Raw genomic sequence first — 72089 nt, forward strand, 5'->3', positions numbered from 1 at the left:
TGACGAAATTACTTCAATTTAAATTAACAGCTTGCAAGTCGTTTAAGATGGTACAAATTTAGTGAAATTGGAATTTGATTGCCCATGTCAACTTGTAAATTACTCTGCAACTAATCTTGGAAGAACATTTTCAGCCCTAACAGTGGTCAAATTGGTTTGAACTTGTAAAGTATGGTAAACATATAGGTACCTAAATGCTGTTTGGTAAATATTAAAAAACGATTTTTCTACTCCAGCACTTAAATGTGTCAATTAAATGACTGACAGTGATATCTAAAGCAATGTCATTTGAATGCTTTGTCTATAGGCTCATAAGATGACTGCTAGCAGTCATCTTATGAGTATAATACAACTGCTTTATTTTTTTTAAAGATACAAGTTCCGATCATCTTGATTGAAAGAGGTATGTTTTCATTTACAATAATAACTCTTTTTTTTTTTAATAATAACTCAATTTTTTTTAAATAATAACTCTTTTTTTTTAATAATAACTCTTTTTTTTTTTTTTTTGCTGCAGCTGTCATAGAAAAAGTAATGTATGCAACAGCTCATAATTGGTTCTTAAAATTCTCGGGTCTTTTTTTACAAAACTCGACTACGTCTCGTTTTGTAACTTCGACCCTTGAATTTTAAGAACCCTTATTATATCACTGTTGCATAAACTACTATTATACTAAACTTATTTATTGGCTTGCCTCAACTATGTGATATTAGGGATTTTGATGGTTATAATAATTTGAGCCTATATACGTCCCACTGCTGGGTACAAGCCTCCTCTCATGCGCGAGAGGGCTTGGGCTATAGTCCCCACGCTAGCCCAATGCGGATTGGGGACTTCACATACACCTTTGAATTTCTTCGCAGATGTATGCAGGTTTCCTCACGATGTTTTCCTTCACCGAAAAGCTAGGGTAAATATCAAATGATATTTCGTACATAAGTTCCGAAAAACTCATTGGTACGAGCCAGGATATGAACCCGCGACCTCCGGATTGATAGTCAGACCTCATATCCACTTGGCCTGGTCTGATTTTGATGGTACGTAGTTAAGATAAATTATAGAACAACATTGCTTAATGGACGTATCGTAGTTGTCTTGAAAAAAAAAACAAGATGAATGGTGACGTCAGGGTGTCTACTGCAGCTGCATAAATTGCATAACTGTTGAAACGTCGTTGTTGGCCCCGCTGTGGCTATCAGTTTCTTTGAAATCTTACGGAATGAACGTCATACTGTAATCTCCGCAGTAATGACGTCACTCAATTATCTATTATAAACGATATTTACAGATACAGCAGCGACAACATATAGGTATATGATGAATCGCGACTGATACATACCTATATACCTACCTAAAGTCAGCCGCAGAAGTAGCTAAGCGGGTGAGGTTCCCAAAATTACCTACACGCTCTCTTATTCTCTTCTCAATACAGGTTGTCCCGTAAAACAATGTTGAAAATAATTTTTAGGAACATACCTATGTATTTATTACATTATCGTCATTAAAATTTAAACTACAGTAATTAAACTAAAATAAATCGTATCATATTCAAAATATTTTCCTATAGCTTTACAATAAATGCAAACGTTTGTCGAAATTATGAACAATATGCCGCAGTAAAAAAATAACAGCGTAGTTTTTGCCAACATGTATTTTTTTAACCGACTCCACTTCCATAGAAGGAGGAGGTTCTGTATTCAGTTGTGCCTATTTTTTTTATGTATGTTCACTGATTAGTCCGACACCCGTCGTCCGATTTGTGTAGGTAATTCTTTTTTTTTTCAATTTTTTTGAGCATCTCGCCCGCTTAGCAACATCTTCCGTCGCACCATAGAGAAATAAAGACAAGAGTGCTCACTCCATACATCAGTTCAGACTATTAATTTCAGTGTCTACATTTAGCATCGAGTAGCGGAACTATCAGTACTGCTACATCTATTGTCAAGTAGCAGTACTGATAGTTCCGCTACTCAATGCTAGATGCTAATAGTCTTTTTGGTACTAAAACTGATGTATGGAGTGAGCACTCTATGTATTTTTTTCTCTATGGTCGCACGTACCTTATGCAGCTACAATACAAATCAACACAACAATTGCCAAATGTCCAACAATGAAATAATATAGAAATCATTGTCCACAGATTGTCCTAACAACATGGCAGCAGACAGCTCCCTCAACTCTCAACGGTAAGTCCATATACATAAGGTCCTTTCCAGTTTGGCAGCATTTTAACAATTTAAATGTAGAATAGGGGGAAATAGTGATTGATCGAGGTCCATTCACTGAATTTCCTTTGAAGTGTGCCGGTATTATTATGTTATTGGACCCGATATGTTAAGCAGCGAAAGGGTTAGGTTTGACTTTATAGTTTTCTTTGTGACGTAATACGAAATAAGGGTATTCTTTCTCGGGTTAAGTGGACGGGCATTTATTTATATACAAACGTGCCGTTTTCCCTCGTGGGGGCCGATTTTTGAATTTAGATCGCTCGATTTAGTGTATTTCGTTCAATAATATCTCCACTACGCGTAATACTAGGCATTTAAATTCTACCAATAGAATTGAAAACGAGTGGTCAATACCACTAGATTCCTAATTTCTATCGCTCGTATTTCAAAAAATATCATTTCACCGTTTTTCACACATTTTCGAGTGACGAAATTGAGCGCTCGAAATTCAAAACTCGGTTCCCAGAAAAAAAATTATTCGAAAGCGTGACGGGCGTTCGAGTTTGTGTTATTTATTTTTGTATGGGATATTAATCAAAAACAAAATTCCTTACAAAACGACACTTAACGCATACGTCACGTCACGCTATCGAATGAAATTTACACTAGGGGTGAGTACTGGACAATGACGTTATGGCAAATGGCATGCGAGCACTGTACATATAGTTTACAAACAAGCAATGTGAAAACTACCTATTCTCCTGCAGTAGTGTAAAGATATAAAAGTAGGTACATACACATATACTTACTACATATAGGTACCATCACAAATAATCGGACGGGAAAAGAAAACAAATCTAAAACTTTATCGACTTGAAGCCCCTCGGAGTGTAACTTTAGTCCACTTGACACCTGGGGGTGGGAGTGTACGCCATTCACTTGCCGAGCGACAGCGAAAATAATAAAATAACTAACCGCATGCTACACCCACGCTCGTCAGTTATGAGATTGTACATCCCACGGAAGTGTGGAGGCCGAGGCTTCCTAAACGCCAAGGATCTCCACAACCGCGAGGTGTACAATCTCAGGAATTATTTCCTTAACAACGAGTGTGGGATGCATCATGATGTGGTGGCAGTAGACAGGAACCTCACGCCGCTCTCCTTGGCAAACGAGAACTGGCGCAAAACTGTGGTACTAAGTACTGCGGATCGCAAGGCGGCATGGGAGAGTAAGGTGCTACACGGGCGGTTCTACAAGGCCCTCACGGGACCCGATGTGGACCTGCCCGCGTCGGTGAACTGGTTACGATTCGGGGATCTCTTCTGAGAAACCGAGGGTTTTGCCTGTGCAATTTCGGACGAAGTAATGATGACGAACAACTATCGGAAATATATCCTGAAGGTCGGTACGGTCAACATTTGTCGGGCATGCCGCCGTCCCGGAGAGTCACTCAGGCATATCATTTCCGGTTGTTCTCATCTTGCTAACGGCGGTCGCACAGACATAATCTCGTAGCCAGGATTATTCACCAGCAGCTTGCTCTTCTATACGGCCTTGTGGACCGCGAAGTACCGTACTACAAGTATTCACCTGCGCCAGTTCTCGAGAATGGTCGTGCCACGTTTTATTGGGATCGATCTATCATCACTGACAGGACCATTGTAGCCAATAAGCCTGACATTGTGATAATAGATCGAGCGCAACGCCGGGCCGTGCTCGTTGACATCACCATCCCCCATGATGAGAATCTCGTGAAAGCCGAGAAGGACAAGTCCAGTAAGTAAGTACCTAGACTTGGCTCACGAGATAACCGCCATGTGGGATGTTGATTCAACGATCATTGTTCCGATAGTCGTTTCAGTGAACGGTCCAATAGCGAAGAGTCTCGACCAACATCTTGAGAGACTCTCGCTCCTGCACATCACGAGAGAAAGAGACAAGCTTATCTTCAACAAAGAGTGTAACAAAGAGAAATTATTGAACAAAAACAGATTCATTCGCAGGTAATAAATAAATATGGAAGTATGTTTTGTGCCCCTTATGTGCATACATGTAGGACTACGCATGTAGAACTTGGCCCTTATTCGACATGTACAACTGTCAGATTTCGCGTCATTTGAAATTCAACTGCTGAAGTTCATTTGAAGTTCATCAAGTGCTGAAGTTCATTTGGTACAAACAATAATTTAACAAAAAACAACTTTGTTTTATTATTACTTTAAGGTTTATAATGGTTTGGTTTGGTTGTCACCTAACTGTGGATTGCTAATGTCAAATTTTGACAAATAATGATTCCAAAGGTAGACTTGGTTCTCTATGACCTTCGGCACCATCTTGGAGTTTTTGACGTGCGAAAGGGTAATTTATAGCAAAGAGTAAAACTTTTTTTTTTCAGTACGTAAGTTTACATGAATTAATGACATCTTGTGAGCGATAGACCAACGAATGCGCTGTAGGCGATGCGGCGGCGAGTAGTGGAACTTACGTGACAATTTCCATCAATCAAAAAGGGACTACATTGCTGATGGTCGATAAAGGCTATTAATAATTGAATTTTAACAGCAAGAATGCCTTATTGACAAGCGATATTTTTGTTGAACCCACACCTACACGTCAAATAATGCTTGCTCCACACATTCTCCTACAAACGCTCAAAATTGTAAAAAAATGAAACTATTTACTCATCACCTCTCTCAACTCAAGCCGCCTATTTCTAAACCACGTTAATAAACCACAAGTTGTACCTTAAGAGCCAACAGGAGCTGAGATTTAAATATTTTAGGTAAATATACCCGTCTCGCTAACGGAAGCGGCACCTAAAACGAATGCGATAAGGACAAGGTGAAAAATCCTGCGTAAAAATCTCAAATATCGAGGTTTCGTACTCGACTGTTTCCTCCTCCAAAACTTAACCAATCGTAACCAAATTTGGAAATCTAAATGATTATGAAATTATCTGTGTCGGACCGTTTTGCTTTTTTGGCTAATTGATATCAGTTTTGAATACCACGCCTCTCATTGCGGCATAGTCAATTAGGCCATTTTGGCCATTTTTGAAGGGCTCTAGCGCCTTAAAAAACAAAAATATCAAAAAAAGCAACACGGTCCGACACAGATATTGACAATATTAATCTGTGTTAAAAAAATCATTGCTCTAGCTTCAAAACCCACGAAGGAAACAGTCGAGTACGTTTGTATGGAGAAATGACCACTCCTGTTGGCTCTTAACACATTTCGTAAACCACATATTCAGAAAAGTCCGTATTTTATTACTAAGTGGAACATGAATAGCTTGTATTACTTTTTTGGCATAAAAATAATCTAAATTAGTCAAAATATTTTGACTAAATATTGCGCTACTGCTACCTACAAAGAGCATCAAAATAGTTGGTGACTGACAGGTCAGGCTCCGGTCTTGGTAAGTAATATAGTCAAATACAGTAGGTCATAAGACCTAACATTACTACCAAGACCTAAAAGTACCTATTGTTTAATATGTATCTACTCAGAGATGATTTTTAATTAAAGGAGATTAAATACATATATGTTATTCAACTACAAATAAAAAAATTAGATCTATTTCAGTTTACACATTTTTTTTCGTTTAATTTTAATAAAACATTAAAGTTTTTAAGCATTCAACTTTATTTAATTTTCTTCACTTTATTATTTTCTGATATTTAAGTAGGTATGGTGTTTCAGGTTGGTAACAGGAAATAAGAAAACCACACCTCTCCAAAAACTCTGCTGGTGATTCACATCTGTAAGTTTAAATATGAAACATGATAAAAACACTTAAATTAAAAACTTAATGTCTGGGAGACCGAGTTTTGCTCGGGAAACATATAATAACCCAAAAATGCGCGTTTTCCCAGAGATAAAACCTAGCTAGATCGATTTTGCGCCCCCGTAAACCTCCATATAGCAAATTTCATCTAAATCCGTTTAGAGCCGTTCCCGAGATCCCCGAAATATATATACATATAAATAAATAAATAAATATACAAGAATTGCTCGTTTAAAGGTATTAAAAACTTATAAATAAATTATTAGCCCTAAATCCTGGTAGTGAGTGTAGTGACCTACCAAGTGCGGTAGGGTGCCCTTCTGCAGGCTGGCCGCTTGCCCCGCTGGATAAGAATGCTGATCCGCATCATCAAAAGCATACAGATATAAAGCGCTTTGACAGCTCCTCATAGAGGCAACGCGCGCTAGGCCGCACGCCATAAATCTAAGCTAAAGTCTTAAATTCGAGATCATGAACATGAAATATTGTTCGCTATAATATTAAAATCATAGGTATTAGACCTATGATTTTACTATTATACCGAAAAGTTAGCAGGCGGCCGTGCCGTGGTCGTGATAGGTACAGCATGCGTGGACCAGACAAGCAAACCCTGAATTATGTCCCTACCTATTTTACTATACCTTTGTTCACCATTATGTTCACCTATGTATATTTACTCTTCTTTCCAAGATAATCATCTTTTTCAAGATGTAACCCGTATAATCGGGCTGTATAATTGCCTCAATTTTTTTACACAAAGTTGTATATAATCTTAATTCGATAATTAATGATGTTTTACATATTTATCATATACTATTTTGCAATTTTTTCTTGGATATTTGTACGTTGTTTATTTCGATTGACGATTACTATGACAGCGTTTTTTTTTTCTTTTTTGGCATTTACTACAGTAGCCAGTGTCATGTCGATATAAAAACACTTTAAAATGGAAAGGTTGAGTCCTCAATACAGTGACATTATAACTCAAACAAGAACCATCCAAAGGGGGGTGGGGGGAAATTTCGTTATCTGCCTCTCTATCACTCTTGCATATACGAGCGAAATTTAATGGTGGCAGATAACGAAATTGGTATCGCGGCCAAACCGCCTTGATTCATCAATGTTATATTTATTAGGAACAAACGTTGACTGCCGACTGTCCTATATATTATACTACTCTTTGCTGCCCACTTCTAGCGCTGGCGGTACACCGCGAAAATCAGTAAAATGCTGCAAATGGTGTTAAAGGTCTGAAAATCGGTACGATTGATCTTTAGGACATTTGAAACAATTTGACCCGAAGCGCCAACAAATAAAAAAAACGAGAGGAGTTATGACGTCATGTTTTTTTGTATGAAATAAAAAAAAATGTTTAGAAACCTATCGTGTATGGTATTAAACGAAAGGGCTTTCTGAGCCAATGCTAAAAATATATCACATAGTTACATTTCAGTCATTTTGTTTAAATTATAATAAAAATAGTTTTCAAAACATACCAAGTTTGGGCTTCTCCAGATACAATACCATAATTTTTTTTTGTAAAATATACCTCAAATTATCCCTAATATCCTCATATCTAACCCTAATAAAGCAATTTTGAAATTATTTACATTTAGGTTTTTTTTTTAATTTTTCAATTTTACAAAGTGTAATAATAGCCCTGCCGAATTACTCAATACGAGTAATAATGTCATTCGGGTAAAATAAGAGTATTGAAACTTGCTTTTTCTACTCCCGTACTGTTATTTGTCATTTAAAGGGTCGTGCACACACCTTTAAACCCCTAACTTATAGTTATCAACACAAGTCTTTAGTCTATTCCCCAAAAAAATATTTGTGCATACACGCAGTATCTTTTTGGCACTTTTACGATACTTCGTGTAATCACCACTTAAAAAATATTGTATGGAATACATTGTTTCCAATCTAATTTTAATTGTCATTTCTGACAGATGAGTAAACCATATACATGTTTTGGTTAATGGTACGATTATGTTCATCTTTATAGGGCTGTATCTCCTAAACCGTGCGTCGTAGCACAAAAATAATCAAATTTTCGTTCCCCTTTGAAACTCCTAAGTAATATTTAGAAAACACGAAAAACAAAAAAAAATAAAGATTTTTTTTTATAGGGTTGTATCTTCTAAACCGTGCGTCGTAGCGCAAAAATATTAAAATGTTCATTCCTCTGTAAGAAACCCTAATTAATATTTAAAAACAAAACACAAAAAGAGATTAAAAAACACAAAAAAAAAACTTTATAATGCTGTATCTCCTAAACCGTGCGTCGTAGCGCAAAAATAATCAAATTTTCGTTCCCCTTTAAGAAACCCCTAAGTAAGATTTAAAAAACACAAAAAAAAGAAAAAAAAAAGAAAAAGGAAGAAAAATATTTATAGGGCTGTATCTCCTAAACCGTGCGTCGTAGCGCAAAAATAATAAAATTTTCGTTCCCCTTAAGAATCCCACGCACTGAACAACCTATCACATTAGGACATGAAACAATCATCATCATCCATTTTTATTATTATTTCATTGCATTTCAAAGTAAGTGCTTGGTCGTAGAAAAAGTATTGTATGCAACGTTGTTTAACTGAGTCAAAAAATACTAGTGGCGTCTTTATTAACAATTTTCGGTTGTTGTTTGTTGTTATTGTTGCTCACGCCACTCGCCTTTTTTGACCTCTCTTAAACAACAGTTGCATAAAATACTATTACATGTTCCTTTGGTAATATCTAAGCTTTAAGTAAGAAAAAGTTCTGATGAGTGGGGGGTGGAGAACTCGGGAAAGGGGGGACGTTAAAGGTGAGTTTTTTCGGTTAATTCTTTCTTAATTATTACATAGACAATTTTTACTACGACTTATAGATTCCGAGATATAAGCGACTTTCTGAAAAAAACCGTTATATATTAATTTTATGCTTTCTTTTTAAATATTTAATTGAGAGATTCATAGATCACACTATGTAAAATTGAAAAATAAAAAAAAACCTAAATGTATATAATTTCAAAATTGCTTTATTAGGGTTAGATATGAGGATATTAGGTATAAGATTAGAGGTATATTTTACAAAAAAAAAATTACCGTATTGTATCTGGAGAAACCCAAACTTAATTGGTATGTTTTGAAAATTATTTATATTATAATTTAAAAAAAAATACTGAAATGTAATGATGTGATATATGTTTGGAATCGGCTCAGAAAGCCCTTTCGTTTAATACCAAACACGATAGGTTTTTAAACAATATTTTTTTATTCCTTACAAAAAAAGATGACGTCATAACTCCTCTCGTTTTTTTTTATTTGTTGGTGCTTCGGGTCAAATTGTTTCAAATGTTCTACAGATCAATCGTACCGATTTTCATACCTTTAACATCATTTGCAGCATTTTACTGAATTTCTCGGTGTACCGCCAGCGCTATATAGGTATACTTGGTCAACCAGATCTTGACAGTAGAAAAAGGCGGCAATTTTGAAAAATGTAGGCGCGAAGGGATATCGTCCCATGAAAGATTTGAATTTCGTGCCTTTTTTTACTGACATGATTTGGTTGACCAGCTATATACATATTATACTACTCTTTGCCTACGCCTTTGTTTTAAACTTTTTTTTAACAAGTTTTCACAGACAATTAATAATTTGACATAGACACATCAAGGCGGTTTGTTTACAAAGGGGCCTATCGGGAAGTGCGAAAATCGAAACTCAGCTATTTGCCTCTTTATCGCTCGAATATGCAAGAGTGATAGAGGTTAGATAACAAAATTTCTAATTTCTGACTGTATTTTTCTTTAAATATTTTCAAATATAATTAAGTTGCGTTGTTTTATCACAAAGTTAAAAAGACTTAAAAGACCACTTGTCTGTATCATCACCATCAGATCAGCTCGATGGTAACCATAAAAATATTGTATTGTCACCCATATTACATATTATGTACTTATGTAAATTTTCAGCTTCATTGAACACCCGAGAAGTGGGTCAAATCTAGACACGCGGTAGCGTGTCCAGCCAAGTTCAAAGAAAAAGGAACTGGCGACGCAGCAACCGTGTGTAATATTACACGAACCATTTCGAGCTACTTTTGACCCCTTCACAACTTGAAACCTACTTAACCTACACACATGAAATTTGGCACATGTATTCAAGTCCCTTAGCTTGTTCAAAATACACTATTTCATAAACATAGCTCAAACTGTTATTGATAAATTAACCTTTAAAAACCGGCATTTTTGTGACTGACTGACATATAGATCAAAAACCTAACCCACTTCCAGGTGACCTAGAAACTTGAAATTTGGCATCAAGGTAGACTATTAGGTGTATATAGAAGGAAAAATGTGAAAATTGGAAATGATTGATATTTTGATGGAAAAAAAATAATAATTAATACTTATAGACCAAAAACCTAACCCACTTCTAGATCACTTAGAAACTTGATATTTGGCATCAAAGTAGACTATTAGGTGCATATAGAAGGAAAAATGTGAAAACTGGAAATTATTGATATTTCGATGGAAAAATAATAATTAATACTTATAGACCAAAAACCTAACCCACTTCTAGATGACTTAGAAACTTGATATTTGGCATCAAGGTAGACTATTAGGTGCATATAGAGGGAAAAATCTGAAAACTGGAAATTATTGATATATCGATGGAAAAAAAATACTTATAGACCAAAAACCTAACCCACTTCTAGATTACTTAGAAACTTGATATTTGGAATGAAAGTAGACTATAAGGCGTATACAAAAGAAAAAATGTGAAACTGAAACTTTTTGACAATTAACCGCGCGTTAGCGAGGGTCTCCTTTTCAGCTTAGGCAAACTGCTTTCATGATGAATACTATAGTAATTTCTGTACAAAAAGTAATGATATCCCAACAAAAACATAAATGTGAAATGAGAGCCAAGTTCAATATTGAGAATATGTGTCGTTGTTAACTCGCCGACAAAAGAATTGAGATCTATATGGGTGCCAAGTTCTGTGCTGTGTAGAAAATCCTGAAATTATAAAGGATTTGTCTTGGCTAGTTTTTACGTATAGGCATATAGGTAATATATATTTTTCTGTTAGTTTTTCAAAAACTTGGTTTGTTGTTAAAAACTAGCCAAGACAAATCCTTTATAATTTCAGGATTTTCTACACATTTATGTTTTTGTTGGGATTTAATTTGCATGATTTGATTGGAACCACATTGGAACAGACAGACAACCAACGGGACAGATGAAACTAAGTAAAAGCTTGAAAAAATGTGGCTTTTTCAATTTCTATTGCAACTTCAGATGAAAACGGGGTTTCTATTGTTTCCCAGATAGTTTTAAGCCATAATGTATTGTTTGCTCGAATTTTCGTTAGTCATAATTCATTTGGTTCAGAAACGCGTCACTTTTCACGATTGCCATAAAACAAATCTAACCTAACCTAACCTATCTATAGGATAACCTAACTAAAATCTTGAAATGTTAACGGTTTCAGTTTTATGAGTAATGATAATATGACAAACAATACATTATGACTTAAAACTTTATGGGAAACAACGGGACCCCATGAAAACGTCCTTATTGAAGCATAAGGACCCTTAATTTATGGAAAGCCACATATAACAACCAATTCGAGGCTACTAGGTGGCAAAATACGACTCAATACGAGTAGGTAGGTCAAATACACGAGAGTAAGGATTTATATTTGGCCAAATATTCTTGTGACAAAGTTATTCTTCCTCGCGTTATCTCGATTTTGCCACGGATCATGAGAACCTATTGTTCGCTTGACAATTAATCTCAAGGATTGGCGTAGGCACTAGTTTTTCCGAAAGCAACTGCCATCTGACCTTCCAACCCAGAGGGTAAACTAGGCCTTATTGGGATCTGTTAGGCTGTTAAAGTTTAAAGTTACCTACTCGTAAGTCTCGTAACACAACATATAAGTTTCACATAACAGAATTACTTACATATATATATATATATATATTATGTACCTAAACATATTACTTTTCTAAAAAAAGGACTGAAATCTAGTGCTGCGAAGAAACGGTATTTTTGTTCGGCTTTTTTGTTGCTATTTGGCATATGGATACATGGTAGAAGAAGTAAGTATGGAATCCTCCTCCGTTTTGCGTGGTCCGACGCACCTGGCTGGGTTTTCGCGATTTTCCGTCAATGTCTGTCAATACCTTATTTCTTACGAACACCTAAAATAATAAGTTTAAAATTAATCTCAATGTCTCCAGTTTGCTGTTCATTCAAACTGACAAAATCCAAATTTCTGAGGCAATATACGACCGCTGTCTTATATAAGCCATTAAAATTCGTCATGAATAACCCCACGTTGCGTTGTTATAAATTTAATTAAATAAATAATTATTGTATTTAATTTATAACAACTAATTAGGCATAGCGTCCAATTTAGAATATGACACAGGCACTAGTTCTTACGAATTTTACCTTAATTTATTAATCAAAGGACCTGAGGTAAAAGTGAGAAGAGGTTAATAAGCAGATGCACCAGCTAGTCGCCGACGCTCCGCTTCCCCCGGGATTAGCCCTTAAGCCTGCACCTAACAGACTGGCTCATAGGGGGCTATGAGCTTGCTGTTGCGTCAATTTTCATTTTTAGAAAAAAAACTAGTCTACTAACTACTAACAACACAATAAATGCTTATTTTGCCGCATTCTTCACTATCTCTCCCTATTTCACTGCCATCTAACCCAGAGGACAAAAATATAGCTTATTGTGGCTACTGGCTACTCCGTCTTCCTCATGACTCATGATATTTTACTTCACCATAAAGTAATTGGTGTAATATCAAATGATATTTTTCACACAAGTTACAAGAAGTTCATTGCTAAGAGCCGGGGTTAGGACCCACGACGATTGGTTTAAAATTTAAACTTTATATATAATTTGTTACCTTTATTATACTAAATCTGTTTTCTTTTTGACATTTAGTGGTATATGTATTGCTGTATGTTTATTGTCAAGTTTTTTTTAATTCTGGACAATTGTCATATATTCGTTTTCATGATAGATCTACACCAACGCAACTGCATGTCATGTTCTTGCGGTTTATTTTTATAACGCCAAGATCGAAATTTGACTGTTAACTCCATCTTGCGTCGAGTAGAGGAATCAAAAAACTATAGAAAATAGAAATGCAGTTTACTCTATGCCATAGAATCCCCTTTTAAATGTCATAAATCCAAACATGGCGGCCATACCAATAGACAACCAAGTCTAGCGATGAAATGATTTGTTTACATGAGATTCACTGACAGGTGACACACTTTACCTATTCGACAACCCATGATTGTTCAGATTCAAATGAACTTCAACATGCGACGTCAAAAGTGGCATGTCGAATAAGGCCCCTTATCTATAGTTATATGACATCATTGGTCAATTCTCCCTTGTGTCCGACCCAAACAGAATTTATTTCCCAAACCGAAACTTGCTCTAATTTGGGCCGAATCATGATGTTTATGCCGAAATCTGCCGAAACCAAAACCGATAATTCGCCGGGACACTAGTTCCCCCTCACTCGCTTCCCAAATGTGAACATCTGGATCAAGTTGTCTTTATCAAACAAAACAAAAGCTTCTAACAAAGTGCAATCAATTTCCTTTGTTTTGTGATAAACGAGGCGCTTTCTAGTGCGGAAACAGTCTCTACAGTACATATGGTGCTACTTTCCCGAACTCGTGCGGGAAATAGCACTTTCCGTGCGTATGTCGAAAGTTTAAAGTACCATATGTACTGTAAAACGTTGTACGATACACGTGCGAATAGGTAATTCGCAACTCGTGTCGATTTAAAACACTCCCTTCGGTCGTGTTTTAATTTATCGCCACTAGTTTCGAATTTCCTCTTTTCGGCACTTGTATCCTAAATAACTATTACACTCTTTAGTGTGCAGAACCCCGAGTGTAAATTTCGTTCGATAGCGTGACGGACGTACGCATTTGCGTTAAGTCTCATTTTGTATGGGATTTTGAACAGCGCGCCAAGCGGGACTTTTGGAAACTCAAAATCCGATACAAAATTAGCCTTAAAGCAAACGTGTACGTCACGTCACGCTATCGAATGAAATTTTCACTAGGTACATAGAGTAAGGAGAGTTGAGCAAAAGTATTTTAACCAGGTAGGTCATTCTTAAAGTGTCACTTAAGAACGCTTCTCATTTGATTATCTTAAGAAAATACATACAGGGTGCTATTGTTATCACTGACCAAACTCTGAGGGGTTTATATGTAGGTAATACTGAACAACTTGGTCAGTGATAATAAAACCATCCTATATATGTCACATAGAATATTAAGCGGGCATCTCGCTCGTTTCTTCCTAGAACGTGCAGAATGTTAGAATGAGTGACCTCCTAAAGTATTTGCTTTGAGGTACGACATGAGAGCTTTTCAAGATGCGGGTATTCAGGGTTCTCAAATTTGAAAGCGCATAAGTGGCTCCTTCGATATCGACCTCTTCCCATCAGGCTCATCTGCTCGTTTGCTGACGATTAAATTAACAATTATATATAAAAAATCTAGCTAGGTGGGTTATACACATTTTATAGTATGCTTAACTTGTTCGCATCTTTTCTGTAGGCATCGCAAAGTTAACGGAAACTGAAGCAAATTTTTACGCTTCACCCTTAGCGGAATACATTTTTTTCAGAACTTGAGACTAAAATAAGAAAAACGCGATATACGTATATGTAGCAGAGTCGTTTTTAACTTTTATTGTATTGTCCACAGAATTGACCTTTTTCTTAAATGTTTTTGACCCAGCTAGCCATTTGTTTTGATTTTCGGTTGATACTACAGGGACTTAATTCTATTATAAATGATCTAAAACTTTGGATTATTTTCAAAATGGCGGAGCCATTGGGATCTGCCAGGTGTATAGCTCACAAAACCACTATGTACAAACAACAACTCTTAACTGTCCATCGGTGGACCTAATGCCTCTTGTAACAACGTTTATGAACTGTCAGTTAACAATGTGGGCGATGGTACCTACCTGTGTCGTTTTCTGCTAAGTTTACTCCTTCAACTTGTCCACAGAGTGTTCAAAAAATCGTCCCCCAACAACAAGCTCACCCTGTACCTGGCGTCGCGGGACCTAGTGGTGGAGACGAACAGCATCGACCGCATACAGGGTGTTCTGCACGTTGACCCTGAACACGTGGACAATAAGAAGCTGTATGGACAAGTCACTCTTACATTCAGGTGAGTTGTTGTTGATGTACTTAGTTGTTACAATAAAAGCTCATAATTTTATAAATTAAAGGAAACCTTTAATAATTCACAGAGTCGGGTAAGATTCGAACTTGCGACGTTTCGAAACCCTGGTCCGATCGCTCTCAACGCTCTCAAACAATTCACTTACCAGAAGCACATAATAAGTATTACTTAGTATTATCATACAGAACGGCCACGCACCGCCCCGCCCCGACTCGTATTACCTCGCCCCGCGACATGAATCTGGCGGACTTCTGGCGCCTTACCCACACATACACAATGAATGACGCGTGTACAGACGTGCCGTGCACATATATAAACGTAAATGATTTTTGATGTATGGCGTGTCCGCCCTGTGCCAGTTGAGTGCGAATCATCCCATTTCTTCCTTTTTGTATATATAGCGACATCTACCGTAAGAATGTTCTATCTTAACGGCACCAGAGTCTAAGCTTATATTGCGAATTCTCCAGTAGCAATGAATCAAAATTGGAAAACATTAACGTGTAGAAAACCAATATTTCCTTGGCTTAGTGGAAAACCAGTCTGGGGCAAAATTCTTGTTAGCTGCACATTATTAGTCACCCTTTTTCATTGCAAAGTATGTGCAGAGTACTGCACAGTTAGCTTGGTCCAATTCTAGCTCAAAGTCCTCTATCATTGACGTTCGTTTGATCCGTACTGAAAGCGACATCATATATTAGCGGCTAAAATCGGAAACCTCGTAAATCCATTCCAAGGACCTATGTCCAACTGATTTGCAACTTTACGCAACAGAACCTAAAGCTGCAGACCTCTTAACTCCTTTGGATGAGATAAGAGCTATACGACTTGATATATATAGGTATCCTATCATAGAGATAAACCGTCCGTGAGGGATAAACCGTAGCCCGTAGGCAATGCGACACTATGATAGGTCGAATTTATTTGTTGCCCACCATAATCCATACTAATTTATGGTGGGTAATTAAAAAAATGTGAGGCTGTAACAAGGACAAACAATAATAGCGCTTTCGCTGCTACTCCTACTGAAAGATACATAAGACTATTCCGTTCGGTAACTTCAGCCCTCATGCCTGATCGAGTTAAAATACTAGATTCATGTAACCTATATATACTCGTATTTACTAACTGTTATCTATCGTGCAATAAACGCGGCGAACGCCGCTACTGTATCCGACATCCGTGACAGGCGTGAAAGCGTGTCGACCAGGAAATGGAAATCGATTTAATGTGATCATTAGGACTGTCAGTTATAAATACGATTAAAAATGACAGGTCGGTGATCACGTGACGCTGTCTAGAGAAAACGAAGTGTCGGACGCACAACACAACATATAGCTGGTCAACCAAATCTTGTCAGTAAAAAAAGGCGCGAAATTCAAATTTTCTATGGGACGATATCCCTTCGCGCCTACATTTTTCAAAATTGCCGCCTTTTTCTACTGTCAAGATCTGGTTGACCAAGTATACATTATATGATATGTAATCAAAAAAATCGAAAGAAGTCAAACGAACCGCTTCGTTTATTTATGTCAGTGTTGACACTGTCTGTGACTCGTGGTACGGGTATAAGTATACGCATAGGTACAGTCACCGTCAGATATATCGGAGCGGCTAAGGTGTTCACAAAATCTGAACACGCACTCTAACGCCCTGACAATAGAGCCGTGTTCAGATATTTGTGAGCACCTTGGCCGCTCCGATATATGTATATGATGGCGACTGTACATATATTACGCTGCCTATACCCATCATGTAATGAACGCGGCGAACACAGCCACCATGTCCGTGATAGCGTGGAACGTAAACTCGGAAATGGAAATCGATTTTAATGTCGCCGAGGAACTGTTCAGACGCGGAGCTTAGGATCGTTTTGATACCGATATTGGTGCACGCTGGATATGTTTGGATCATACACACTTAACTGTAAGGTCAATGTGGCTAATTCCGTTATAGGCTATTCCGTCCATTTGCGTTTTTCTCGAACAACGAACAAAATTGATAAACTCGTTGATAAAGCAGCGATTGCTTTTAGTTTCAGCCAACAAAAGAAATATACGGAATCCTATGACGGAATTAGCCACATTGACCTTAAATATAAGATGTCAAGATAAAGTTGAGAGTCCAAAAAATTTACATAAATAATTGTGGCTCCACTTCTTAAATTCATCCTCGGGTCGGGTCCTAGGAAAAGTCTTGTCAGAGGGAATCTTTACTTCACGAAACGCCGTATTTACGCTACAACTACAACTAGGTATTTATTTTCACCCACAACAAAATCAACTCTATTTCCTACACTATAGTTTCAAATTTCACTGGTAAAATTTGGCTCTTTTCTTATATGGCTCGGCCTTAGAAGGTCAAGATCCACGTGGAACATACTTGACGGTATAAGTATCTATTAGGTACTCATTATATCCACTGAGTTCATCTGAGTGTAACATCCAAGTGATTATTATCCGACGAAAATATCTTATTAGATCGCCCCGGTAACTTTATTAAGAGATTTTGGGATCTCCCATGGGAGATTTTAGTGTATGTACAGATGTATTCAGTAGGATACCCTAAGTCTAAACCTAAATTAGCCTGAGGCATTGTTCCCAGGACACTGGCCGCGTTCCCTCTCTGCACAGTGAGGCTGAGTTGTTGCGCCAGCTCGTAGGTCGCCAGACACCCAGACTAGTTTGGTAGAAATTTATTATACTAGTTTTTAGGGTTCCGTACCCAAAGGGTAAAAACGGGACCCTATTACTAAGACTCCGCTATCCGTCCGTCCGTCCGTCTGTCACCAGGCTGTATCTCACGAACCGTGATAGCTAGACAGTTGAAATTTTCACAGATGATGTATTTCTGTTGCCGCTATAACAACAAATACTAAAAACAGAATAAAATAAAGATTTAAGTGGGGCTCCCATACAACAAACGTGATTTTTGACCGAAGTTAAGCAACGTCGGGCGGGGTCAGTACTTGGATGGGTGACCTTTTTTTTTGCTTGTTTTGCTCTATTTTTTGTTGATGGTGCGGAACCCTCCGTGCGCGAGTCCGACTCGCACTTGGCCGGTTTTTTGGTATCTGACGACCAAGGACCGAAAACCGAAAGTTTCTATCGCAAGTGTCGCAAATACATAATTAGTTAAATGAATGATTAAATTATGTATCTAATGCATCCAAATATTTGTTCAAAAAAATGTAGCGTGCTTGTATAAATTATCTGATCGGATTACCTGAGGACCTTAGAATACCTACACTTTTAGTAACTATTTATGGTCACATTGCTTTTACCTACATAAATACACTCAGGGATGGTGCTAGTGGCCCTTACTGTTTATTAACGTTTACTGTCAGGCTATTTCGCTCCCAGGGCGTATTTAGTAGTATTTACTCGTACCTGTTGAATAGTGCCGGAAATAATCCTCGGCTACAAAGAAACAGCTCTAATGACTTGCCTGTCCAGTCCCGTTTCCAAAACAACACATTCTCTAAGTTGTATGACATCAGTTACGACCGTTTGGTTTGAAGAACGAGATAAAGTAAGACTTCTTGAGATGGATAATTTGAAAGAAGGCAAAAATCCACGTGTAACAGCAAAGACAAAAGTGTTAACAACCATCGAATTTAAACAGTTGTGAGACATACTAACATATATTGAATAATTTTACGGTATAGTTAGACTCACTTGTTTTAAGTCACTCGCGCGACATGTTTCGGAGAGCCTAGGTCTCTTTTCTCAAGCACTGAGTGCGAGCAGCGTTCACGACGGCCGTGTATCGCGTGCTTGAGAAAGGAGACCTAGGCTAGGCTCTCCGAAACATGTCGCGCGAGTGACTTAAAACAAGTGAGTCTAAACCGTAAAATTATTGAATGTCAGTGTTGATAACGTTAAGTTAATAGCTTTAACCTAATAGCTTATTTATTGATGTAAAAAAAAACGGTAATTTACTATACTTACCTATTTTAGTAATCAACGTAACATCGGGATACATAGTGGGGCATGTTAGACTTAGTAAGTAGTTACATATAAAGTATTAAAAGTAAAGTATCAGAACTTTTCCAAGTCCATTGCCGGTAAAGTTGGAAACTCTAATTAGAGCAAGTTGGCAAGAGAAAGTTGAATCGTCCCCTCTCAGTTTCAAGTTCATTAAAAAACTACTAATAGCGCTTAAAGACTAACTTCTGAGGTTAACCACTTGTTTTTATCAAGAGAACACCTAAAATAATTGAGACAAAAGAAGTCTTTAATAAAACACAACAGCCTCTTTCGAGGCTATCTCATTCGATCGAAATCCCTGAATATATTGCTGAAATACATGTCACGTGAAACCGAGTAAATATGTCTGTAAATATCCATAAAACATGACCTACTTTCATAGATCTTGAGCGTACAAATAAACGTTTTAAGTACACTTTAAGTTGAAAATCGAGGAATACTAAAATTTATGTGAAATATAAACGGTAAGTATCTTGTTACAATTTCAGATTCCATCCATAAAATTATTATCTGTAAAAGCATCTTTGTTCTCGCCGGGCCCCGTACAACATGCCAATCACTAACGCGAACGAAACGCAACTGTCTCTGTCACACTAATATGGAAGAGCGATAGAGACACAAAGCGATTCGACGGCGAAGCGCAATCGATTGTTACCTTGGCTAGGCCACAGGACCGACAATAAAGATTTCTTCTTCCATTTTTCGCTCAAGGGCGAAAGTGTTCCGTGAGTGCAATAGGGCGATAATCCGTAACATTATTAGGTATCTTTTTGTGCTTTTATTGAGTATAAAAATATGTGAATCGGTTAAGTTACTTGGTTAGGAATCCAAGTTATTATTAGGAAATCTCATCCTACTTATTCATATGATATTTTCTATTAGTCAGTTATTGTTATTGCCTAAGTGCAGCCTTAATTGCTGTTTCCTAAAAGAAGTTACCTATGTATGTACCTACAAAATAACATCATCACAGAAAAATAGTAGCCCGGTCTGAAAATCACCGCCTCAATTTTATTACGGTCATCCTTGATAAATGGAATACTAATGGTTTGTTAAATTCACGTCTACCTATTAGTATTAATTTAGTGGGCAAGAGCGGAAATGGAATCATGTTCTCTCGGCTTTTTAGACGCGCTTTTAGTTTGGGGCATAGACTACTTATTCAACGACTCCGCTTTTATATAGTTTACTAACGCAGCGTACTATACTATACGTAGACGAACAACACGCGAACGCGAAGCGAAGCGATGCAGCGCGGGGTAAATCAATGCTTTGATACCTACCTATAGAAGTGTCCTACGTGGTCGATCTCGTTGCGAACGCTTACGTGACGCATCGTAAAACCGGAGGTCATCACGTAGGTAGGCTTTTTAACTTGTAACTTACTACTGTGCTACTCAGTTGCAATCTACGCGACTTTATACTACAACAGCCTATTGATAGGATAGGTATATAGGATAGGTTCTCAAGGTCCACAGCTCGCACAGACGGTAGTATAAAGAACCTCAGACCTATAACTTTGTTTGTTTATTTTTCTAATAAATCAATTTATCAGAAAGGGGCACAAATTACTCCATCTATAAAAGACAAGTAATCTGGGCTTTGGGCAAACATTAATTAATAAAACTGTTTGTGAACAGTTTGTTCTGAGAACGGTATAGATAGTTTAACAATTTTATTATATACCGAAGTTGTTAATGTAAGTTCAGTCATTATAAAATCAATATTTAATAAAGACCAGCAGGCGTATTATGGATGAATTTATCCACGTGATTAAATAAGTGTCACTTTTTTCTTTTTTGTAGTCAGGGGCCCATTTCTCGAACGATATTAGACTAATATTATTAGTCCACGAACTATCAAATCGTATGGATTGTCATGACAACACACTAATAATATTAGACTAATATAGTTCGAGAAATGGGCCCCTGGTTAAGGTTCGATCTCTTTTTCCGACGACGACAAAGCCAAAAAGGTTCTGATTTGAGCAGCCTAAATATTTGTTTTTGTACGAGCTGTAGCTGGTTATTATGTTTACGTAGTATGTTCTACCGTGTCGCGTAAAAACTCGCAGACTACGAATGACTCGAATGAAGTATCTTTATGGTCCGGGTGACATACTTAGGCATAGTTAGACATAAATACTTAGGTTACATTATTACAAAAATGTGGGTGCATAACATGAAAAACAAATGATATTCCTAAACTTTCAATTTGTTACAGATACGGACGAGAGGACGAAGAGGTGATGGGTCTGAAGTTCTGCAATGAGGCCATCATGAGCCTCGCCCAAGTTTGGCCCCTGAACTGCAACCACGAGAGGGAACCAAGCACGGCTTTACAGGTAATTATTTAATAGTACCTGTGTAATGTATTATACCTAAATATAAATCGTCAATCACTGGCCACCGGCTAATAACTGGCCACCCTAAACTAAAAATGAATTCTATTCACCTATAAACAGAATTCATTTTAGCATAAGGTGTCAATAACTGGCCACCCTTCAATAACTAGCCACCTTATATGTAAGTACTAAAATGAATTAGGTGATAATAATATTATTAATATGAATTCATTTTTAGTAAGGTGGCCAGTTGCTAAACAGTGGCTAGTTTTTAACAATTTACCCTGCATTTTGTCATCATTGTTTTAACAAAATTAGATTTATTTACAAACACTCGTCAATTTATTAGACAACGTTTATTTTTAAATCAACAAATACTCAAAGTTAGCCTTGGAACACTTTGTATAACAAAAGTTAGATAGTGAGATAATTCTATTGCCCAAATTACTTAAGCTTAGTTGTTCTACAACTTGTTAAATAATTCTCGACAAAGAGAACACAATTTTAAACGTTATTAAATAAGTAAAGTTGAAAAAGCTCGGCCTTAAATGTTTCGCCGTTTCATATTTAATTTTCTTTACAAACGCGAAATTGCAGAGAGGTCTAAATCGTAAAATTTTCCATCTGAGTGAATCCATCAAGCGTAAACTTGAGCCTAAATTACCGTTCCGTAGATTTTATAGACGGTAAAAATATTCTACTAATAGTCTGGAAACTGTTTAGAGTTAGTTTTAGTTTATTTCATCAGTACCTATATTTTAACAGTTTAATTAAATAGTATCTATCAAGAATCAAAATAGGTAATTAAAATTTTGATCTGAGTTATAATCAGATATCGGATTTTTGGAGGCGTTATTAATTGGTAGGTTCCTACACTCATTCACTTATACACTCGATTATCGATGCTTTGATAGACAATCGTTATGATTGCTATAGTGTATTTGATCGTATTTAAAATAAATTATTTTACACATGCAAGAAATAAAGCACCTTAAGATTAATAGAGAAACGTAGACATCAGTTATTTTTAGACATTATTAATTTATATTTTAAAACCCGTCTAAAACTATAAAGAATAGGTAATTTGATCGTGATGTCGCATGCTAGTGTTATATAATACTATTATACTATATACAGGGTGGAAAGATAAGTCGGGCTCTGGAGGGAAACTACCTTAAATCCTTAAGCTGGCTCATTTTACTTAAAGGAGACATTCCTTCATTTTTACAAAGATACAAAACTGGATTCAAAGATTTTCTAAAACTCGCTTGCCTCGCCCGGGACTCGAACCGACTAAAAATTCAAAAAAAAAAACTCGCAATTTTATTCTACTAGTCGATACAGTTAATGTTAATGATAACATTTCTCCAAGAAACATTAGGTCTTACACTCGTCTATCGTACAAAATATCCATAAAATCTAATATTTAGTACTCAAGATTTTTTTAGACAAGCCAAATTGAAGAAAAATGAAAAATACTTTGAATGCAGTTTTGTTTCTTTTTAAAAATAAAGGAATGTCTCCTTTAAGTAAAATGAGCCAGCTTAAGGATTTAAGGTAGTTTCCCTCCAGGGCTCGACTTATCTTTCCACCCTGTATAATATACAATGTAAATTCCATAATAACAAATCGAAAAACGAAACTGATTTGACTAGTAGTCAAATTCCCTATTGTACGTAACACTGGTAATATGCTTTACCGACTGAACTTATGCCACTAAAGTCCTACATCATCATTGCATTTTCTTGAGGATCTCTAAATATCCCGCCAACCTCTGTTATGGTTCATTTATAGGAGGTGGTCAATCTGATGTGGACCTTAATATTGAAGCGACAGGGTTTAAATTCGGCCGTGGGAAGAATGGCATTGTGCTAGGAGTTGACGTGAGAAAACTCTTAGGGAGTGTTTATTGTAGGTACAGTAAAAGTGGGAAAATATAAACATTTTAGTAGAGTCGAGGAAAAATAGCTTCAAAAGACCACATTATCAAGACGTCAAGAGCTCGACGAGGGTGCGGACTGTTAGAGTCGGCAACGCGCATGTTACACTTCTGGAGTTGCAGGCGTCCATAGGCTACCGGCAGGTGGGCCGTATGCTTGTTTGCCATCGACGTATAAAATAAGCACGTTGAAGTTGCACGGAAGAGAAGTACATTACACGTACAGCATTAAGGTAAAACACAGAACATTATTAAAGAGGTTAGAATGGCTATCGCGCGCAGTTAGTATCGGAACCGGTGTCGCCGCTCGTTCCTCTCCACATTTACTAACACTCGCGCAACGGTAGTAAAAACTTGTGTGCGTGGTGAATGGATACGCCTCCTTTAGACAGATTTGACGTCTGGCTTCTTAATCTGAACGTTATTGTGGCGCAAAAAGGCATGTTTACTTCATTTTCGGTCAGCGCGGGCGAGTAGCACACACACACACGTTCGCACGTTTGCTCAAAACCCCACGGCGACACGTATATACCCTGGTCGCATCGCCATTCTACTTGAGGTATGTACCACATTGGTCTTACGTCAATTAAAAATTTAAAGGCCAGTGGAGTCCAGCCGTCAATCAATTTTTGGGACACCACAAATATTTAATTAATCACTAGCACGTAGCGATGGGCGAGTCGAGTTATCTGATTCGAATAATTCGAATCAGCCTACAGATGAGTTAATTCGAATCAAGACTTTTGGCAATTCGAATCAACTCGACCACTAGCTAACTCGGCGAATGAATCGCCAATTCGCCAACTCTCCGAGCCGTGTCAACGCTATCACACTGCTACTAAGGCCATTCAAAAATAAACCTTAATTCCGTAGCCCGAAGGCTCTTTTTTTTACAACAACTGCCGCTCGATTCGCCGTCTCAACTCGAGGTGGTACTATGACCATTCAAAAATAAACCTTAATTCCGTGTCCTGAAGGTTCTTTTTACAACAACTGCCGCGTAACTCGCCGTCTCAACTCGCTCCGCGCCTGTGCCTGTGACCTTGTCGCGAACCACGCGAATCGTCGAGTCGAGTTAACTCGATTTTGAATTCGAATTAGCGGCCGAATCAATTCGAATGATTCGAATTGAAAAAAAGTGGACTCGTCACATCGCGTCACAATGCTAGTAGCACGTACGTTTTTGCCCCTAAAACTAGGCTATGCTTATATCTGGTGGCCGCGAGACTTTATATATGTAAGGTAAACGTACTGGTGCTCGACGCGGTCCCAGTACATGTAATCTTGAAATTTAAGCCATTGTCAATAGAGGTGACAGCAGGGTGTCATCTATTGGGCATTATTGAGCACTAGTACGTTTACCTTACTTCCAGAATGCCAGGTCTGATGGATGTAGTACATGAAACCCGGGGGGCTACCGCGAAAACCAAAAGTCGCAAATTGCGGGGATCTTTCTCTTTTAACTCCAATGAAGGCGTAATTGGAGTGACGGAGAAAAATGCTCGCAATTTGCGAACTTCGATTTTCGCGGTTATAGCCCCGTTTGTTCAGTTTTCAATAGTCAGTGGAGCAATTGTTGCGATTTCAATACATTCTTCCGATTCTTGCTTTTCAATTCCATTTTCGTTCTGTGAATAGAACATAGAATTTAATTGCCAGGGGGTTCAGGGGTCGATAAGCATTGTCCTGAGGGGTAAGACACTAAAAGTTGACCCACCACCAGTTTGACACTGACATATTCTATAATGTCTGCGTAATTTACTTTCTATAGGTACATCTCGCTCGCACTAATACCTACGCGAGTATAAACGAGCGACATACATAGAAAGTAAGTTACGCACACGTTATCGGATCGGATACCTATGTCAGAAAGACAGACATGGTCATTTCAGCTTTTATGATATTGGTAGGGTTATATTTATCAGCAATATGAACTTTAATCTTTATGCATCCTTGGGTATAGCACATAAGTACATGTTAATTTAAGCTAATCTGGGGGCACGGCAGTGCCCCCGCCAAGTCGAGCGCGAAGCAAACACTGCCGTACCATCCTTTACTGGAACCATTTCGCCGCATTTTCAGGCCCCTATTTGAGAACCTCTGGATAAGACCAGAACGCAGAAATTTTTGTCATCCAGTAAGCTATAATCACATACTTAAAATCTAAAATTTCAAGTCTGTAGGTCATTTAGTTCCGAAGTTAAGCGAAAGCAAAGTTTCGCATTTATGACACTCACTCACTCACTCATGATCATCAGAATAGAACTAGTACTTCCCATAAACTCAGAGAGCTGAAATTTGGTACAGAGTTAGCGTTTAATGGCCACATAAAGGGAAAACCTAAAAATATTGCAATATCAGTCACGTTTTAAAGATCTAAGAACTGCATAAGTAAGTTTGTAATCCCATATAAATATATGATATTACAAAGTTACTGTTGCAGTTCCTACAAATAGTAGGTAAAGTAAAGGTACACTACGATGTACGATGTGAGTTTGAATGAAGATATGTTTAGTTATGATATGTGTATACATAGTATGGGTATGAGTACCCGAAAAGAAGGACTGCCTACAAAAAGAGATGAGATCCCATCAAAAACATTACATGTAAAAAGGTGCAAGTCTCGCAACGCTTTTACTACAAAAAAGTTTTGAGATGTAATGTGAAACCAAGTCGGTTATTTTAATCAGTTCCAGGGGGTGTTTAAAACCGTATCAATAAGATATCTTTAATTTGTAATACATAATATAATGACTTGGCAATCGCACATATATGTAATGCTTTACTCGTACCGTACTCGTAAATATGTGTAATGCTCAAACGTTATGTTCAATTAAAATTATTTTTAATCCTTCCTTCTGTCATTATGAAGCCGTGCGATGGCCAAGTCATTATACGTATTACAAATTAAAGATATCTTATTGATACGGTTTTAAACACCCCCTGGCACTGATTAAAATAACCGACTTGGTTTCACATTACATCTCAAAACTTTTTTGTAGTAAAAGCGTTGCGAGACTTGCACCTTTTTACATGTAATGTTTTTGATGGGTATCATTTTAACATTTCTCTGTACCTGTTCTGTCCCATGAGAAGCTGAAGCAAAAACTTAATACCGATTATTATTAGGGTGGTATTACTAAAAGAAATTAAAAACTAGCTTAAATCTAAAATAGGGCCTTGAGACATTGTACTAAGGATGCTGGCGACATTTCCTTGCTGTATCGCAATGCTGATACGTTGTGCGAGGTGCAAGGTAGCCGCCAGCTCTTCGGTCACCAACGTCAACCAGACGCTTCGCGATTTCTGCGAACAACTTATGCACGCTGGGACCCCATGGACCATTATTATTAAAGCCGACGAATTAATACATTTTAACAACCTCGATAAACCCACGTAAAATTACGTAATTATTGTGGCGCAGTCCAATATATCACCTTGCGTCACCCCCGGGCACAGACAAGACATCCTCTAGACTGAGCATAGAACGCTACCCCCTCTGCCACTTATACGGTAGTTTTACTCCATCTTCGAGTCAATCCCGTGCCGTGATTGGTCCGTGTCTTTGAACGGACCAATCACGGCACGGGATTCGCTCACCTCGTCCCCCCGCAACCCCGTATTTTTGGCAGCGTCGGTTTCATGGAATAATTGCTCTAAACTCAGTCTAGAGGATTCCTAGTCTATGCTCCCGGGCTTAACCTCTAGCGTCTCACGACGGCCCTAATAGATGCTAGTACAAATTACGTAGTAAGTACCTTAGTAAAATTAATCAACGTTAGAATAATGTTTCGTTCTTTCGATTTGCTTTTGTATTCGTTGACGATGTGTCTGTCGGCAACCATAGAGAAATATAAGTAAAGAAAGAGTGGTAAGCTTCGAAATAAATTAAAAGTGGAAAAATTCACTGTCTTGGAATTCATTGTCTTGTTCCGTTTAAGAAGTGTAGTACTCTTACGGTAGATGTCGCTATGAGCCTCCCTAGGGCTCATATATGGTGGAAATATTCACTGAATTGGGTACGGTCTTGGTAGCTCAGATGGAAGAGCACTGTACTGGTGATCCAGTGGTCGTGGGTTCAAGTCCCACCCAAGACAGTGAATTTTTCCACTTTTAATTTATTTCGAAGCTTAATAACATCGTTCGCAGACGTTTCTGCTTAATACAAAATTAATAAAGAGTGGTAACTCCATACTTACATCAGTTTTCTTACCAGAACGGGAGCTATTTTGTAGTCGACATTTAACGTCAAGTAGCGGACATTATCAGTTCTGCTAGTTGACAATAGATGTAGCAGCAAACAAAAACTCTAATGCTCGACAATTTTTAGCTAATATTATAACCGGATTAACGTAACTATATTTTCAACTCTTTCCGTTTATAATATTAGTTGTAAATTGTTTTAGTAGTACATTTTTCGTCTGTAGCGAAACTTATGCCATCTAGTGTCAAATAGCGGTACTGATAGTTCCACTACCTTGACGTTAGATGTCGACTACGAAATAACTCGAGTTTTGGTAAGAAAAATGATGTATGGAGTTACCACTCTTTTTTTACTTAGGTATATTTCTCTATGTTGGCATATCGACCATCTCGTGAAATCATTGTGTCGTTCCCTGAGTCAACTTTGCCCGCTTTTTTTGAGAAAATATGTACGATAAAAAAATCTATGAAACCTTTTTTTTACTATAATTTACGCACTGTTTAGCATTTTTGACGGCTGACGTCGTATAAATTATCTCAAATATTTGTCTATGTTTCCCACATTGAATTTATATGGAAATGAATACATCTCGAGATAAAGGGGATAAATAATCGTAGCGTTGCCTTCAAACGTATTTGGGAAATTACATCAGCACTTTAACGTTTGTACATAATGGATGGGTAATGTCACATAGCCGCTTTTGCTCTTTTCTTCCAAAGATATTCCTTTGTACCTAAACAATATTACGGATTATCTATACGACAGCTTCTCTATATACAATAAACTATAATAGGGACCAGAGGGGCTACCGCGAAAACCGAATTTCGCAAATTGCGGGGATCTTTCTCTTTTACTCCAATGAAGGCGTAGCTAGAGTGACAGAGAAAAATGCCCGCAATTTGCGTAACTCGCTTTTCGCAGTGGCCCCTCTGAATTAGACACGAGAGGTACGAACAGGTATCTCCTAGGTATTAATTTGTGTTGTTGTTCGCAGGAAGCCTTAATGAAGCGCTTAGGCGCCCACGCGTACCCGTTTCAACTGGAGCTTACGCCGCTGGCGCCCCCTAGCGTGCAGCTGGTACCCGCTAAGCAGTACCACGGCGCGCCCATTGGGACCTCTTATGACGTTCGGGCTTTTATCGGTAAGTTTTACTGGTGACTGACACTATACATCTATTACATATTTTATTTTTTATACCTACTAATTTAATATTTAGGTACCTATAGGTTTTAACAATAGTCGATAACTTAATTTGGGGACCGATTTCTCTTATTCCGAATTAGTAAGTACATTTATTTGGTAGTTGATTAAATCATACCTACTTATTGTAATGTAATTGGAATTGGTAAACAATTGAACGAGTTTTCTAAAGGCTACGACTTTTATGGCGTACGCTTACTGTGTCAGATTTTCGAGCCAACCAATACTAGCGTCTCATAGGGGTCGGCGTTTAGTCTACTCTATGGCTGCTGCTCGACGCAACATTGGCGCAACTGCGCAGCGACGCCATTTTCTATAGACGCCGCCGGTAACGCGCTAGTGGGCCTTTAACCACAGACATTCACTCAATGACAGCATTGTTAGCGATCATTGTTAGTATTCCGATATCTAATTGAAGATTCACAATGGCAATCATATTTCACATCAATTTTGCCTGAATAGCCGTAAAGTTTCAACGCGAATTTATTCAACCGTCCATATTCAAATTAGTGCATTTGTGAGGCCGATTCCATTGTAACAATTTTCTATGGTTTTGATCTTATTATAATATGACCTTGAGTCGTGTTATCTTACGCGCACCAATAAGTGCGAGCGATATATAACGAGATGACTCAATTCCTTGACCGTACAGCGGTGCCGGTGTAAGTTGTCAATGTCGTATCAAAATAAGATATAAATATCGTATCAAATTGTTTAACAGAAACGGTCTCACCGTTCGGTTTAATTTAATTCGTTCCAATGGCACTCCAATCCTATTGTGCGTGTGAAACCAGACGTGCTTAATTTTCATACGTATTAACAGTTTGGAAGCTGGAAAGTAATTATTGTTCAATAAAATGGGCTTATTTTGTTTATACAGGGTGGAAATGGGTCACACACATTTTCATCGTCTTTCCTTACACGATAACCAAAATTTTATTTTTACACGGGGTGCCGTTAACAGCCCGGATACATACTTATACGAGTATATTCAGTACCTACTTAAGACTCAAATAAGAATAACGTGATATATGTACTCTAGTCATTTTCTTTCATTGAAATGTTCATGGAAGATACCTTTATACATATCTATCAGCTGTTCTATAGAAAACATTTACTCTCATTCACGGCAGATTTTATTTTCGCGATTTCGGGGTTGTCCCCATAGTAAAACTTGTTAAGGGCCTACTAAAGCCGCGTCTGCCGCTTCGTAAACCACGCCCGCTCGTTCTTCCCTCCCCGCTAACACGCACACATGGAAACGCTCCGCACCGCAGGTGAATGTTGTGAGAGCTTTAGCTCCATCTAACGGTACAAAGGTTAACTACCATGATACGCGGTCGGCCAGAAACTTAAATTCGGACAAAATAGAAACAGAAGGCATTGTACATAATAGCTAACAATAAAACAATTAATTAACCTCTTGAATGCCGGAACGTGGATCCGCGCAGTACCTACGACCTACATATTTACCCCGCAGAGTGTGGTCAGAGATAATGTATGGCGAAATCTAGTCTCGGAGGCCAAGATCCACTTCGGGTCGCTGAGCCAGCGAAGAGGTTTACGAGCAGGGAAAATTAATAATTCATATTTCGGTGTAGTTATTAAATTATGTCCGATGCCCCGTGGTTCAATTAAGCTAGGTACACTTTATTTATTGTAAAGATTGCTATAATAATAACAATTCTTAGAAAGATTATAAGAAACTTGTGGCCTGAATTTGACATAAATGTATAATATACTAGCTGTTGCCAGCGACTTCGTCCGCGTGGATTTGTATGTTGGTGGTAATATATTCTACATGAGCAGAGAGCATTAATGCGGCAAAATATATTAGTCTTCTTCTTCTTCTTTAATTGCCATGCCCTAACGGATCTCGGCGACCACCTAAAGAACATAGCAGTAGGGACTGTTAATAATTTGTTAATAATTATACAAAGCATGAGATTTGTCTGTCACAAACTACTCATGAAGTTTCAAGCCCCTAACTGAAAAAAAAAATCTCGATATAATCCCTCTTGCGTGGCTCTTAGAAGATTTTCATGTCCACTATTTTAAAAAAATCGCGCGCGATGCATACTTTCAACCCTTTTTCACCACCTTGAAGGATGAATTTTCAAAAACGCTGAAATGAGTTTTCTTCTCTTTTAATAAAATATTGTTTTACGAAGTTTCAAGTTCCTGGCTAAAAATTAAATTTGAACCCCATACAAACTTTCAACCCCTTTTTAACCCTTTTAACGCTGGAATTACTTTACTTGTATTCTAATAATATGCTTTGGTACAAAGACTCATGACCCGCACTCACAAAAATGTTTGATCTCCATACAAATTTTCAACCCCTTTTTCACCACCTTAAGAGATGAATTTTCAAAAACGCTGAAATTAGTTTTCTTCTCTTTTAATTAAATATCTTTATACGAAGTTTCAAGTTCCTAGCTTAAAATAAAATTTGAACCCCATACAAACTTTCAACCCCTTTTTAACCCTTTAATAGGATTATTTTTATAAAACGCTGAAATCATTTTTCTTGTATTCTAATAATATGCTTTTTTACAAAGATTCAAGCCCCGCACTCACCAAAATGTTTCTTCTCCATACAAAGTTTCAACCCCTTTTTCACCACCTTGAGAGATGAATTTTCAAAAACCCTGAAATTACTTTTCTTCTAACCTAATAATATGCCTTTATACAAAGATTCAAGTCCCGCACTCAAAAAATTTTTTGATCTCCATACAAACTTTCAACCCCTTTTTAACCCTTTTAAGGGATGAATTTTTAAAAACGCTGAAATTATTTTTCTTGTCTTCTTATAATATGCCCTTGTACAAAGATTCAAGTCCCGCACTCAAAAAAATATTTGATGTACATACAAATTTTCAACCCCTTTTTCACCACCTTTGGGGATGAATTTTCAAAAACGCTGAAATTAGTTTTCTTCTCTTTTAATATAATACCTTTTTACAACGTTTCAAGTTCCTGGCTTAAAATAAAATTTGAACCCCTAAGACAAACTTTCATCCCCTTTTTAACCCCCATAGGGGTTGATTTTCCAAAAACGTCTTAATTACTTTTTTTGTAATCGGCTATTAAGCCTTTCTAAGAAGTTTCAAAGCTTTTGTAAAGGATTCAAACTTTCAACCCCTTTTTATCCCTTTTAGGGGATGAATTTTTGAAAACGCAGAAATTACTTTTCTTGTATTCTAATAATATGCCGTTATACAAAGATTCAACTACCACACTCAAAAAAATATTTGGTCTCCATACAAAATTTCAACCCCTTTTTTACCACCTTGGGGGATGAATTTTCAAAAACGCTGAAATTAGTTTTCTTGTTTTTTAATAGCATACCTTTTTACGAAGTTTCAAATTCCTAGCTTAAAATAAAACTTGTACCCCATACAACATTTCATCCCCTTTTTAACCCCCTTAGGGGTTGAATTTTTCAAAATCGCTTCTTATCTCTTGTACACTTTATAAATGCAACCTAGTGTGCAAATTTCAACTTTATAGCTTTTGTAGTTTCGGCTCTGCGTTGATGAATCAGTCAGTCAGTCAGGACACTTGCATTTATATATATACGAGTTACACATTCATATTATTATACAATAACGTATAAATAAATGGATATACGGCGCTATGTGTTTTGTGATAAATAAGATAAGATAAAATTTATTTCATTGAAAAATATCCAACAATTACAAACAAACTTAAATATTATAAATGTACAATCAGGGTTTAGAAAAGTAAACAAATAAGCAAAAATTGTAACTGGCTCTACCTAACATATTTTACATCAATAGGTACCTAAACTAAGTAACATAATACTTGTCTTTTTATATCCCAATAAAGTTACTAAGTACCAATTCGAAACTGGAACTCTCTTAAAATTTATATTTATGCCACTTAAAATAATCTTTGCTTTTGGCTGAAATAGCCAAAAGCAAAGTCGGTTAAAAATTATGAAAATGTAGGTCATTCTATATTTAAATTTAAACACAAAGGTCCATTGACTACGCTTGGGTAGGGTCGGAAGGTCGACATTGAACAAACCCCCTTAATCCTATATTTCCGTGGACTGTGCTATAAAGCTATACCTTACCCTTTATCTGCGTAATAAACTTTCGTCAGAAGTTATACTTGGGTAAGTACTTTTATTAACTTTAAAATATTATTTCAGATAAAAAATCAACCAAATGCGAGTCTGGTTGCGTCCTGCGAGTCCGTTCAATGATTTTTGGGACGTTTTTATTTTTTTCTGAATACCCGTTCTTGCTTCAATTTGGCGTCGTTTGAGTGGAAGGTTCTAAATAATTGTTTCATACAAAGACGCAGTAATATTATTGATTACACTCCAGCAAATATCATCTTACTCTTTGTTTTTCTCAAAACCGCTTTAGCTCCGTAGTGGCCTAGGTTTTCTTTTGATTAGCCGCACTCTCAAACACATTTACCTGCCTTTTTCAGTCGGATAAAGTACATTTTCCATTCTAAATACGAACATTCTGCAGACGTTTTCTGCAGACGACACTCTATTCTGGAATAAATGTTATTCATTCATTCTCATTTATTTTACGTTATTGCTTTTTCAGATTAATTAATGTCACAGGAAAATGAGATGTTTTTTGAAATATAAGAAAAACATTGCCGAGATGGTGATTAGAATGTTTTTGTCAGACGAGCACGAGTCATAAATTTGAACTACCTACTATAGGTTACATGACTAATTTTCATTTATAATTATATTTTTTTTATTTTTGGTTTTTAACGTTACTGCCGTATTAATGCAAGAGTGAATTGATACAGACATTCAAACTAGCTGCGTTTACACCTTGTGGTGCCGTATGGCATCACTTTTGGATTGAGAAATGAAGTGACACAAACCTTATGGAGCTTAATACTGTGAGAATGTTTCGATTTATGTAATATTGCACCATAATATTTAATTATTGATTAAAATAACCCCAAGAAAAATACAGAACTATAATATTTCCAATTCCGATACCAAAAATAATTCAGCCAGAAACAGTAATATCGGACGTAGAGCGTTCTTGTGTTGTTGCAAAAAATTACTCTACTCTACTCACTTGCACAAATCGACAGGGCATGTTTTTAAAAGAATTCGGGTACAGAGGCTTAAAAGTGACGGCAAAAATAAAAAAGGGAGCGAGCCCGACCATGCGCGTCAACTGCACTAGTTTGAACAAAATTGGGTCAATAACTTGGCGAAAGTTGATTTCGTACCCGACACGGCAAATTTAAAGGATTTTAGCACTCAATCGCATGTCAATTAAGTATGTGAGTACACTCAGCATAAAAAGAAGCGGATCTGACTACGTGTCATTCTTAAACAGCTTATCAAAGAGGATATAGTCTCTCGATATAACTGGAACAAGTAGACTAGAACAGATATATTTAAACGGAAAATATATCCAGGATGTTGTTTGTACGCTGTATTAGTTAAAGTGACATTAAATATGAATATAAAGGCTTTATTATTATTTGTATGTCTTTACCATATCTCGGGACCATGGGGTCCCGGACCTTTGGGAGGCATGCGTGGGACCGAAGCCAACAGCGCAGAGGCCCTTTAAGACAAGTTTGATGTCACGTAGAACGCCTGCTGGAACCCATTCACGGGTACATCAATAAATACCCGTGAACCGGTCTCAGCAGGCATTGGGGCTATTGTAAAAAAAAAGAAAGAATTCAGGGCTATGGATGAAGTTTGGCTGGAGCTTAAGATTGGTCTATTGTAAAGAGGTCGGACACCTGCCATAACATTGTGTTATACAGTGTTATCGAGGCAGGCGGTGACTCGCCACTCGCTAGATGGGCACCTGATGCGCCATCGTAAAGACGGCCAGGCGCAACACCGGCATGAGCGGCTCAGGGGTGTCGAGAGGTGTGCTGCGCTTTCTCCGAAGTTACTCGCGGCGTTATGCCCTTTAACACTTCCACCCCTGGAGCATATAGCTCTAACGACTCCTCTCTGGACGGCCAATTAAGGCAAGCCAGAGCCGAGAGTCCTGCGGGTCCCCTTGGGGTCCACTCCGACCGACGAAGACACGCCGGAGACGGAGACCCTGACCGACTCTCTGGAGCACTCGGGTCCGTGGGGTCGTTACTCCCCAACAGCTCGCCACAAGCTGCCCTGCGGGCTTATTATTATTATTATTAAAATAATTTAATCGGTGCGCGCGGCTGGAGCGGCGGCCGAGTCTCAGGCTGCAGTGAAGCGGCAAAAGTATATGCCCCCCTAGGAGCAGGGTACATTTTTCTCCCTTTCGCGGTAGAAACGGCGGGCTGCTGGGGGGCGGACGCGAAAGACATGGTGCGCGACATAGGCCGTCGACTTAGGCAGAAGGGGGAGGACCCCCGCTCCGAGTCGTTTCTGGTGCAGAGGCTATCCATAGCCATCCAGCGCGGCAATGCTGCGAGTATTATGGGCACTTTTGCACCGGAAGCGTCTAGGAGCGGCAGCAATGTTTAGTTAGTAGTTAGTTTGTAAGTATGACTATCTATGGATCAAGTGGATTAGTCAAGACGATAACGAGATAATACAATAACTACTCTAATATTAGGTATATTCATACATCTGTATACACTTTTATACCCATGTAGAGCTAAAATTTCCAGGGGATATCTGGTAAATTGCAAGCAACTGGCAAATTACAATTTAACTAAAGCCGAGATTTAATAAAATATTTCAGTCTAGCTTCGGTGTGGAAGCTATATTAGTCAAATAAAATGAAAGCGTTGACCTACAGGGGGAGTCGGGTATGTTTCTGTTTGATTAAGGCACAGCAATTACAATTTAAACGACTAACGATTTACATTTACAGTCTAAGATACGATTCCAGTCTAGTGATTGCCATCGTATTTTGTTATATTAATTTAGTTTAGTATTTGTACAGTTTCTGTACCTATCTGTAGTACCTCTGTACCTATATATATTACATGAATCTAGTATAACTGACTGAAATGACCGAACGGGATAGTCTTGTGTATCTTTCAGTAGGAGTAGCAGCGAAAGCGCTATTATTGTTTGTCCTTGTCACAGTCTCACATTTTTTTAAATTCCCCACCGTAAATTTATATGGATTATGGTGGGCAACAAATAAATTCGACCAATCATAGTGTCGCATTGCGTATGTTTTGTCCCTCACGGACGCACGCGTAAACCACATCTATAGGATCCTACCATCTATATATGATCTATTATGTAAATAAGTTATTTAAGAAAAATAAACATTTAGATATTTCACATGGGGGTCATTCTCTCATTTCGTGCAAATCGGTGAGATTCTCTCGATTTGTAATTTTTGTTTTAAATGGTAAACTTTTGAGTTTCGTCAATTTGTGGATTCATTTATTAACATTTTTCTGCTAAAGGCACCTTTGTAACGTTATTACTTTTCATTTAATAAGGCTACTGGTAATGAACTACGCGCTGGTAATGAATTCGGCCGAGATGGTAATTTTATCAGTGGACGGTAATGAAACAAACTTATGAAATCGAACATATTCTATGTATATAAGTATGTATTTATCTATATACGTATGTATATCGTCGCCTAACACCCATAGTACAAGCTTTGCTTAGTTTGGGGCTAGGTTGATCTGTGTAAGATGTCCCCCAATATTTATTTATTTATTTATTATTTATATAAAAAACTGTATTTCAAGAAAATTAACACCAATTAAAATCAACAATATTAAAAACATGTGTCTTAAGCACTGCGGAGATGATCAAACCGACTTGACATACACTTGGAGTTGACAATCTCAACTTATAATGTTCAAGCTAGATGGTACATTCACCATTTACTTATCATCATTATAAGTCGAGATTGTTAACCCCAAGTGTTTGTTTAGTCGGTTTGATCATCTGCGCACCATATCACATTAAACATAGTTTTCAAATTTTCAAAAATTAGCATAGACAAAATATATTTAAATCATTCGCGTTTTGTACCTATGTAATTTTTTTTTATCGTTTTAACCCTATAGTGTGGGGTGTCGTCGGATAGGTCTTTAAAAATAAATAGGAGTTTGCAAACAACATTTTTGATAAAGTCAATCAATTCGGAAATAATAATTTAGAAAGAATAAAAAACGGTTATTCCTTCTAACTTTTGAAAAATGGATCCAAAAAATATGGAAAAAAATCATAAAAATAGTGCTTAATAAACTCATTCAAACAAAATTAAAGCGAACTTGATAAGTTAAGCCGTTTATGAGTTATCGCTAAAAGTCTTCCCTTCTTATTTTATTTAAAAGCCTGGCAAACCTTATTTGTGACCGGATTTTCGCAAGCAACCCTATAACCACATAATAGTGACCGGAAAAAGATAGGCAACCTAGTTGATTTATATTGTACAAGTTGTATACTTTCCATTGGAACTTATTTCCTTTGTCAGACAGATCGGTGAAATTTAAAGAAAAAAATTTTTTTTTTCAAAAAATAATTAAACATAGTTTTGACCATATTTCTTTAAGCAACCCTATTTATTTATGTTCAGGAATATATTTTCTTTCATAATATGTAAGTTTCATCCGTCAGACATATCGGTGAAGGTCGACCATCTTAGACTACAAAGGCTCCCCGGTTGGGCTCCCCTATTATCATATACAGTTTTAAATGTTTATAACAACGTAATATTTATAATAACTAAGCCTCTTTCCATTAAATGCACTGCCTCGAATATATTATCATTACCTTCTTAAGTCATTCATTACCTTTCCCAGTAAAATTAGAAGGAAAAGAAGTGAATGAAGCCGATATGAATGAAGTTTTGGAAGTTTTTGTCGCCTACATCAGTTGGCATCAGACCTTAATTTTGCAGAATAAACTATCTGAAAGGGGACACTAAAACACTTCATTACGTATAATTATAATAATGTACACTTGCTACTTACTGTATAAATCACGCGATGGCGATGAAGACTAACGAGAACCACACTCCTTCCCGACCCGAGAGATCGTATATATTTTCGCTAACAGCGGCACACGGGCGTCCGCTACGAGATCACGCGGCCAACTGACTGACGAACAATGTGTTGCATCGGCGGTAGGCGCTATATACCCTCGCTATATAGCAAAATATAGCTAATCTATTTCTCGCGTCGGTAATGAAGAAATTACTTGAACCATACACTTATGAGGCTGTATAGTTTTTATTATTTATTTCTAGCTTCTAATATTATACGATTTAAAACATAACTAAATAAGTCATTTATTGAACAAACAACGAATTTTCTATTTGTAGTATCTTAAGGTTAAAATGTAGGTCAAAGTTATATATTCACGCGTTACATGTAGAGATGAATGAAAAAATTGGGTGTTAATTGTACATATAAAGAAAATACATATCTTTTTAGAATTGTTCATTGGAGAGACATATACTTTAGGCCCTATGTTACAACCTTGCATTAACAGATATTTGAAAACGCCACCACATTTTTGGTAAATTTCCGAAAACACCGATTTGCACGAAATGCGAGAACGACCCATGGACGAGCACACGTGGGGGAGAGGAATAAAATATAGTTAAGTTAAAAAAAAATGAAAATTCTACTTTAAATTAATTTCATGTTGATTGGCAAGTCTCGAATAGAGGCACTCATTGTCACTCTGTCAGCAGCGGAGAAAGTCGACGAGAAGGTATCGCGGCGCAACATGGTGCGCATGGGCATCAGGGTGCTGCAGGGCGCGTCGCGCGCCGCGGCCGCCGCAGCGCTGCCGCCGCCCTCGCCCGCCCACAGCTCCTTGACCGCTATGGCGCACCACCAGTTACTGAGGTACTGTTTAATACGTATCAACTTTATAGTGAAGCCTGTGTGGTTCAAACTGTGATACGCGTCGTGCCAGGGCGTCGCGATTTTGAACATGATAAGATTGGTAAAAGGCAACCGCACTGCAAAAAAGTTTGAAAACCCCTGGTCGAGCCAAACACTACAAAAAAAGGGCGCAATATTCAAACTTTGTAAGCGTGACAGATTTGACGATAACGTTTAAGTACTTCGGTACAAAAAAATATTTTAGTAAAATTCGTCTAGAAATACATCGTTACGGACAACATTGTGTCATACACAGTTCCTACATTAGGTAGATACCTAAACATCCGTTCGACGAAATTGTCCCCTATTGAAGTTTCATGTCGTACAAAGAAATACACCAGTAACTTTCAAAGGCTTAAGGCCTAAAATCGCGTGTACACATAGATGTTTGTAGTGACCAGCAGCCGTAAACGCATAAATCGGGTTGTTTGCCTATCATCCAGCTTTGGGCTATCGGGTTGCCAATATGAGGTCATTCAGAAATTCGATACTGTGTTAGGTACCTCAAGATTGGTGCTCGTTTGGCGGCTGGATGGGATCACAGAATCGGACATTTAAACTGAAGTAAAATCCTCAAGTAAAAAAAATAATAATCAAATATTGTTTAGTTAGACTAAAATTCGGATGTTCTTAGATATTTTACTAAATATTATATGTACTAAGGTACACAAAATATTAAGCTAAGGCTTTGCATAATGTAGAAGACGCTAATGAAGGCAACCTTCCACTCACTTTCAAGCGCAAACTTGTCGACATGTGTAATGTGTAAGTGTGTATTCTGCCTATCCGTAAATTGTATTAATAGCATCAGTATTAGGCTACTAAATTGATATAAGTAGTTTTCACAACGTGGGCAATTATAAGCAGAAATAGTTCATTTTATAATCTGTAGGTATTTACATAGTATTGCGTCACTACTTCAATAATTAAATAAAATATTTTGGTCCCAAAGTTATGTCGCGAGAAATAGTACCAGGCGGTCTAGCATGACTTGCGTTCTCGCGCGCGTGTCCATACTTGAAGTCGCGCTAGATGTCATGGTCACCCGAGAGAACGCAGTTCATGCTAGTCCGCCTGACGTAAAACGCGCATAGCAAGACCATTTAACTAGAGCCGCCCAAACACGAGCAAATGGGCGTGTTACTAAATCACAGTTTCGTCTCCACCATTGCCTAGGTACTTACCTTTCAACTCTACTGACGCAACAAACCTAAAATAGCTCCCGTCTATTTTTGAATTCAATAAAACACAGACTAATTAGATTAATCAGTTTCATTCCATCTCTGATTTCTCCGCCTGAAAATACCTGAAGCTTTCCCAAATTAAAATGATTAAATTCGTCTCCATTTGCACAGTACGGGTGCCGGATTTAGATTTACAAACAGTTCAAAATGGATGATCTTCTTGATGGTTGGCGTGCGTCTCACGCACGTCTTTCACTTCATTTAGCATGTACCAATCAGCGTGAGCGATTTCAAGTGTATATCAAAATACGATCAGCACCGTTAAAGTTATTCAACCTTAATCGGGCTTCTGATGAGCCTACTGAGTAAGGTAAAGGCACCAGCAGTAGTCAGCCTTATAACGACTTTTTTAAGTTTGAACGTTCGGCATTTCTACAGGATTAGTCGGATAATTAAACAGATGACATAGTTAGATCAATTGTTTATCATAGTTTTAAAACAAAATATTAAAAAAAAATAACAATCATCTTTATAATATCTCTAATTAAGTTTAAACAAAAAGTGGCACTTTTCTCCAGTAGTCAGCCTCCAAAATCCAGTAAGCAGCCTCTGTGTACCCAGTACTCAGCCTATAAACTATTTATAATAATTAGATTAAAATCATTAATATTTATATCAAAATCAACGATATTATAATATTTATTTTTTCTTTATAATTTTTGTTATCGTTATTGTAGTTAGTTGTAGTTTTTAATTTTAGTTTATAATTTTTTGCATATATCAAATTCAACGATGTTAAAATAATATCTATTTTTTATTTATAATTTTAGTTATTGTAGTTAGTTGTAGTTTTTAAATTTAGTTTATAATTTTTTTCCATATATGTATTACTTATCTACTTGTTTACTTATTTAATAAAAAAATATTCTTATAGGTAGGTACATACAATTTTTTTGACACGAAATTTGTTGGCCATAGGTACTTAATTAACTAACACTATTCTTGCAAACTAAGAATCGCAATATTTATTTTCTAATAATTAATCCGTCAAAAATTAACGAGGTAAATCAGGTAATATATAATTATGTTCCTAGTAGGTATTCGGTAAAAAATTATTGATCGAGTCTATGCAGATCTAATTATCATTAATAAACAAAGTCATATACCGAGTATACCGACCAGGAAAAAACAAAATGATAGTCATGTATAGTTAACGTCAAAACTATGTATACACTTTTGAAACTTATTTCAATGAGATAGGGTTTTAAAATGTGGACATATTTTTGCCGGCGACGTACCAAGCAAGGTCAATGGTTGAGTACTGGATCCGCGAAACCCAGTGCTCAGCCGCATTAAAACGTTATTTCAAATGCGGCTGACTACTGGGTTTTACTTTAAATTGACTAGGGCATGCCTAACTAAATTTAAAAATGTAAATTTAACGGTCCTAACGGTCGCATTGGCTCGAAAATAATAAAATAAACGAATAACCCAAAGGTCAGCCGTGGGGGGCTGGGCACTGGATTCTTTGGAAAAAAGTGTTATCCAGTGGCCAGCCCCCTCAATTTATAAGTGAAATATGGATATTTTCATTCAAATATAATGCAATTTAATAGATAAACTAATAAATAAACCAATCATTAACAAAAACAATAACTTTTAACATTAAAACATAGTTTTTCTTGTCTGTTAATAGAACACCACGTGCAGTAAAAAATATGGCGGACATGACACTATTGCACTCGTCGACAAACAGCACCTCTATGAACGAGTATATTTCTTCCCCCCGTTCCCTCACCGCACCTGTCGTGTGACGTATTAACCAATAAGGAATAAAAGCTCCTATTTGAGTACTCGCGATTTGTTTAAACGAATATACCAGATATTTATGACCAATAAACGACTCAAAAGGCTGACTACTGGTACCTGGCTGGTCACTGGTGCTGTTACCCTACCTATATTTTGCCGTCTAGACTCTAGAGCGACATATTGGAACTTTTTAATGAGATTCTTCACATGGCAACCATACTTTATCTTTCAAGAAACTGCTATAAATTGGATGGAACTTGGACGATCGATAAAAACTTAGTTTTTTAAGCGTGAAGAGGTAATTTACCGACAGGCAGAGTTACTTTCGTATTTATGATATTAAGTAGGGATATGTCCTTTAGAAAAGGGCTGTAGTACAGGCTTCTAAACGGCCAACAACGAGCAAGTGACAATCTTAGAGGGGTTTTACTGACATGATATATCATAGTAAAATATATATATATTATCTCACCCACCCACCTCTCACCTAAATAATATAAATTATGTCACCCCCTCTGTCATCAGAAACAAAAATATATGAGCGCTAAACAAATGAAGATAGATTCTAGCCTCATAAAAAATTTACCCTTTACAAATTCAGTTCCATCCGAATTCTGCACAAATAAATTTACTGTATTTATTTAAGTACTCACAAACGCATTTACACTATTTATTTACGAAAATTGAGGGCGGGAAATAAATTCCGTAAAGGGCAAGGGCAAAAAATAGACCCGTATTTATTTTAGGAGTTTACCGCGTGTCTAACTCTTTAGGAGCAATACCTTTAAATTAAGTCACCTTCGTATATATTGGTTATTACAAATCACTTGCTTTCTACATAGATAATATTGAAGCCACTTCACATTTTTTATTAAATTGGTCATTTTTATCATTATAAATATACAAGATAATAGATGCCTCAACCTCACTGTCTAAGGCTCTATCTAGATCACGTGGCCGCGGTAGGCTAGAAGCGCTGGATGGACGTCGTGATAGCGGACATGGATTTTTATGATTGTTATTTCCACCCAAAATCACGAGCTCTTTCGATCCTAATAGGAGAAAAATGTGTCCCAAGATTTTAATTTCCATTCCGTTAACATTTGTCAAAGTCTTCGACGATAACGGATTGGGAGCAACGGTAAATATGTGGAAATTTTTGGTCACTTGGCTGGGGTCCGTTCGTCACTACTCGTAAGTTTACCATCTTTTACTTCTACTTTTATTTTGAACGGTTTAACCTAATGTCACTGTTCATCTGTTCAACTGAAAAGGGGAACCTAGACCTAGTTATAGCTCGTAGGTATGATTTGGGGAAGTAGGTCAACTTGTGGTTAATATGAGTATAGTTTGTAGCTTTCTAATAGAGCCCGAAGGCTAATCCTATTGTCCATTGTTCAGTAAAACCGCACGTGCTACTTACCTGCAAAAAAGGGTCTTAATTATTCTATTTGTCACCTGAGCACTGGCTAGTCCAACGCTCAAAAAACCAGTGTAGGTGCGCTCTCCGATCTTGGAGGATATAATCAAACGGAGACGCCATGTCTGTAATTTTCTGTACAAAACAGTCTGCCGATTTTTGCGGGGGAGGGGAACGTCAAATGTATGCGTAACGTAAAAATAGCCATGTCAGATAAACGTCAGTCCATACATTGTGTATGACCGTTGGCCGCCTATTTTCGACAGAGGGGAAAGCCTGTTAATGGCTACTCCGTTTAGTTGTATCCTCCAAGTCTCCGATAATGCGCCTTTGTTACGCATCTCGATGACACATTTTAGACTAGTTCTGTAGCGTTCGACTCGCCGGCACTTCGGTTACGGAGTTGAACGGACCACACACATCCTAACAAAATGTTTATCCATTAGTTCATTTTGAATCTTATTGCAATTTCCATAGGAGTTGTAATTATATTACCGGGGTAAAGTGAACGAACGATTTTTTATGCAGGTGGTTGTGGCACGTGGCACGAGCGGTTTTACTTAACAATAGACAATAGGATTAGCCGTCGGGCTCTATTAGAAAGCTACAAACTATAATATCAACATTGATGAAGTGATCGGTAGTGATCAGCAATTTGCTGTTAATGGCGTATTCAAGGAACACTTAGTGTGTGAGTTAATAATTGCAGTGTCAAATATCGAATTGTATGTACGTGGGTTATAATAAATGTTACTTTGTTACGTGCGGCTTTGATTTGCGCATCTAATTCGCGCATCATAAAGCGCATTCACTCAATATAGTGTGATATAGGTATTTATTTTTTGACCAGTTGATTTTGAAAGAACGCCACGCTTAAGGTTATGGTAGATAATTTTTGCCAGTTTGATTATTATTTTTTAATTATTGACCCTTGTATTTTAGGTTTTTTCCGTCCGCCACCGGGCCGGGATTCCTTACCTTTACGTTAAGTAATCACTAAAAAAACATATTTACTTATGTATAAAACAAGGTTGCGTTCAGATTTGTACACCTCAATAGCCTAGCTATATCTGCTCGAATATCTTTAATAGGTACACAAAAAGGCCATTAATGCAATTAACTAAATATTTAATCTGTTAGAGAATACCAGTCAAAGACATTTATCAGACAAAATCAAGTTTCATTTCCGTTTAAAAATTCATACGGCAGATCAAGGTAATAAAAATAAGAAAGTAGATTGATTGCGATCCACCCCCAACGTTTACTTCGTAGATTGTAGGTACCCTATTCCCTCGCCTTCGCAAATTGCACCCTAGGGTCTATTATACACGCAGAGCACGATGTACATGGATATAGATCTATTAAGGGCGCGCTACACGCTCCGATCTTGACGCGACATTTAATCTGTCGTATGAGTATGGGCGTTTACATATTGTGGACTAGCGACCCGCCCCGGCTTCGCAGGGGTTTCACAAAACCTTAACAAATTATACACGTAAACCTTCCTCCAGAATCACTCTAAGGATAGGTGAAACCCGAATGAAAATCCGTTCAGTAGTTTTCGAGTTTTTCGCGAACATACATACACACAAACAGACAGACGCGGCGGGGGACTTTGCTTTATAAGGTGTAGTGTAGTGATACAAACACCGATGATATCAAAAGAAGCAGAAAAATTCGCTCTTAAAAAAAAAACCAGCCAAGAAAATTTCCGCCCATGCTCAGTTTAAGGCACCACGGGTTTCGGTAAAATAACCGGACAAGTGCGAGTCGGACTCGCCACCGAGTTATTAATAACATTTAAAACGTTGCTGAACAAATGGTAGTCAGTTTGAGGAGTACAGCTTACTACTATGATATCTAAATTGCAACTGTAATCACCTCAAGTTCGCTATGGAGGATTTGTTATATTGTTGATGAAATCATACTTCAAGTTCAAATTCAAATCAAGTTCTAAGTTATCAAGTTGTTTGTTGTTTATACCTCTGGCGGTTTCCGACTATGGAAGTAAAGCACACTAACACAAGGCTAAAATAGTATCTTAGTCTACACAGAGAAGGTATTTGCGATTAAACTTAGACTCAACAACAACATGGTTGATTCCGGATTTAATTATTTATTATAACACAGTAACTCACTAGCTCTATAGTCGCAATCAGATATATCGGAACGGCCCAGGTGCTCAAAAATATGTAAAAATTCACTTGAATGTCTTGATTATTAGGTTTTTAAGCAGACTCGACTAACCTCCATTTATTCTAGACTTTTGTTTTTAAACCAAAAATTATACGTAACACATGTCCCTTCGCCCTTGTGTCGCCCACTTGGATTTATAGAAATTACAATATTTGGGATTTATTAACCCTTCGTATGCCCCTGTCATAAATATAGCCTACTAAATTAATAACATTGAGATTATAAATTACAGTCCAAATTGTCTGGGACGGATAAGCGACAGAGGTTAAGTTATATGTATGTGGCTATTTACCTCCCTCTTATTAATACCCATCCTTTTGGTGGAGGGGGTGGCTTTCTCTTTAGGTTACGGACGACAATTTTCTACCTCGATAAATACGAGTAGGATACTTGAGTGGCCACTCATGTAAAATTAACTACCTACTTCGTATGGAGGTCAGCGATTCATTACTTTTGAAGTACACAATGCGTGTGTTGACAATATTTTTTAGGCCACTGCCGTTGTTTTTCGGAGTAATGTGCCTATGGTATGCGTAAAGACATGCATGCTTCAGGTACCATTCAGATCACACTACATTAGCATGGTACAGCAACAGTATTGCAGCGCGCGACGTCACTAATAGCCATTGTGTTGCTGCAGGAAAGGGTACACGGAAAGGTCATGTCTGAGTGTTTTTAGGGTTCCGTAGCCAAATGGCAAAAAACGGAACCCTTATAGATTCGTCATGTCTGTCTGTCTGTCTGTCCGTCTGTCCGTCTGTCTGTCCGTCCGTATGTCACAGCCACTTTTCTCCGAAACTATAAGAACTATACTGTTGAAACTTGGTAAGTAGATGTATTCTGTGAACCGCATTAAGATTTTCAGACAAAAATAGAAAAAAAACAATAAATTTTTGGGGTTCCCCATACTTCGAACTGAAACTCAAAAATTTTTTTTTCATCAAACCCATACGTGTGGGGTATCTATGGATAGGTCTTCAAAAATGATATTGAGGTTTCTAATATCATTTTTTTCTAAACTGAATAGTTGGCGCGAGAGACACTTCCAAAGTGGTAAAATGTGTGTCCCCCCCCCTGTAACTTCTAAAATAAGAGAATGATAAAACTAAAAAAAATATATGATGTACATTACCATGTAAACTTCCACCGAAAATTGGTTTGAACGAGATCTAGTAAGTAGTTTTTTTTTAATACGTCATAAATCGCCTAAATACGGAACCCTTCATGGGCGAGTCCGACTCGCACTTGGCCGCTTTTATTTTTAATTTTGGCCATTTTTATATATTTTGAATTTTTTTGCCACTTTTGTGTTATTTCTAGTCAGGATCGCGAGCCCTTTTCATCCTTATAGGAGAAAAAAAATGTCCTAAAATTTCCATAGGTACATTTTTCAAATTTTCCTTTTTGTTACCACCATACAAAGTATATGGGGAAATGGTAACACAATAGGAAAAAAACTCTGGGGCATTTTTTTACCCTTTTAGGATCGAAAGAGCTCGTGATTCTGAGTAGAAATAACACAAAAGTGGCATAAAAGGTCACAATAAATAAAAATGGCAAAAAATTAAATTACTGCCGAAAATGACAAATCTAATATAAATTAGACTTTTTCTACAGCATTATGTTAAAACTTAGTTGTGAGGGGTAACATATAGGTTACACAAAAATGTTAAAGTAGCAGACTTGCCAAATAAATGCCAAAAACTTTCTGATTTATGCATTAAACTATTATTACAGACTTATAGAACCGGCACGCTAAATCAGTATTTTGCGCCAGAGTTAATGTTGTTTTGACTACAAACCATAGAAGCGGAGCGTGAGTCTCGCGATCTAAACGCGTAAGCGCCGTGAATATTAACGGCGCTTACGACGTTTTGTTCGCTTGGTACAGGTTGCGATTGCGACAATTTATTTCTTTGGTATGGCTTCTCTACCGTAGCAATATCTCAATGGATTTACGTCATCAAAAAAGTCGTCGCTGTGTGAACTTTTGATAACCTAAGTATTACAAATACCCAAAATACATACCCGCTTCTCCAAAATTCAGTGAAAAACACAAAGGAAAATATTTAAAAAAAAATATTTTGATTCAACAATAAATCTCTCTTGATAATTATTCGCGCTAAAAATGGCGTGTCCTCAAAAAAACTTGAAAAAAAGGAAGTATTTCTTTGGCACGGAAATAACACTGGTTTTGAAAGAAATGTCAACTCTCGGGATAGAATTGGGCTGACACTTATTATTCAACTGAATATCAATGAGGTTGGGAAATACGTATTTCTTCTGCCCTAGGCTACGTCTGTATAAGGGTCAAATTTAATGTCAAACTTTTTCCAATTGTACTTTGTTGTTTTAGTTTGAAAGGAAAAATACAGTCACAATCATTTGATATAAGAATAAGAAGAATTTAGAATAAGAATAATCTTAATTTATAATAAAATACGCATGCACAAAGGTGTCCGTCCGGTAAGGAGGGATTTTAATTTTTTCAAGTCTTTAGAAATGAAATAACAAGAATCAGCATCCGGGTAGGTATAATAGCGAAGGTTTGGGTACCTGTAACCTGATTCACAGAAAAAAACTGCTAGAGTGAGACCAAGATAAGTCTGCAAGGATTTTGATAGCACACGCAGTGCAAGTGTTATTTTAAACGTCAACACTTTTATGAAATTTCGACGTATAAATAACACTTGCATTGCGTGTGCTATCAAAATCGTTGCAGACTTACAGCTGGTCAACCAAATCTTATCAGTAAAAAAAGGCGCGAAATTCAAATTTTCTATGGGACGATAACCCTTCGCGCCTACATTTTTCAAATATGCCGCCTTTTTCTACTGTCAAGATCTGGTTGACCAAGTATATATCCCTTGTTCTGGAAAAGCAACACGTGTTTTCACATAAATGTAGGTACATAAATACTTTGTGTAATTTGAAGTCAGTTCTGCAAAAGTTGACTTCCTTTTTTTTCAAAAGTATTTTTAAAAGCCTTTTTCTGAGCATAGAATTTAATAACATGAAGTACAGAGCAAATTAATAAGTAGATACTTGCGCTCGGGAAAAATACGTCCACCTAATGTTTTTTAAAATACAAATTAACCTTTAACATGAAGTATTTTCTTTCAGAAATTATCTTTTTGAAGAATATTTATTATCTACCGTATTTTTGGGGCACTCTGTAGAGCAGTGGTGGGCAAAGTACGGCCCGCGGGCCACCTCCGGCTAGCAAAAGGCCTTCAATATAATAGTAGGTGTATGGCCCGCCAAATAATGAAAATGCATTTTAGCTGCAATTCTGGTCCTCCTCTGAAATCTCCTATACTTTCTGGTCCCCCATAAAAAAAGTTTTCCCACAACTGCTGTAGAGTGTTCATTATATGCTTAATATTAAAATGTTATTTGTCCTTTTCTAGGATCAGAGGAAGGAAAAAACAGCAGGAAGAGACTTCCAAGGAACAACCAGGTAAGTTCTTATGTTACGCTAACTCGGCCTTATAAAGCGGAGTAGGTTCTAAGTATCAAGTATACCCGAAAGAGAAGTCAAAGTAGAGGATTGCATCTCGCTTTGATTACGGAATTAACGATGTCATTTAATATTGCCGTCGTGACAAAAAGCAATATGTCAATATGATAACAAGGTGACATTTGGATGTCAAGTACACTACGGCTGCATTACTGTTGTGACATTACAGCGGCGGTGTTATCCATACTAATATTATAAATGGGAAAGTGTGTATGTCTGTCTGACTGTCTGTTACCTATTCACGCTTAAACCGCTGAACCGATTTTGTTGAAATTTGGTTTGAAGATAGTTTGAGTCCCGGGGAAGGACATAGGATACTTTTTATCTCAGAACTCAACCCTTAAGGGGGTGAAAAGGGGGGTGGAAATTTGTATGGGCAATCAATAACCGCTGGACCGATTTAGTTGAAATTTGGTATGGAGATAGTTTGAGTTCCGGGGAAGGACATAGGATAGTTTTTATCCCAAAAAACTCCCTTCAAGGGGGTGAAAAGGGGGGTGGAAGTTTGTATGGGGAATCGTTAAAAAGCAGATTGGGTAAAAATAAGCTATCCTTGATAAAACGAGGAACGTTTGCCGCCGAATTACTGTAGCGATTATGACGTTACGTTCGTCACTAATTATAACACCGGTGTCGTAATGTAGCACCTGATTTGGGTCTCTATTGTTTACCAAATAGTTTTAAGCCATAATGTATTGTTTGCCCGAATTTTCGTTAGTCATAATTCATTTAATTCAGAAACGCGTCGCTTTTCAGGATTGCCATAAAACAAACCTAACCTAACCTCACATATCTATAGGATTACCTAACGAAAATCCTGAAATATTAACGGTTTCAGTTTTATGACTAATGATAATATGACAAACAATACATTATGACTTAAAACTTTATGGGAAACAACAGGACCCCACTATCGCCTGTCAGTTACACCGCCTACACTCTCTGTCAGTTCGCAGTTTGGCGAGGAATATATATTGTTAATAATTGTTGTCTACATTGTGATGAATAAATTAAAAAAAAAACCTTATTCCAAAAGGCATTAGGTCCAACGATGGACAGTTAAGAGCGTTGCTGTTTGTACCTACCTGAAAATCTGGTTTATTTGAGATAATTTCGCCCACGCCAATTATATTCAATACAAGTCAACGTAGTTACCCAAGAAAAACCTTTTTACCGTGTTAGCCGAATTTCCTAAACATACTCCGACATCTAAGAGGATTTCACACCCAAATCTGATTGCTGGTAAACACACTGTTCTGCCTCTTTTATGAACAAAAGTAGTAGTCGAGAGTGGAAGCCCTAAACGACGGCGTTGCATGAACAAGAGATTTCCTTTGGCAGGATTGGTCCTTAGGACCCAAGGATGGATTTAAGAAATGGAGCCACCGAGATTTTTGATGTAAATTTTTAGGGGGGCTCTCAGCTTTATCTTGATATCTACATCATTTTAGTTACTAGGCCAAGTTTGGTATCGTTTTCGTATAAATCGGGGATGCTGAATTCATTTATGATATCATAATGACACCATTCCGAAGTAAAACACATAAAATATGAAAAAAAATCTTTTTTTTTTATTGCTCTTCACGCTTAAACTGCTGAACCAATTTAGTTGAAATTTGGTATACAGATCGTTTGAGTCCCAGGGAAGAACATATACTTTTAATCTCAAAAATAATCCCTTAAGGGTGTGAAAAGGGAGGTGGAAATTTTTATGGGGATTCAATAACCGCTGAACCGATTTAGATAAAATTTGGTATAGAGATAGTTGGAGTCCCGGAGAAGAACATAGGATAGTTTTTGTTCCAAAATTAAATCCCTTAAAAATGAAAGGTAAGGTGTAGGATTGTATGGGGAATCAATAAACGCTGAACCGATTTGGATGAAATCTATGTCTACATCTTTGATTTAGTTGAAAATGATACTAAACTTGACTTAGAACCTAAACTTAAAGAATTATTAACCTCAAACGTCGCAGACGCTTAACCCCCCAACTGCATCAAAAACCTGGGTGGCTCCACTTCTTAAATCCATCCTTGCCAAAGGAAATCTCTTGTTCATGCAACGCCGTCGTTGACTTTTTTGGTCTCTGAGCACACTCGACTATAGCGATGAAAAACAAAAGACTCAATCAACTTGTTCAATCATCCCGTTATGGAAATTGCGTACCTATTATAAAGGACCTGGTGGAAAACATCGATTTTGGTAGGTATGGTATAACGCAACCTTGGTAAAAGCGATTCAATTAAAATTTTAACCCTCTTCTTGGCGACTATACGGTTAATATGGGTAAGTGTGGCCGTCGGTTAAGAGTGAGTGCCTTTCAAATTTTACACATTGATTAGTGCTTATTGTGAGTTCGTACATTTGCCACTAAACGAAGTAGCAAATGTATGAACTCGCAATAAACACTAAACAATGTGTCAACAGATCCCAATATAAAGCCAGCCGGAATTACCCATATTAACTTATTTAAATAACTCTTTTTTTTTGTATTTTTCCAAAGTTTTTTATGTCTCATTACTCATTAGACACACACGAGGCTTAATTTCAGGATTATTTTTAAAATTTGTTAAGAAAAAGGTTAAAGTTCTGTAGCGGTAAAAAGGGAACCTATAGGAAAGGCACCGTTCGGATTCAGACTAAACCACCTACTGTATTATTTGTGTTTGTGTGCTGCTATTATTTTACAAGTTGTTGCAACAATAGAAGAAAAGTTTGTACAAACATGTTTTTTTGACATTGATATTGTTATATGGCCATGCACTTACACGATCCGAGGTTTCCCCGTGTCATTTACGTCACGCTCCGTGTCAATTCACAAAAGTGACATACTGACATGCTCCGCATAAGGACCGTATGTGTATTTGGAAGCTTCTTCAACTGCATACTTTATTGCTTAAGAACAAGGTACGCACTTGAATGAATTATCAAATGCACATACGGTTTTTATGCTAAGCAGCACGAGTGACACAGGAAAACTGCGTTAACCGTGAGGTGTACGAGCAATTTACCGGAGAGTCGCTTACGTAACGCAACTTCTTTAATACTTATGAAAATGCTAAGGAGCCAATTCTTGTTTTCTGGCTTGGCTCACATTTTTAAAGAGAGTCAAAAATATACGGCTTCCTAGCATTATTAATAGTATTGAACTAGCGTGATATAAGAGACACGCTGTTGAAATGCTCCAGGCTTTAATTTCTGCCTGCCAAGCGACGGCTCGCGGATTGATTTATAAATTTTCTTAGCACAGGTTATAAAAGTTATAAAAACATAAAGTCGAAAAAACATGGTTGTGACACAATAGAGAATAAGAAAAAACGGGTTTCGGAATGCCAACCGTCGAATTTTCCTGTGCTTTGACGATTTATTTCAATCCATTTTTGCTACGCGGTTGTATAGAAAATAGAATATTGCAAAAAGCGAAATCACATTTTTTTAACTAAATAAAATTTTCAGAATTTTTACAGACTTTTATGGAGTTTTCGTGGAATACAAGAATGGTCTTCTAAAATACACACAGAATAGGTGAATAAAATTTTGCTATATTCATTTGCAAAATAAAAGGTATAATAAAAACAGAATAGCTTTAATTAAAACACATACCTATACCTAAAAGTTTATCCGACAACTAAGTATAATTAGTCATTGTAGGTAAAATCAGCCCTTATTGGGTATCATGTTTAAGCTCTAATTAATTATTTTTAATTAATCCTAAGAAATCTGTTCGATTTTCACTTATCACGACATCACAGATCATTTGAAGTGACTTTCATAAGAAGTAATTTAGGTATAACAAACACGCCTATTCGAGTATTGGTTACCTATTCGATCTGTTTCCAATATGATACTGATCTATCAGTATCAGACATTTCTTCAAACAAAAACGACACTTTTGACACTGACAGATCAGTACCTATAATATCGGAAAGAGATGGAATAGGTAACAAAAACTCGAATGGGCTTAAAATACTATTGATAATAATAAAATTTTAAAAATGGTCATCACGGTCGTCGCAATCCGTATGCTCGTTTGCCGCCTATATCATAAAAAAGGGGGAAAATTTCCTTGAATATATATCTCGACTTTTGTCAGATACAACAAAATCAACCTGTATAGGCAGAATACAAAATGGCGCTGTACTTACTGTCCCACTATCCGAGAACACAATACACTTTTCAATAAGTTTTCCAACGTTATATTAAGCTTATTATGCGTGTTGGGACATAACGAAGCATTTATACGACGTGCTTACTGCTTACCGACCCACATATTATGCACATACTGTAAAGAAAAGGCGTAACTTCATACAAACAATAATGACTTACGACCTTTAAACACGGTGGCACGAAACTTGGGTCCATTCATCTTCGTTTGAAGCACAGGAAATCGACGGTCTTTTGTTTGCCCAAAACTCATTTCCGAACGTCCGCGGTTCATTAACGTCAGCCTCAAGTTAAAACTGACGTACACAGTAAACACGTGCATTAGGTCAGTGGGGCGCCACAGAACCTTTCGGGCATTCTCGGCTCAGCATTGCTACGAGCAATTATTAGGGTGGACACAACTTGACGTCCCTTTGCGTGTACAACCACAGATAAGACTGACTTTCATTTTGGCAACCCTAACTAGCCGAAAGGGATAGTGCCATACATTAGAAAGGGACAACATAATTCGTACCTTAGTTGTATTATACTTTCGTCCTAAAATTGCTATCTATCTCCGATAATTCGTTATTGAGGCGTCCGCTAGCTGGCGCTGTTGAATGGTAGCTAACTGCCGCGGTCGCGTGCGACAGATTTTACCTACAATGGCACCCGCGTGCGTGCGCTCGCTCGTGCACCCGCGCCAGATAACGAACGCCCTTTAGAGAATTAACTTTTGATGCTGATCTACAAGTATTTTTAGCCGCAGAAGCAGGCGAATGCTCCAACTCCACAGAGCCAACCGCGCCTCGCGTGGTCGTTGAAAAACCGTTCCTCCTTTGCGACGGTCGGTGAGTACATTATTTTAAAACATTTTATTTGTAGGTAAGTATGTGGTGCTTTCTTGTATATTGAGGGTAATATTTTCAAGGGTGTGTATAAGTAGGCCATTTTTAAAGTTGAGTCCGAAAAAATACGATGGAAAGCAATTATGCACTACATCTGTAAGTCATTAATTATCATTTCTCGCAGTTCAAACAGGATCCAAATTCGGTTTTGATACGACCTTGACGATCGTGTTGGTGATTGGCGCGCATCTCACGCACGATGTTCATTTCATTTCGCATGCACCGATCAGAAATACAGAAATACAGACTTTATTGGTAAATATAAACATAGTTACATTTCACCGTGAGCGTTCTTCAAGGTCGTACCAAAATAAGATCAAAACCATAAAAATTTGTTAAATCCGAATTGGACTCTAAGCCACCGAGTTTGTAATCATCTTACTTTGAAAATATTATAGTCTAAAACCATTAAATGGCTTATCAGAGAATTCATAATCGTCGTAACTTTAAGACATCATTTTAAAGGCGACTAACTGCTTTTGTGCGTGCTTCCGAGCTGAATAAACTTTTATAGGGGTCGCGGATACAGATTACAATACGCTGTTCAGATACGCCACGCTCACAAGTTACAGTCAGCATCAATAGTCATATCTATAATCATAAAAAAACAGATTCGAATTTGGTAGTTGAAGTACATTGCTGTTGGGTCAGAGGCCCTACCGCAAAAAACTAAATTCCTTTATCTGCCTCTCTATCGCTTGAATATGCAAGAGTAAATAAATATAGTGTAGTGTAAGAACATAAAATAAAAGTGTAAATATTATTTTTATACAGACTGAGGCTGGAAGCGTGGCTGGACAAGTCCGCCTACCACCACGGCGAGCCCATCGTCGTGAGCTTCTCCATCATCAACCACTCCAACAAGACTGTTCGACGCATCAAGGTAACGTTGATTTTGATGCGGGATGAATAGGACCGGGAATTGCTTGAAAACACTAAAAGTGTCCAACATACACCGTGCAAGAGAACGTAGTGACGAAAACTACCTAATTCTAAAATTCTAAACATGTATACTTAGTGTTGCATGATCGAGAAATCACACACATGAACAAACAGTATCAGCCGTGTATATAGACATGAAACTGGTAGGGTCCTTTCAATTTTCGGACCTGTGTGTGATATCATTCGTTCCATTCGCTTTTCTTCACACGAACCTGTAATATATTAAAACTCATATGTATTCACAGATTTTTAATTAGAGTCCAATCATTACTTGAAGTAAGTTAAGGACGTCTGACAACCACTCTGCTAGGTACTTAATTGGTGCTTTATTGGCAATGGCGCAATTTTCCTAAAATACCTAATTAAAAAATTTGCAAGAAAGAAATAAGAAAAAAGTCCTTCATAAGGAACAAATCGATTTCAAAACACCAAAACCAATTGGCGATAAGCTCCGCGTTTCAAAATTCTAACGTCCTTCCCTCAGGCAATGGTCGTCCAACATGTGGACGTTTGCATGTTCTCGAACGGCAAGTTCAAGAACGTGGTGGCCTTCGAGAAGGACAACACCCCCGTGCTGCCCGGGCAGAGTCTCGACGGCTCCTACACTATGATACCTAGCCGGGGTAAGAGCCGTGTTCTTTGTGTAGGCGGTGGTGGTTCAGCACGTAGAGGTCTGCATGTTCTCGGACAGCAAGTTTAAGAACGACGTGGCAATGGTCGTGGATGACACCACTCTCGTGCCGCCGGGGCAGCGGCTGGATGAAACCTATACCATGATACCCAGCAGGGGTAAGATTAGAAATAAGATAGAATAGATAGTAGATAGATATAATTTTATTGGCAAACCTCGGTAAAAGAGGAGTTAGAACCAGTGCATGGATAAAAAAGTAGACTCAATATTAAAATTCTTAATTTAGTAATTCAGCTTGCTTGATATCACAAAATAAGAAACAAGAGTAGTAATATTTTTCAAAGTGTGTGTTGTATGGGTGAAAAGCCTGAAATAAATGATATTTTATTTTATTTTATTTATTTTTTATTTAAAGTAAGTCCAATGGCACAGAATAACGCATAACTATAACCCTGCTCATTAATGTTTAACTACAATACAATATTGTTAATGATAACGAGTAAAAATATTCGTGGGTAGTATAACTCCAGTCATTGTTCACAGGTGTTACAAAGAATTGGATAGCCCTCGAGGATTCCTATTCAAAAGCCGGGGCCTGTCTGGCATCCACGGTCCTCTGCAGTTCAAACTCGCCCGACGACCGCAACGTGTTTGCCATTTACGTGTCCTACTACGTGAAGATAAAACTGAACGTCAGCGGTATAGGCGGAGAACTGTCAGTAAAGCTGCCCTTCTCGCTGTCACATGCTAACATTAATGAAGCTCCTACTGACAGTGTAATGGAAGAAGCTACGCACCGCATGATCCTCGAAGGCAGAGAGAACAGTGACGATGAAGATGAAGATGACGAAGATAAAGAGGACGAAGAAGCTACCGCCGACGAAAATCAACAATCTGACTTAGAGGATGACTCAAAAATTTTAAACGGGCGTCGTTGCGTCTCCGCCGACGTGTGTGTTAATATCATCGAGAACAAATTATGTGAGAGACCTCGCTTCGAAGGGCCAACTCAGGTCCGTAAGTGCAAGCACGATGATGATGACATGAACCTTATTGTTCGCTACCCCGGTCCAGATACGTGATCCGACGAGGAGCCAGATGCAACCAACGGGGCAAGCAAGACTGATGAGGCAACGAAAGCTACACCGCGCATGATCGACGTCCACGCGAACGTCGAAGAGAAACCCAGCTTCTTTGAAAAGCTGAGGCAGTCGGTTTGCTGCTTGAACCGTCGTCACTCGTAAACTGGACTGTTAAAGTCTTTGCCTTCGACAATTAACATAGTGATGTTGAACTGTTTTAATGAACATTTGGTATTAGGTAAGTATTAGGAGAAACCCAAGCTTCAAATTACCCGCAGTCCAATGACATTGAAATGCCAATCGTTTTCATGTTTATCTAGTCGGAAATTTTAAAAGTTATCACTGTATAATTGTTTAACTGTAGATTAAGGATCGAAGTCAGAAGACTTGGTGGTGCCGAATTAAGCCTGAATGGAGTACGCTTACTAAATTATAGTAGATTAGACTTTTAGTGTCATTAAGATCTACATTATGAAAACAAAAATTAAAAGTTTTCGTTTCACTAAGACACTTTGCTAATACAGAACTCTTATTATCTTTTTCAGTTGTTTTTCCGTCAGGCTAAACGTTGTGGTCAAATATGATTTAATCACAACAGTAATTAAATCGATTTATATGATTTTTTGGACATTTAGTTGCCGATGAGCCAAAGTAAAATGTTGTATTAGGTTAAATATCACTTAGCTACTCCCTTACTTGTTAACTAACACAGGAGCTCCAAATCCAACAGTGGGGCACGTCGTCAGCATAGAGGGACGTCGGGGGCGAAAAAAAAGTGGCATGAAAACATTATTTTTGCGCCTTAACCCCATGATCTAACTCAGCGGTCGGCAACCTGCGGCCCGTGAACCTGTCACTTGCGCCCCGCGATCCTCCCTGGCTATTTTGTATGTAATATTAACAAACGACAATATCTGATAAAGTCATAAATATTAACAAAGTACGGCCCGCGTCAACTTCGTTAACTACTATGTGGCCCTTGGCTGCTAAAAGGTTGCCGACCGCTGATCTAACTTAACAAATAGTACAATATACTTAATGCAGATCCGTACGAATTTTGTAGTGAGTTCATTAGGAACATTTTGAACCCTATTTTAAAACTTTATACATACTTATGGGGTTGCTAGTTAAGAATGATATACATTTTTCGAAACGTTTTGGACCAACGTCATATTTGGGAATTCTATAAGTCTCTGTTGCCAGTACCTAACTGTATTCCTAAGAAGTCTTATAAATTATTATAAGTGTACCTATAATTTTGGTTGACTTCGGTGATAAAAAAATCACTAATGTTTAAAATTAAATCTTCTTTATTTGATGTAGCAATGTCATAATATAATTATTTGTAATAATACAAATACTCTTTATTGCACACCTCAATAACATTAAAACAATACAAAAGAAAACGGAAACACAAGCAGAGGTAAACAGGCGCCTATCGCAAAAAAGCGATCTCTTCCAGACAACCTTAGGGTAGTGGACATTAATAAATTTACATATGTCAGTAGATGTTGCAAATGCAATGAAAGAGACCTATCACTAACTACACAGAAAACAGACAAATGAAATAATGAAATTAAGGTAATAGACAGAAAGAAGAAAAGGAAAGCTAGTATCGGTCAGTTCTATCCACCATTTTAGGATCACTCGTGTGTCTATCTGTCTGTCCGACCATCTCCGAAACTACTGGGTCTAAAATTGTGAAAAAAAGTCGGACTTAATGGAGTCCAACTCACACTTGGCCGGTTTTTTTCTGTTCGAGGCAGGAAGATTGGGTTTTGATTTGGGGTCGATAAGTGTGACTCCTCTCTTTTGCTAGCCTAAAGACAGGTATATCTGCCGACTTAACAAAATCTTGATGATGTCAATTTCAAACTAGTTATTAAACGGCTGCATCTTTGATTACGTAATATCGGACTGTCCATCCACACTTGCCATTATAACTAACCATGGAAGATCTCAATCTAGGCTAAGTAGCCATTAAGCATACTGAAGTAGAACCAAATATTTAGCGGATTAGGTATTCTAGATGTTTATGAAATTGTTAAAATAACATGAGGATGTGACAAAATATTCTTTGAGAATCCTCCGCAGGCTTATAGTTAAATTAAGTAGGTACTACTAAACTCGAAATTTATTGGAAACATATGGATTTACATATTATTTTTGGATTTAAGTATATTCAACCCACCGTGATATTGCGATCAAGTACACTAATGTGTGTAGAGAAATTTGTTGCTTCCAGCTCAGTCGCCATCAGATATATCGGTGCGGCCAAGGTGTTAAGTTCGCAAATATCTAAAGAAAGCTTCTATTATCAAGATGTTAAAGGCCACGTTCAGATATTTTTGACCATCTTGGCAGCTCCGAATATTTTCCAAACTCGATAAGTAGGATGAAAGCTGGAATTTCAAAACAATTTTGCGAGATTTTGCGTTTTTAGGTTATAAATTACATATATGGACATGATCCTACTCATCGAGTTTGAAAAATATAATAGTCAGTGTAGACAAATAGTCTTCCCGAAGATTCTATGTTTCTTTGGCTCCGAATATCTACGCAAGGGAGTTCAGGTACGCAATTTTAACATGTACCTAATTGTTAATACGTTGGCCTCAATATCACTTGAACATTGACATATTAAGAAAAAAGCACTGACAAACGGTTTTGTACAACTGGCCCTTAATATACAGTTATACACATTGTAAATTATAAGAAATTATTTGAGATAATGGGCCTAATTTTATTAAAACAACCATATTAACATACGTAAATACACATTAAAGTAATAATTTAAAACAAAAACATTTTAATTTATCAAAAAAAAAATCTTTTATACTTAAAAAAGTCATACCATTATCTTTCTTTAGACGATGGAAGTACTTTTACTGTGTTCATTTACTCGTATTTCTAGAATTACTTTGACGGAAAACCGTTTTAAGTTTCATCATTATAATTTAATTCCCTCATTTCATTTGGCCTGAGTTGGCCTGGATAGTAAATTGAACAATGAAAAGCAATGTAATGTTCAATATTGCTTACAATTTAATGAAAAATTCTATGTTACTATACCCAGCTAGGCTTATACATACAAACTCTCCTTTAAACCCTAAAAAAATGTTGTTACAAAAAGGGCATCCTAAAAAAAATCAGGCACGAGATGCTTTTATTAATACTAACACAAATAAAGCTGAGAAGCTGATAAGTTGATTAAATTTCAACTGTACGTAATACAGTTTTCTGCAGGTTAGCTGTAGTTACCTGCCATACGCGTCACGTCTCCTACAAAGTAGACCTTGTGTAATGCCCCAAAATGAATTTATTCCAATCCAACGTATTTTAAGTCGAAAAACGCGTTTTTCGACTTAAAATACGTGAGTGACCCGTTTTTAATATATTTAATATGTCTTTGTCTCACGGAAGTTTTGTTATTAAAGTAACAATAATGCTGAAAAAATATTTAATCATATAAAAAAGAATTAAGAATTCATTACGCCATATTTCAAATAGACTTAATTTTATGGTTGGCATTAAATCATATCTAACGATTTATGGGCTAAGATAGATCTGTCTATAATCAGAATTGTTAGCTGGTCTCAAAATAGAACAGTAAAAAACAAAAAATACAGAATAAAAAATATATAAAACCAAAAATACCTATACTATTTCTTTTAAAGATTTTATGTTTGATTTAAATACGAGTAGGTACAGTGAGCTGCGAAATTGCATGGAGAAATTATGAATGAATTCATTCATAAAGTCGCCGTGCACTTTTACGGCTGATAGTACGTTATAAACTTTATCTAGTGACATTTAGTTATTTGACCTGAAAATTAGATTAAGCTTATATCTAATCTAATAGGTACCTACCTACATATGGTTTTTGAAAGGCATTATATTTATAGTGTTAATTTAAATGATAAAGAATATAGTTACGTATAATTATTTTATAAGAACCTGTGTATACTAGACGTAGTTATATTTTATATCATGGCACCTAATAAAAAAAACTTTTCACTGGATTTTATTGTGTATAATTTCATTGAACCACCTATTAAATATATAATTATGTTTATGTTCGTTTTTTTTAGCATTAGAAAGAACTTGAAAGAAGGTAAGAGATTTTGAGATGTCTTTTAATTGAAAAACACTTTTTAAAAACCAATAACTATTACTTTTGAAAGCAGAAGACTATAAAAGATCGTATTCGATTCATAATTGTTACATATTTACCATAACTTATTTTTAAAATGTGTTTTTCAATTAAAAGACACATCAAGATTGTTTACCTTATTTCTAATGTTAAAAAAAACGAAGGTTAAACGCGAAAATTATAAATGTCACATCGCAAAATTGATTAGTTGCGGAATGAGGTAAGTAGAATTATGTTCGATTACCTGCTTACAAAAAACTTATTCATAATAAGTGTGAATTATGATAAAAGATTCTTGGACGAATTGCTTCGACTTTTATTTGGGTTCCACAAATTATTTGACGAAAATGACGAATGATAAATAAATATCATTATTACACAAATTGACTAAGTCCCACTGCTGGCTGCAAGGCTGGTGTAGTAGGTAAGTACCTACTTAGACGACGATATTATATAACTTATAAATATGTATGTATAAATACTTGCATACATAGAAAACAACCATGACTCAGGAACAAATATCCGTGTTCATCACACGAATAAATGCCGTTACCAGGATTTCAGCCCAGGATTTTAGGATTTGAAGGTATAAGTTAAAATTACAATATATTTAATAGTAGACTACAACGCAAAATAGTTTATTTTATTTCAGCCGAGTCATTTTCGTCCAAAAAGCGGTCGGGCGTAGTTCTTTGATATGAGTTATGTATGAGTGACGCTGTGACCGGCCTGGTTACTGGTACTTATTTAATATCAAAACAAATGTAGGCTTGCTGAAAATCAAGACCACAGAACAAGTTAGAATGGCGATGCGAGCAGGGTACGTGTCGCCGCCGGTTTTGAGCAAACGCTCGCATGTTACTCGCCCGCGCTGGCCGAAAAAAGAAGTAAACATGCCTTTTGCGCCACAATAACCTTCAGATTAAGAAGCCAGACATAAAATCTGTCTAAAGGAGGCGTATCCATTCACCACGCACACAAGTTTTTACTACCGTTGCGCGAGTGTTAGTAAATGTGGAGAGGAACGAGCGGCGCCACCGGTTCCGATACTAACTGCGCGCGATAGCCATTCTAACCTCTTTAATATGTTCTGTGATCAAGACACTCGCGCTTAGTCAATTTATCGGAACCTGACAACACAATTTGCTTTATCTTATGTAGCAATAATCGATACAAGTAGGCACGCTCTCGTGTCCTACTTGCATTTGTAATCAATGCCCACTTATACGGGTATAAATACGAGATTCCATTTTCAACCACACTCTTCTCTACGACAGGTACGTTATGCAATTTTACGAGTATAACCTTATTTGTGATTTTCTCAACCAGAATTATTAAGACAATTACGACCTAGGCTATTTTGTTTAAGGGAGCATTAAAGGGAAAACTAATAAACAGAGTTTCCACTAATAATTGGGTGAAGTTGAAGCGCCAATTATTTAGTCAAATGAAATGAAATCTCTATTCATTAAGTAGATACAGAGGTACAGTAGGCGTTCTCTGGCTTGTTGCGCATTTAGGGCCGATACAGACGGACTGCAGCCCGACTGCCATTTGTATGGGACTGCATGCCGACTGCTCGCCAACTGCAACGTCGGCGTGCAGTTCCCATACAAGTTGCAATCGGCAGTCGTCTGTACCGGCTCTTATGAATAAAGCTATTAGCGTGTGGTGGACACTAATCGCGAACAAACCATCAATTAGCTAAAATTATTAATCATTTCATTTGTCTCCGTCATTTTGATTTATCTGTGGGCTAGTTATAGTTTTATGATAGGGCTCATTTAGACAGCGCGCGAACTCGTATACGATTTTAGTTACATTGCGGACCATTGAGGTTACATCGATTCAGCCGACCGATCAAATGACGCAATGTAATGAATCTCGTATGCGAGTTCTCGCACCGTCGAAATGAGCCCTAAGGGGGTAAGTTTTTCCTTATCCAGGTAACAATGGTTCGAGGTATGCTGTTCTTGTTCGCTGCGGCGCTGCTGTTGGTCGCTGTCACGAATGTACAAGTACGTTGCTAAAACTTCCGACGAATGCACAAATGTTAGAATTTTTACCTCAAGGAACTGTTTTATTCTTGTAGTGTGGTATAGATTACTAAGTTTCCTTACTAATTTTCTTTGAATTTATGCAATTTTTTCTTTGCAGTGTGAAGATGATGACGGGTATGGAATTGTATATTTCTTTCATATATAATAGACTAAACGTCAAATTAGATCTTTTTTCTATAGTTTTCTTAAAGATGGCACAGGCATGGTATAAGCTACCTAATTAAAAGGGTTAGAGGCAATAGAGGCTCTTTAGATATTAATGCACACTTTTGTATGTTTATCTTAGCCGACTATATAGTAGTTTTCGGTAATGGTCACGTGATAAAAATAATTCATAAATAGGTTTAAGGATGACTCAATCTATAACGGTCCGGGCCCGGACTCCGAACCAAGGCGTCCGACACCACGACACTTCGTTTTCTATGATGGGTGGCCGTTAATCACGTGATGCTTTCTAAAGAAAACTTGTATGGCTTAGCCCGGAATAGGACTGGTCTAGCGTAAATCATCCTTTAACTGACTTGACAGCGCTCTTATATGTATGTGGATTTAAAAAAAAAAACGATTTTTTGTAATCGCAGGCCAGTGCATCATAACGTCATCGACGCTCTTCTACATTTAGATACGCAAGGGGAAAAGGTTTACCCACCGGGAACGAGACAGCAGCGTTATCCCTGGCAAAGTTTAGACAGAGCGGATGTGGAGGCAGACAAGGTTCACCCAAAGCCAAACACAGCCAGAGGCAAACGTGATATTGGCATCTATAACCTGCGTGATGCTTCACTGCTAGATTTAGACAGAGCGGATGCGGTAGCAAAGGTTCCAAAGGGAGGCAGACGTCGCGCGTCGCCTTACTGAACTAGAACTTCATGGCTAAGTCGAGATTGAAGAAGTTGTAAAAAGAGCCCGTCTTAACTAACTATGCATTTTTTTACTATTTAATATTATGACAGTACCACACATTGTCATTGCAAATGACGTGAAAAGTTAGCTTGTTTCAACTTTAACTCTAACCGGCCTGGTAATGAGACAATGTGACATCACGTTTCGTATATATATGATATTATTGTATTGTTGTGACGTATGATAGCGCGTCCCACACTGTATCGCTATCCGTCAGTGCAGAGTTATTAAGTAACTTAAACGGACTCCAGTTATTGTATTATATAATAAATATTTCCTTAAATATGTGATTATTTATTTTCCCCTTTCCTAATTTAAAGTAGATTAAAGTAGATTAAGATAAAGTAGTATAAAGATTTTTGACAAAATAGTTGTACATTTCCAGTCATTGGTAAAGATACCATAATTCTACTTGAAAACCGAAATTGTTATTAAAATCTACTGCCACATTCTTCTTGTAAAGCTACTGAATTTTTGGTGATAAATCAGTGTCAATACCTATACTAGAGTATAGTTCGTAGATTGGAAGCTGGCCCCGAACGGCTAATCCTTTATCTATTGTGTTAAATAAAACCGCACGTGCAAAAAAGGGTAAGCCAGCACTCAGTAACCGTAGTTCTTGGGTGGTCCCTGCCACACAAGAAATGGCAAATGATTTTTCCATTTGTTCATTTCGAACCTTATTGCAATCTCCATAGAGTGGTAATTCAACCGGTAAAAATGGCCTAGCTATTTTTAAGCAGGTAGAAGCTCGTGCGGTTTCACTTAACAATAGACAAAGAATAAGCCGTTCGGGGCCAGTTCCAAATCGACAGACTATAATTTGAATGAATCATTTCTAAAAATAGGTAGGTTAAAGGTTAAAGTTAGGCAGCCTTTGGACAGCACTATCACCGGAGCCCCAAGCAAGCGAACAAACCAAGTAGGTACTTAGTGGGTCAAAAATCAACAACAACATCACATTACAGAGGTCCCGGGTTCGAACCCCGGCTCGAACCAATGAGTTATTCGGAACTTAGGTATGTACGAAATATCATTTGATATTTACTAGTCGCTTTTCGGTGAAGGAAAAGGAAAATATTGTGAGGAAACTGGACTAATCTCAATAAGGTCTAGTCAACCCTCTGGGTTGGAAGGTCAAATGGCAGTCGCTTTCGTAAAAACTAGTGCCTACTCCAACTCTCGGCATTAGTTGTCAAGCGGACCCCAGGCTCCCATGAGCCGTGGCAAAAGCCGAGGAAGATGATGATTATAGAGATTGAACATGTTCAATAAATAATATGCATCAATAAATTCCTCTGATAATTAGATTAAGAATTAAATATCATCTTATTCTAATTATAAGAGCAATTTATTAAATATAAGACGATTTAAAAGTGCTTGATACTAGGCCTACTTCTTGAATAAAGAATACTTTGACTACGAGTATGAGTTTGACCTTGACTGAGTGACCGTCGAGACATCGCGAGTCGGCGCCTGCAAGCCTGAGGGGCTACAGAGAAAACCGAATTTCGGGCATTTTTCTCTGTCACTCTAATTATGCCTTCTTTGGAGTAAAAGAGAAAGATCTCTGGGTCGTCTGCACATTGAAGACCCACGGAAATGAGCGCTAGGTACCTTTGCCTTAACATATTGAGGGCCAGGAACCCGCTCGGTGGGTTCTCTGTTCGTAGTCGCTTTCCTCTACAAAGCGGGAAAACTCTGGCATCGGCTACGAGCGTAACGCTACGAAAACGTTGGCAGTACCTAAATGTGTTAAGAAATCCGGAATAATTTTTCCCAGTAAAAGGTGGGAAAAAAATAACTAGGTACTATAAGGTAACTAGTGGTAATAAGCCTGTTGCTCATACTATTTTTCGTTAACCCGCTTACCCGCTCCCCGGGCGACCGCGCCAGCTAGCGAACGCCCTTAGCTATCATCAGAGAATGGTAGATTCTTTTGTCGTATAGTCTGATACGTTACTTTTGATGATATACTTATATATCAATCTCAGAACGTTCCTCTCAAATATTAGTGCGAAACCACAGAATAAATAATATTATTTACTAGGTACTTCTAAGATCTATTACGACAAATATGACCGCTAATGGCGCAAGCGCGAGCAGGCGTCCATTTCGTAGCGGTGCGCGGTGCGCGGCAACTACTATCGCTAGACACCAAAATTGGTGTGGGCCGCATGTACTTGTAGGTATAGTTTGTAGCTTTCTAGTAGAGCCCGGCGGCTAATCCTATTGTCTATTGTTAAGTAAAACCGCACGTGCTACTTACCTGCAAAAAAAGGGTCTTAATTATTCTATTTGGCACCTGAGCGCGGGCTAGTCCAACGCTCAAAAAACCAGTGTAGGTGCGCTCTCCGATAACGCGCCTTTGTTACGCATCTCTATGACACATTTTAGACTGGTTCTGTAGCGTTCGACTCGCCGGCACTCAGTATTTCGGTTACTAGTTGAACGGACCACACACATCCTAACAAAATATTTATCCATTAGTCCATTTTGAATCTTATTGCAATTTCCATAGGAGTCGTAATACAATTTACCTGGGTAAAGTGAACGAACGATTTTTATGCAGGTGGTTGCGGCACGTGGCACGAGTGGTTTTACTTAACAATAGACAATAGGATTAGCCGTCGGGCTCTACTAGAAAGCTACAAACTATACCTATTTGTAGCGACACGACGAAATCGCAGAGAGAGCCACGCCTGGCGAAACGTGCCGAGACTGCTGTTCATGCACATTTAATTTTTTACACAATATTCTTTATCAGACTAGATATAGGTGATTAGTAGGTAGGTACAAAATTGATACGTGTTTGATTTATGAAAACAATTGAAAGTTTATCAATATGAATAAAAAATTGATTCGTTTCAGATTTAAATTATAATGATAAAATATGCTAAATAAATTGAAACACTGTTTCAATTTTATTTATCTCCAGTAGGTACTGTCTTTTATTTGGGTTCCATAAGTATTATATTAAATAATATATTTCGGAAACCTGTCTTTAATTTATTCTTATTCTTTGATGTCGTCGGATGTTAGCCCTAAATTTAATTATGTCATAAGTTGTACAAAAATAGGTGGACTATTAAATACACTGGAAAACAAATTATATAAATGAATGAAAAGGTGGGCTATTTTTTTATTTCATCCACAGAAATAGAAACAGACTCGTGCTTAGCCAATTTCCTTGAATTGACACAAACACAATGAATACAATTCGACACGCTCTCACGTTCGTAATCGTATATAATTAGCGCATGTGGCTGTTTCTTTGCCACACGAATCGTTAATCCTACAAGCCGACATCTTCACTTCAGGTAATATTAAATTTAAATAGTCATAGATTATAAATTTTCACAATTTTCGTTGCTCTATTAAGGTCAACTCACGTTAATATACCTTAAACTTCCTCTTGCCTGCCAATTCAAACATTGCTTGGCTTTAAAGAACTGTGCTTATCTATAAAAAAAGTAGGCGGTTCCTCTGAGGCGCCATATCACAATACCCCATGCATGTTGCCAAACCTTACCCTAACTTCACCTTTAGTTCGTAACGTCGCCTACACTGTCAATTAATCATAATTCCACTATAAATTGTGTTGTGTCATGGGATTTACGAGCGTATCCAACATTCAGGATTTAGAATAGGTAGTTTAATTTTATAATATATATCAGGCGAAGTTGAGGACGGGTGGCGAAGATAGGTTAACTTTGAATTTTTATTGTTTTACCTTCACACTATTTTTATGCAACTTACCTTACGGTATAAATAACAGAGTTGTGCAGAGATAACTTAGAGTTAGACCAAGAAAAGTCTGCAACGATTTTGATAGCATACGCAGTGCAAGTGTTATTTATACGTTACTAGCGACCCGCCCCGGCTTTGCACGGGTTAACAAATTATACATAAACCTTCCTCTTGAATCACTCTAGCTATTAAAAAAACCGCATCAAAATCCGTTGCGTAGTTTTAAAGATCTAAGCATATACACACAGACAGGCAGACAGGGAAGCGACTTTGTTTTATACTATGTAGTGATAATTTCATAGAAGTATCTAATGATTAAATGATTTCATAGAAGTTTGACGTGTGCTATCAAAATCGTTGCAGACTTATCTTGATCTAACTCTAGCTAGAAAGTTAATGACTGAAGTTTATTTATTGAAATTTTCCTTTCCGTATAGATAAAAATGGTTCGAGTGCTGTTCGTGATCGCCTTGGTGCTGCTGGCGGCCGCTGTTGTAGAAGTGCGTGTTTTAGCTTCGCTACATTAAATTAAACCTCTTAAACGCCACGCTTATCGAGTGCAGTTCGGCTATGAACCTTGTCGGAATGTACGAAGGTTGATATTGGACTGCAGCCGCGCGCGTCAGTTCACGTCTATGGCGGTTAAAGGGATATAAAGTTTGTGACTAAAAATTTGACTGGATAAATCGTCGACTAACGTGATTATATGTTTTCTTTACAGAGTCAAGAACAATGGTATGTAAAATAGGGTGCTTTTTGAAAAATAATACCCGAGTAAACACCCCCATAATAATATGACACCAATAATGTATTATGTCACAAATCCCGTAAAATAAGCGTTTATTATCACAATTAAATAAGAGTCATGTAGAGCTGCTTAAGTTATATTAATTTCGGAGTATGTTATTAAGTTTCGGTGTAACTACCTGTATTGTATACGATTGAAGATCCTGTTGTACGTAATTACAATAATGCCGGTCAATGCCACTGTACGAGCGGGACAGCAATATATGTGATAGAGATAGGAAAGGACAGGTAGGGATTGGGGGATAGGAAATTCTTTAACTTAGAAGATGAGCGGGCTATTTCATTTCCACCCGCCTGAAATAACTAGGTAGACCTGTTATTAAACAGTTTTTATAATTGCAGGTTAAAACGCCAAGCAATCAACGCACTCCTGCATTTAGATAGAGCGGACGCGCAAGCGCAAGCGGCAGCACGCGCTTACGCGGAAGCGCGAGCGGAGGTCAGGTCACGCGCGGAAGCGTATGCACGCGCGAAAGCGAAATTGGCCAGCGACGAGGGTCAGCATTATCTACGTCAAACTAATGTTAGGGTTTTGCTTGTTCAACGTTGACATGATGGTTGGATTGCCTTTGCCACTATATAATATTTTACTGTAAATATACTTATTAAAAAGACAAATAAATAACTTATGAACTAAATACATTTATGAATAATACTAAATTAAAACTAACAACCCTAAATATATCTAAAATAAAACAAGGAATATAAAAACTACTGAAAGAGGCCTCCTACCTTTGCGCCAGGGGTAACGCGGGGAGGCCTCTTCCAGTAGTTTTTATATTCCTTGTTTTATTTTAGATATATTTAGAGTTGTTAGTTTTAATTCAGTATTATTCATAGATGTATTTAGTCAATATACTTATTTGCTGGAATATGTTGTGTTTATTTTCCCCTTCGTATCATAAAATGTAGTTACGTAATCACTACATAGTATAAAACAAACAGCCCGATTCGGATTTTGTAATAGACATCTGTTAGATATCTTTTAGACATCGCCAAGATACGATAACGATATGTTTAAGATCTAACCTGTCAAATTTGACATTTCCGCGATTCTGGAGATACTCTTGAACGATTTCCGCAAGATATTACTTAGAGATCTAATTCACATCTAATAGATATCTAACACGATCTATCGTAAAAGTGACATTGGTTGCCCGAATTACGCTGCAAAAGAGAACTAGTTGAAATCTAAACTATAACGTATCTAGAATAGATCTCGTACGTGTCGTCTCTTGTAAATATCTTGATGTTCGAATACGGCAGAAAGTCGCTTCCCGCTGTCTGTCCCTAATGTCCCTATGTATGCTTAGATCTTTAAAACTACGCAGCGGATTTTAATGCAATTTTTTTAAATAGAGTGATTCAAGAGGAAGGATTATGTATAATTTGTTAACCCGTGCGAAGCCGTGCGGGTCGCTAGTTTCATATAAAGAAAAATCGCTTAATAAAATACATTCCTTTACATTATGGTAGGTATAGGTACGTTTATATGGTTCGATGTGACTTCGACGCGGGACAGTATAACAAAAGCGGTAAGAGGTATTCTGAACCTCTAGTGTTTTTCATCCGATAGCGTGACGGACGTACGCGTTTGCGCTTCCTAAGTTTCATTTTTGGGATTTTGAACAGCGCGCCAAGCGGGACGTTTTGGAAACTCAAAATCCCATACAAAATGAGACGCAAATTTATCGGTCGAATGTCGGTCTTGAATTTATTATTTTAATGTCGCCGGATGTCAGCCCGGTAATTATCAAGAGTTGCAGAAATTGGATTATTAGAATAAAACCTTAATGTTAAAATGCATGTTGAAGAGCCCTTCATTCAGCATAAACCCAATTCGGGACAGCAATAATTTAGATAGGTATGTTATTTTCTCAATTTTCAGTTGAGTTACCTTGGTGAAATTGCGCGACATACGATCTTAACTTACTCATATTATACAAAATGGGGAACTCTATCTATCCACCAAATTTGGTCTTAAGAATAACGTCTTTTTTCGCCAGAGACAACAAATAAAAAATGAGCCAAATAATGACATAAAAACACACTAACATAAATTCTGTTTTTCGACTTGCAAGTAAAAGCAATCTTTTAAAACATCAATATATATATAGTGCGTCAAGCAAATCTTGTCAGCAGCAATGTACTGCAAATTAAAGTAGGGTAACACCATGTAACACTCAAAGAGCAGAATTGCGCTAAGAAAAGCAGCAATGTACATCGAACCAAAACGTGTTTATTTTTCCGCCCTTCATACGTCAGTTCAAGTGAATTATCATAACCTCAAATTTTAGTAATGTTTACCGTCAACGAGTATGATTGTACATTGTAGGCACCTTAGCTTTGCTTGAGGTCATGCATAATCTTCGTATTTAATGGTGACAGCAGAAATTTCTCTTGAAATAGAAACGAGTCAGAATGTAAACAATAAGATGATGGCTGTCATTCACGATCCACATTCCACAGATAACACACAGATGACACGCGATTTTGGAATTATTCGAACACAGTGTTGCTAACCCGCGATTTTTCAAATTTGCCGCCTTTTACTACTGACAAGATTTGGTTGATCCAGTATATGTGTTAATTCATTGAATTGACATAAACTCAAAACTCGAACATTTATTTAGCAATTACGCCACAACACGTCAAAATGCAATTTACATACAAGCAATATCCCTCCGCCTTTAAGACAGCTTAAATCGAAAAAACATTTAAAAATCACTTTAAAAAAATTCTTCTTGAAAAACAAACCGCTGGGATTCCATTCGGCTATTTGGTTGCAGATTTTAGGATATAACATGGTGGGGCTAGTGTCACACAACTAGGAGGCTTACACACAGTACACACGGGTCAATTTTTACCTATTATCTAAGTATTTTATCATAAATTATCACACGACATGCACAAATACTCACACTTACACTGTACGATTGTTTCCGAGGTACGTAAATACTTCTTCGTAAATATATGCTTTGTTGTGACCTGGGTCCCGGCAGAAAATCAGTGCTTTGCTCGAAAGAGCGAAGCGTATCACTGAGCCGTGACCCTTTTGTCCTGCTGCAACGCACACAGTTTGTACCTACCTACCTACTTTTATAAAATTTTACTTTTGTACCTACTCATTTCTATGTTATTTTCTTTGTTAGTGTAATAATTATTTTGTTTTTTTTTCCTTTTCTTCTGTTATGATGATTGTGTGTAAATTTATATTGTGTGTCATTGCAGCTGTCAAATAAATGATTTATTTATCTATCTATCTATATCAATAAAATTAAATCATCAACCATTGCAAAATACAATCGCTATTAATTCATAAACACAATGAACACAATTCGACACGCTCTCGTGTTCGTATATAATAACGTACCTATGTGGCAATTCAGATGCCACATGAATCCTACGAGCCTACATTTTTACTTCAGGTAATATTTAGTCATAAAATTCTGTTTTTTGATTTGCAAGTAAAAGCAATCTTTTAAAACATCAATATGCTTATGTTAATTCATTGAATTGACATAAACTCAAAACTCAAACATTTATTTAGTAATTACGCCACAACACGTCAAATTGCATTGTATATACATAGTACAAGCAATAACAATAAATCATCAACAATTACAAAATACAATCGCTATTAATTCATAAACACAATGAACACAATTCGACACGCTCTCGTGTTCGTATATAATAACGTATGTGGCAATTTAGATGCCACACGAATCCTACGAGCCGTACATTTTTACCTTAGGTAATATTTAGTCATAGAACATGAATTTTCAAGATTTACTTGCACTCTATTGTCAACTGACGTACTTACCTACTATACCTATAGTATAGGTACCTACCATAAA

At 37.3% G+C, this 72089-nt stretch overlaps 2 protein-coding genes, 1 long non-coding RNA gene and 1 other non-coding gene across 4 annotated transcripts in view; all 4 read left to right on the forward strand.

Annotated features, from left to right (window-relative positions):
- Positions 1 to 2155: 2155 nt before the first annotated feature.
- LOC134660692 (arrestin red cell-like) lies at positions 2156 to 57019 on the forward strand. Its single transcript, XM_063516472.1, has 10 exons — positions 2156 to 2187; positions 15025 to 15189; positions 21417 to 21537; positions 28675 to 28822; positions 38529 to 38685; positions 48744 to 48793; positions 53724 to 53847; positions 54679 to 54787; positions 55331 to 55469; positions 56021 to 57019. The coding sequence occupies exons 1-10, from the start codon at positions 2156 to 2158 to the stop codon at positions 56557 to 56559; spliced, it is 1584 nt and encodes a 527-aa protein (XP_063372542.1). The 3' UTR covers positions 56560 to 57019.
- Trnat-ggu (transfer RNA threonine (anticodon GGU)) lies at positions 27501 to 27573 on the forward strand. Its single transcript has one exon. It is a non-coding gene; the product is annotated as a tRNA-Thr (tRNA).
- A 5624-nt stretch (positions 57020 to 62643) lies between the features above and the next one.
- Positions 62644 to 63397, forward strand: LOC134661014 (uncharacterized). Its single transcript, XR_010097918.1, has 3 exons — positions 62644 to 62730; positions 62870 to 62886; positions 63354 to 63397. It is a non-coding gene; the product is annotated as an uncharacterized LOC134661014 (long non-coding RNA).
- Positions 63398 to 67868: 4471 nt separating this feature from the next.
- LOC134660693 (uncharacterized) overlaps positions 67869 to 72089 on the forward strand; it is a 12209-nt gene continuing 7988 nt past the window's right edge. The window contains exons 1-3 of the mRNA XM_063516473.1: positions 67869 to 67925; positions 68147 to 68160; positions 68575 to 68729. Coding sequence (XP_063372543.1) covers positions 67869 to 67925; positions 68147 to 68160; positions 68575 to 68729 — 226 coding nt within the window. The remainder of the gene's footprint in view (positions 67926 to 68146; positions 68161 to 68574; positions 68730 to 72089) is intronic.

The sequence above is a fragment of the Cydia amplana genome, chromosome Z, assembly GCF_948474715.1.
Source record: "Cydia amplana chromosome Z, ilCydAmpl1.1, whole genome shotgun sequence".
In the NCBI taxonomy this organism is placed as follows: Eukaryota; Metazoa; Arthropoda; class Insecta; order Lepidoptera; family Tortricidae; genus Cydia; species Cydia amplana.

Bases quoted from the DNA above. Each gene is read 5' to 3' on its own strand.
- LOC134660692 (XM_063516472.1), top strand. From the start codon at position 2,156: ATGGCAGCAGACAGCTCCCTCAACTCTCAACG. The intron at 21,538-28,674 runs GTAATTATTTAA...TGTTGTTCGCAG, and splicing joins AACCAAGCACGGCTTTACAG to GAAGCCTTAATGAAGCGCTT. The intron at 53,848-54,678 runs GTGAGTACATTA...ATTTTTATACAG, and splicing joins TTCCTCCTTTGCGACGGTCG to ACTGAGGCTGGAAGCGTGGC.